We start from the raw sequence: 60,948 nt of genomic DNA on the forward strand, positions 1-60,948 counted from the left end.
TGTTTTTTTTCCCAAGCCTCCTCACTGACTGCCACATTTAATGAAGATGCATGTTGGTACAGTCAGCACCTTAGGTGGTGAGACCATCAGTTGTCTTCTGCAATGAAAGGGCTCTTTTTTCACCCTTTTAGTTAGTGAAGCTTATTGAGAGAGACTGCAAGAGATGAATTATCCCATCTGAAAAGCCTGGGCCTGTTGAATCTCGTAGGGTGGCTAGCTGGGCAGCGCTATTGCAACACGAAGATGACTCAACCACATAGCATCTTTGTTGGCATCCCATTAGCTGCTGCAGAGATGATTATTTCTTTATTGCTAAACAGAGTCTGTCAGTGGCTTGGGGCACTTCTGTGAAAAATGTAACAGAGGCAGAATAATAATTCAAAACATGCCAGACCAGAAAACCATGGCTCATCGTATCAGACTCTTTCTGCCTGAAAATCAACCAGTCCAGATCGTTCAGGATGGGTGAATCAATGGCACAGATGCTTGTGACTTCACTAGAAGTAGTGCATCCTTCCAGGAAAGCAAGATCCCCTCTCATACAAATGGCCTTACGAATACAGAGCAGAAGGTAGCAGAGAAATTATCTGAGCAGAAGCTGCATCAGCAGAACTGACTCAGAAGAGAAATTTGCTTTTCAAAGTTTTCCATGAGGCGTCAGCTGCTCTTGGGTGAAGGGATGCTAGCAGGCAGCATCCCAGTTACTTTCCCACTGTGGGAACCAAACCCTTTTAAAACTGTTTTGACTGTAACCAAGGAATAAGAGAGATGGATGAAGCTAACCGAAAGTGTGACAATCTCCTAGAGGCACACAGATGGTGAGCAGACCCTGGAAACTGATTCACTTTGAGCAATCACTTTCCTGAAGCACATTTTGGATAGTTTTCAGCCTCTCTGAGGACCTGAGGAAACCCGTAATTTCTCCAAGGCAAAAGGAGAGGCAGGAGGGAAGAAGGGAAAAAAGCATGATTTTTCCTTGAAATGCACATTCACACATATTTATTTATTCACCCCTTGACACTGAGAGAAGCTCATCTCTCAGAGAACGATCACCCGTGGCTCAGCCCAGATGGAGGTGGGATACAAATTTCATTGCCAGTGCTAACCATGAAAAGATTTTCCCATTTTACCAGAAACCACAGTCTTCCATAGTTCCCAGACTGCTCAAGTGATGTATAGCTTGGTAATTGTCCTGAAAGATAAGGGGAAGCCTCCTCTGCGGTTGCATTTGATATTAGCCTGATGTATGGGATTGCTCAGTGCTGGCTCGGTGGAGGGTGTCTAGAGACAGTGTGGAGTATGTCTCTCTGCCTTCTTCTCGCTAGGGAAACTCTGCTGGTGGCAAGCAGGATCCTGAGGGTTGCAAATTGCTTTCCCACATCTAACATCCCTTTCATAGCAGCCTTAGTAATTTTTTGGCATGAGGAGGAGGAGAGTTAAAGGGTTGTTTATAGCTGCTCTGAGCCTTCTTTGCAGTGCTGCCTCCTCTGCGGCCCCCCTGCACCAGGAACAGAAGGGTAAGAGTGAAATGGGACATGGCAGGGAGCATCTTGCAAGTGGAAGAGGGAGAAAAGCTTCTGGAGAGCGAAACCTTCAGCCATGGCAAGTAGCAGAAGCCTGTATTCTTGGGTCAGTGCAAGCAACACTGGAGAAACCCTTAATCGATTTTCCAGTAGAAACACTGGTAGTGGCAATTCCTGCTAACCAGATAGAGCCTGCAATCCCTAATTTTCTACTTTCCAGAGAGAAGTGAGGAGGATCTCATTAAGATTTTGGGATTGTCCAAGCAATCAGGATGAGCAGCCGCTAGATGGCATGTCCATCCTTGTCCAGACTCGGTATCCTATAGCCATGAAAGTTCAGAGTGTCCCCGCTCATCCCACACCGGCACAGCAAAAGGATGAAATGTTATCTCAGCATCTGCACTAAGAAAATGCTGGCACACTTTGCAGCTATTTTGCACTGGGGATCTGCAATCTGATGAACATTCCTCTGTGATTTTGAAAGGATTTAAAAATAAGCTGTGCACAGATTTTGCAAACTTGCTCTCACTGGTTTCAGTGGAGATGTACTGGGACTGCAAAGAGCATTTATGTGCAAAACAGCTCGTAAAAGAAAATACACAGTGCTTTGTTCTCCCACAGGAGGGCTAGTGAATTATTTGGGTAGAACCCACATGAAGTAAGAAGTTATTGGTAGATACTATTTTCCAGATCCTCAGCTGCTGTTATGTGGTATACTTCCCTCATTTATACTAGCTGAGAGTCTAGTCTCTAGGTCTCCAGATCAGAATTAAGCAGGACACCAAGAGGTCTTTGGAGAAAGGAAGTTTTATTTGAGGAGACTGTCAACCACTCTAGATTTGGATCACTTTCTCTCAGAGACTTAATCTCAGAGGAACTGGCAAAACAGAAAAAGCAGGAGTGAATCAAGCACATTAAGGCATTTATGCTGTCAGTCACAGTATTTTCCACGTGTAGCAGCAAATTTCGAAGTCTTCCAAAGCAGAGAGTTCCAGTGTAGCATTTGTCATTGAAAAACTGGCTTGTACTACACAGAAATCTACAAGAAAACCAAGCTCATGGATTTCCCTATCAAACCAGTCTTATGTACCATAAAGAATTTGGGTTCTGGTGCAAAAAGACTAAAATAACCCCCTGACCCACTGCCAATTTTTCCACTACAACATAAATGATTAGAAGTATTGTACAGGGTTTTTTTAAATTCTCCCTTGTTTTCTTAATTTGTGCATACGGGTAAAGGCAAAGACTGTGCTTTTATTTGATGTTATTTTGAAATTAACCCTTTATGTCTCACTTGCATGCCTATAAACTTCTCTAGTACTTCTTAGAGGGTACCAGCCCTAGCTCTCTGTAACATGAATTAGATCAAGTTGGACAACAAATATGTTACTTTCATGAAACAAAACAGCAACTAAAAATAGATATTTGAATTTCCTAAACACGTTTAAAGCTGACAGGGAGCATACAGCAAAACTATACAGCTGGGAGGGGAGGGAAAGGGAGTCTCACATTTTGTGAGTTCTCTATGTTGCTAACCTCTATGGAGTCACGATGCTCTGCCGAAATTTTGGGGTACTTCTATGATGCAAATAACAAATAATCCTCCCCAGGAGAGCGCTGCTGGAGATCCAGCCCCGGATTTGAGGCTAAAGAGAGACACCAAGTGGAAGAAAGGCACATGACCAATTGCGGACCTCAAGGATTTGACTCCTACACGGGGTTCACTGCAGCTTTATGTGCATAAACAAGTGATGCAGAGGCGCGTTTAGGCACCTCACTGCCCATGTGGGCATTGGAATATGCACCTGAGTGCGAAAGAGCAGGGAGGCAAAGGTGAAAAGAGACTTCTTTCAACGTAGGATTTAAAATTGGCTCTGCATAGCAAGGAGTTGCTTGTATGCCTTCATAAATGAAGTTGAAGGGTGTTAAGTCTCTAACACTTTTGTGGACCTGAGCTCACACAAGAAGTACTAGTGTCATAGAATTGTTTGTTCCACTTGCCTTGCTCCTGCAGGTAAATCATGTCAGTGTTGCATGCATTTCCCTGAGAAAATATCCAGCCTGGCAGTGCCAGTGCCTGAGTGCTTTCATTTACTTTGGCAGACCTTGAAAAGGGTTCTCCTTCCTTGGACTTTCTGGAGTGTCTATGCTGACTGGACTGAAGTGGATGACTGCTAATCAGTGTCTGGGGCTAAGGGGTATGGAATGAACACTGCTTAAGCAACAGCATCTGTCATGACATACTCATTCCTCTCAATCCAAGGTAACAGTTAAAATAACTGTCAAGAAAGAGATGAGTGTTTAAACACATTTATTCAGCCTTGTGTCACAGACAGAGGTGGTCCAGGTCAACATGAGTGCCAGGAGTGAATCACACATAAGATTTGCCCAGATGTGCCTGTGTTTCTCTGGTGCCAATTTTGTTCTTCCTTTCTGAAAAAGGGCAGATCCATGCAACTTTACATTCAAGTTATGATCCTAGGAGGAAAGTAGTCTCAGTATCAGCACTCCGGCTCCTTCTTCCTACTACGCAGAAAAATGCATATAGTCATCCTGGCAGCCTACCCTCAGAAACACTGTTTTGGAAAAATACTTTGCAAAATAGCTAAAAACTTGTAGGAGAAATCTCATGGTGCTTTGGCATTTCACAACCTTCCAGTACAAAGCTAGACAAAACCCAGAATATCACTTCATTTTTTAACTACTAGGTCAAAACAAGGTTTTAAGTGGAACCTGTTGTGCTCCCACAGGCTGCCTTTAGAAACAAGATGCTACTTTGCTCCTGAAGGAACAGTGGAAATGCTTGGTGCCCTCTGAAGAGGAGGTTGTGATTCAATGTAAGGTCTCTCCTGCAAAAGGCACAAACCAGACACCTTGTATCTCCAAGGAGAGAAAGCACACGGGAAGAAGGAGAATGTCCCTGTGTAAGAGGAAGAAGAAAGATTTTGGTATCTAGTGTGGAAGCCTCAGGAGTAAGGTCAAGTTCTTCAGGTGTCCATCCGTATCTACATGTTTAAATGAACTGAGCCTGAATGCCACCTCTTTGGAATTAGTTTCTGGTTGCCAAAAATGACTGCAAAAGGCACAAAGAGGATTGTAAAATTGTATTAAGTTCTAGCTCTATCAAGTTCCACAAAGTCACACTATGAATGTTGTTAGCCCAGGTATGCCCAGCTACTGAACAGCACTCGGCAGCACAAGCAAGAGCTCCTTGGTGACTGGGATGCTGGTTTTAAACTTCTCTGGCATTTTCTGTCTTATCTGCCTCAAATGAGCAAGACTATGGCAATGGTCATGGTCTCTTCTCAACCCAGAGATATCTGTGACCTTCTCACACTCTGTGGAAGACCTTCTGAGATTTTTTTTTTTTTTTCCTATGAGGATTTTTAAAAAAGGATAAATTCTGGAAAGCACAGGATGGTAAATCTGAGTTGTTCCAGCAAATTTCCCATCCCAAAAGTCAAACAGATGTCCAGCTCATGGGGGCACATGTTCCCACACTTGCTAATGCCCAATGGATCACAAACTCTTGAAGTTCAGAAGTTCCAAAGTCAGTACCTAGAAAGACACATCCTTGTGTGCTTCATTTTCCCGTGCCCACCGAGGGAAGAGAAATATCTTCTTGCGAAATACCGACTTTGGGAGTGCAGTCACCTCTGTAATACTCAGCTGTGAGGGACCCCTACCAGGGTCCAAAATAACCAAGCTACAGAGGAATCTGCTTCCCAGTTGCGTGGTGGCTCTGGCAAAGCAGTTTCTCTTTCTCTTGTCCAAGTCGAACTTCGCCTGGAAAATTCCAATTGCCTGCAGTTCTCATTTCAACCAAGGGAGGGCAACTCGTCATCAGCAAAATTAATTCAGTTTACTAAAGCTGACGTTCACCTCGAAATCATAAAGCTCAGAATTAGTAAAAATAATTAATTTTTTAAAAGTCTACTTTTAAAACATACCTTTTGATAAACATATTTTTTCCCTAAAGTTAAATTAGTCTCCCATTGCCCCATAATCCCCAGCAACCACTGCACTTTCATTGATGTTCACTCTAACCATTATTCTTTGTATATGATTAAGCTGCTAGGAAATCACAGCTTTTGGCAAATAGAAGAGAATTCCACTTACAGTGCCATGCAAGCACTTCTGTCAAATTAGACTTGACAAATTCTGTAATTTTAAATTGTGCTTTGCATCCCATCTATTTTATACTGTGTTACTAAACAGACACTAACTGTGAACTCTAAGTTGCTTTATCATATTTTTGTTTTTATTTTTTAACTTGGAATTTAAACATAAAAAATACAGCAATTCTTTGCTCTATTTTTGAAGTCTTTCCTCTGTCTCAAAGCAATCATGAAAGAACATTCTTCTCAAACTTAGGCAGTTTGTATTGATAGTTACAGCATTCATCACCATGCCACCTGAGCCTTTAAATGTTTTGGCCCTGTCAGCACAGAGATCTTAGAGTCACAGCAACATATGGCCAGTTCAAAGATATTTCAAGGGAAAGAAAAATGCAAACTTTATGAATCCACACGTGTCATCCTCCTTCTCTGTCCTCCCTAATGCCAAGGACTTATTTCCTGCTTATGATATATGTAACACTGGATGGCAACCTGTGCCAGCTGAACCTCAGACCCCTTTTTCTCAGAGATCCTCTGAGATTAAAGTCTCTCCCACTCTGCAGCTTGCTGTAGAACTACCTTGAGACTTTCCATCTCTGCTCTACAGGGAGATGTGAAGAGCTGCCTGTAGATAAAATGGTGGGAACTTGCTTGCTTGCATCCCACTGTTCCAGAATTGCTCCTACCTAGCCCAGCACGGTTTTACCAACAGAGAATAAGGGGCTGCAGCTCCCTCCATCGTTAGCAGCCATCCACAATTAGTGGACAGCTGTGCGGTAGCTGTGTTTTTCGTTGCAATGCAGTGGGGCTCTGGGGACTGTGCAGCTTCTTGCAGCCCAGAGCACGGCTGCAAACAGCCATGAAGATGCAGCACAGCCAGCTCTGTGCAGCGCATTAGTATTCCCCGTGCCTGAAGGAGACAGACTTTGTGTACAAATGAATCAGGACCTGTATGAGGCTGCATCCCAGGGACTTGGATCCCTGTGCAGACTTCCCCTATTTATCCACAGGATAGGCCATGACTTGATTGGGTAAAGCAATTAATTATTTCTGAAAAGAAAGTATCATTTTGACAGGGAATGGTTGTTGTGTTTGAAATGAAGATGGCCTAAGGAAAACCAGATTGTTTGGCTGAATGACCTGTTGGCTGGTCTCTGGCTGCCTTTGAAATGGTATTTGGTCTTTGGCCTTACATGCCACATAATGGTGGGTTTCTCCAGCCTGTGTGTTTTCTTACAAGCACTTTTTTTCTTACAATCACTAGCTGAGAATCCAGCCTACTGTGTTTGTTGAACAAGATGCTGTTTATACTTGGGCTTTTAGTTTACCATCTGTGCACAGCTCAGCTGCAACATCTCTGCAGATCTGTTTATCCTCTGTTGCCAAGTCCCTGTTGTAAGCTCTCAGAAGGACATGATTTACTTCAGACTTTCTAATAAAATTCAGGCTCTTTGCAAGCTTGCTTTCAAAACCTATTCCCTGTTCTCAGCAAATGCAGTGGTATAGACTTAATGCTTTTCTACATACTCACTGATTCACATCAAAGAGGCACTGAAGCATAACCAGTTATACATGCAACCACTGGTGCGCATACACCTCCATGCTGCCCTTGCTAACACGTATGCCATTCTCGAAGCCAATGACACAAATTCAGTCAGGCACTGGAGCTCCTGGCACATACACAACCCATTTTTGGTGCACCTTGAAATCACTTTTTTTTAAACCCATTTTCTTTAAGAAACAGCCTTTGCACTAATTCTCAGGGGAATATTTTCAGCCCAGGCTTCCTTCCTCAAAGGAGGACACTTTTGGTAAGAATCAGAGACAAGCTACATGCTCAGTGCTTGGATTCTCTGTCAGTGCACAGGTGAGGTAGACTGAATATAAGAACAGGCAGACACTATTTCACCTGTCCCACAGAGCCTTTTGTCTTTATAGGTAAGTATTTTGGCTTAGAGAGTATGGACATAAGCCTGACCAGATGTTTAAATTAAAGACAAAGCCTGTTACAAAGCCTATTTGACATTCTCTTTGAGAATAGGAGTGTTTTTATGAAGGCTAATTCTGCTTGAAAAGAGATAATGGAGTGCTGCCATAGCACACATAGTGCCCAAGACTGGTTGCAAATATATTTTCAGACACTTGTCCAAATGATTCTGATGCAAAATTTGTCCTCATCTTAGACACTGATGTTTCAGCTCTTTTGGTAAGAGTGAGGAGCCTGAGCAAAGTTAGACTTATTAGACAGTTTGTAGGCCATGGATAGCCTGGTATTGCTGTGGACAGTTGCAGAAAGAGGTGACAAGACCACACCTTTAAAAGCCCCTGTGCAGGGTGAGTCATCTCACTTCCACCTTATCAACCCCGTTCTGCTTCTGCACCTTCATTTCGACCCCCTCTCCCTGGCTGAGGCTGCATGCCAACCGCAGCTGGTGAGCCTGCAGTTACCTGCATCGTCTCGGAGGAGGGCACACAGACCGGGCTGCTCCCTGAAATGTCTGTGGCAATCAGCGAGTGGCACCTGCTCTCCAAGTGCAGTCACCTCCCGTGGCCCCTCCTGGCTCACGCTATCCAAGGCACATGAAGGAGGATGTGATCTGTGTTTGCCCATTGCACGACCACATGCTTATCCTGCTAACAATGTAAGATGTCTGCAGGATAATATACAGGCTAGTGGGAAGGCTGCTGTGCACCGCTGCTGCAAAAATGCAGAAGGACATGTTTAATCCTGATACCAGAGGAAGAGAATGAGAGCTGCATGGAAAGGTTTGAACTGGATGGGGCACTAACTGCAAGAATTGAAGCCAAGTGCATGCAACAAATAAAGCACAGCACAGAAAAGGAGCTTTAAAAATCTTTTCTTCAAAGCCTGGCAGCATGGTGAGGAATCACCTTGCAGGCACAGGAAAGATGATTGAGAGGCATCTTGGATATCAGAGGATAAACTAAGGTGGCCATGGTACACCTGTCTCAGTACAAAGGCCAAGATGTTTTTTTCTGTCTCCAGGAATGACGACAGGGGCCTTGAGCTTCATGAGTTTGCAGTTCCTCGTCCTGCCAGGACAGTGGAAACCACGAAAATGAGGAATGCTGCTCCTCGGAAGGGTGAGGGACCTCCTGGCCTTCCCTTGTTTTCAAGGCTTGCCTGATTTGGTTTTGGTATCTTTGAAATAAGTATCTAAAGAAGTTCACAGTTTTGTTACTATTGGATTGCCTTATCTCAATTATTTTTACTTCTGTTCTGCCAGAAGAGAAAAAGCAGGATCCTATTGGGCTAGTTATGCCACATGTCAAGAACAAAGTGCTGTGAGCTTGCTGGCTGCTGCGCAAAACGGATATGCTACACAGAACGGGGAAGCCCAGGGAAACAATGCAATGACACTGGTCAGCAAACAGTAGCCACATGACGCTAGCACCTCACCATCGTCACATTGCTGTAATCACTGAGCTTAGCGGGATTTGGACAGGGAACAATGCAGCAGCCGTGCTGATGTTTACGGGGTTCACTAGGGCAGCAAAATTGCCCACTGGAAATATGTCTGAGTGGGTCACCAGGCTTGCTTTCACTTGGCAGAGAGCCACAGTGTGCATCTCCCAGGAGAAGGCAAGCTGTGAGTGGCCTTAAATATTAAGGTGCGTACATACCTATTGATAAGCCGCAAAGGGACAGCCTTAGGTGAGGTGGGTGACACATGAAATACACGGCAAACGACCCCAGAGCAGTGCCTGGGCTACCTGTGTGAGTGGAGCAAGATTAACTGACCACAGCTGGAGTGGTGGCTGCCAAGGGCTAACACGGGAGCGGGGCCGACAGGAGCTCAGGAGCGACAAACGCGGTACGTGGTTTGAGGAGTGAGTATCAACGGGATGCAGCGGCCGAGCGATAGGCCGGCCGCAAAGCGGGGCAGCAGCCACTGAGCGGTACGGTGTGGAGCCCGGGGGAAGCACACGGAGGATGCAGGCAGCCCCGGGCCCCGCACGGCCGCCAGTAGAGGCGCCGCCGCTCCGCAGCCTCCCCGCGGGGGCCGGGCCGGGCCGGGCCGGGCTGGGGATGGCAGTCCGCCCTGGGGGCGGCTCAGCGCAGCCGCCGGCTCCGCCCCGCCGGGCCAGGGGCAGAGCCAGGGCCACATCGGCGCAGGAGGGAGCGGAGCGCACCGCCGAGCTGTGCCGGACAGGTAGGCGCGCTGCGACCGCCCGCTCTGTGCGGCGGGAGGAGAGGGTGAGGGTCGAGACTCCCAGTGCCAGGCCTGGCGGCCACGCTCCCCTCGGCCTGGGGGTCTCAGCTTGGCGGAGCCGAAGGCCCGTCCCGCGGGGATCTTAGCGGCGGGGACTTCCCGGGGGCTTTCCGCGGGGCGGTGGCGGCCGGGACCGCCTCCCCCGGGCCCGGCGGGGAGCGAGTCCCCGGCTCGGTTAGCGCCCTTAGCGCAGCCCCTTTCGGGGGCAGCCGCGGGCGGCCGGGCAGCCAGCCAGCTCTCCTGCGCACCGGGGGTCCTGCGCCTCCCCCCGGGCCGCGGTTAGTGCGGGCGCCGTGGGGAGCCCTTCGGCGGGAGAGTCCCCTTGCTCACAGGTCACCCGCGGGCTCTGTGTGTGCCCGTCCGTGCTTCGAGTGGTGGCAGAATTTTGATTTTCTTTGAGTAGCTGGTGCACGGCCTAAGAAAAAAAATCATCATCATCAGGTGCAGTGGACCTGATGTCACGCAGGAATAAGCCCTACAGGCCCGGTGTATTGCTGTAGAGCGATTTCGGCAGGCTGAATGTGCCTCAGCTGCGTTTGGGTAAGACTGGGCTATGCTGCTGTCTTCAGCGAGACTGTCTTGACTGATCTCTGAGACGTAGATTAGATGCTCTGTAGCAGTCTTACCCCTGTTACAACTACAGAAATCTGGTCCTGGTGCAGCCTCCTGTTTCCCTTTTTTTCTCCACTCCTTTTTAAGAGAAGAGTTCAGAACAATGCTTGCAGTTCAGCAGCTGAGTACATGTTGGCTGTGAATTGTCCTGCAGCGCAACTGTTAACAAATCTGTTGATACAGGGATAAGAGCTTGTTACAAGCCGAGCATGCCATATCTGCCCTAGAGCACAGAAGCTCTCCTGTGTGTGCTTTAACATAAAATGTAGCACTTGGTACAAAAAAACGGGAAAAAAAAAAAAAAAACCACACAACATCCTGGAATCTAAATGTTGGCTTCAGTAAACTATAAAGCTAGTTCAGGATGAAGTGTTCCTGTGTCTTGGACCAGCTCTAGCATTTCCATCTTGTGCATGAGATGAGAGCTTGAAACTTAACCAGCTGCGTGAGGGAGGGACAGTATCTTACTGCAGTGCTTGCAGAGGTGGTGGCTTGGAGGAAGAGCAGCTTTTGGAGAGGTTGGTTACCTATCCCAGCGCTAGCAAGGCTTCTCCGTGTAGCTTCTGAAAACGCCTGTGTGCTTTTGTGCAAGTGAGTGTATACAGCTGGAGAGTGCAGATTTGCCGATTTGCTGTCAGTGATACTTCCTCTCCACAGAAGACTTTTTTTTTTTTTTAACTTTCTCAGGCACCTTGGGCCTGAGAAAAATTCTCTTCAAAGCTTGAGGCTTGAGCCTGCTGCTGTGAGGCTTACTGGCTGCATGAGAACCATCAAGCAGAAATGTGTGGCTAGGATCCTTTTGGTGTACTACAAGGTCCAAGTGTAGAAACACTGCTCTGAAAATCTAGAGAGAGGTGTCTAGTGAGAGGAGCAGTCTCAGTAGTGTGCTGCTGTGTGCTGATGTCAAGATAAGCATATGACAAGCTGTAAAAATGACAAATTACTCACAACTTTTTAAACACTTCAAGAGCTCTAAGTTGGCAGAAAGTGTTAATGGGGGAGGAGGGCACTGGTGGTGCAGTGACTGACTGGTTCTGCAGTGTCACAGCATGGTCAGTGGCAGTCCTGCCATTGTCCCATGGCAGGACCTGTTTGTGGTTTCTACAGTGGGGTGGTTTTTAACATTCACACTTGTTTCTGGTCCTTTGGCTAGAGGAAGGACTCCCACACCTACAGTTGTGCTTCTTTAAACAACAACAAAAAAAAACCAAAACATGGGCATTTTTCACATGGGCGAAAAGGACCTTTGCCAACTGCTCTGCAAGCCACTGTGTGGATTTGGAGTGACTCAGAGAAGTGAGTAGCCTCTCCTCACTCCTAATGCCCTCTCACTTAACACCTCTTTCATAGAAGGATCTTGCTTCCAAAGTCCCCCCACTCAGTGGAGCCTCTTTGGGCTTGAACTTTGGGCTTGGCCTTCTCTGTCCTTGCCAATGGCTCTGGGGACTGCCAGGATGACATCCTTGTCCCTTTGCTGCAGGGCAGGGGTGTCTGTGTGGTCTTGCAACATTTGCGCAGCTTCTTACTTGTGTGCGAAAGGAACAGAGCAAGACGCAAGTGCAGCACCTGGAGAAAGCTCTCCCTGTGGGCGATATCTGTCCTGCTGCATGGAAGCTCTTCCCTTAAGAGGATTTAGCGGCTTTAGTGATGCGGCTCATCTGGACTCTCTTCATTCCTGTTATTGTCTCTATTTTAGTTCTCAGGGGACAGGCAGGTGTAGTGTGACCTACGACTGTAAGCTGGTGCAGGAGATGCTCTAACAAGACCTTCCCACAGTTCCATGGAAGTTTTCTGCCCCTGCTACCCAGGCCACTCTCCACTTCAAACTCCATTAAGTGTGTGTGTGGGGGGGTGTCTTCTGAAATTTCTGATCTGACTGTAGCTGAGAAAAGGTTTTATCCCTCTCCTCTATCTCTGCCCCTGTGTAACAGCTGTAAGGCAGCAGGAGAACATCTAGGACTGCAGGTGTTCATCCAGTAGACATTTAAATCGGAGGTGTAGGTGGGAATTTTGCAGACCTCCAGGAACCACAGGCCCCGATGTGTTTTCAAACTCAAACCATGGCTGTTCAGTGCCCACTAGCACTGTTACAGTGGGAACGACGCAGCAGAGGCAAAAGGTACTTCTGCAAGGACCTTGGGCACTGACAGCACAGGGTCTGTTACAGGAAAGCCAGGGTGATGCTGGGAGATGGACCATGCCCCGCACTATCCTATGTGGTCATTATTGCTCCACTTACGGTGTGTGTGGTGTGGCAGCCACTTTCTTCCTGCTCTCCTTTTTGTTTCTGCTCATGGGTGAGTGGAAGGTGGCAGCCTGGGTCTGGCAGGGCTCAGGCTGCGGTTCAGTGGCTTGGAAGGCTGGAGGAGGCAGTGATGCTTCCAATAGGCCTGTGCAACAAGGGTTGATTGGAGTCTTGGTTTTTGCACTTCTTCCTCCATTTCCTCTTTGGAAAAACTTCTGTGCATCAAAATGATCTTCTTACTGCTGGGAATTCTGACCCTCACCCTGGAGTGCCTTAACTTCACCTCTCTAAAACAGGAGCACCACATCTGTCTCGCCTTCTTCTCCTTCCCTGCCTTCATTTGCCTCTTAACGTGAATCACGCCGTCCTGGGATCTGAAGCCTTTATGTACAGCAAAGGGTGAGCTGGGCCCAGTAGCCTTGTCGCCCACCCTCCAGTTGTCAGCTTTGTTGGGCTAAGAAATAAACTGTAGTCTTGAGCTGACACTTCTGTTGGAGGAATGTGGGATCACAGCTTTCCATGGGCAAATGATTAATGACACGTGTGCAAAGGGGTGACTGTGTGAGCCACCTTCCCTTTAGGAGCTGCAGTCGTCACCTAACTGTCTCTCTCTGGCTCATCTATATTCTTAAAGAAGGAATGAAATGGAAGAAAGGCTAAAAATTACAGGCTCTCCATTGGCATGGTAAAAGGAATAATACAGGAGGCACAGTCAGTGCCAGCATTTCCTTGACGGTTGTTCAGCTGTGGCAGAGCCTGTTTGCAGAAAGCATTCTCGGCTGCCAGGGCTTGAAAACACCGAAGCAGTTAATAGCTGGCTTGAACCTAGACAGAGTGATAAGTGAAGCACAAGGAACCATGTGTTGGTGATTGTTTAAATCATTGCTTGCCTGTGCTGACAGATGCAGAGCAAGCTAATTTTCTGGAAGAAAAATGAGGCGTTACTGTGGGCAACTCTGTGAAAGGGACTGCCTGGTAGGTGACAGCAGAAAAAGGGAATAAAACATTAGTCTGTTGGGATGGGGATGGGGATTGAAGACTGCCAGCTCAGTACCCAAGTGTGTGTCCCCTCAGATGCAGCAACGCCGAGGAAGCTGGGTGGCTTGAGGCTCATCTGAAGTAAATACAGGGGAGAAAGAGAAGGAGACTAATCCAAAGGTAGGCTTTCTCCTGTGGGAAGAGGCACATGCATGGTCTGTCTGGCTGACTGCTCTAGTTCTTTTATCTCCTTGATGGAGCCTCAGAACTGGGACAACACCGTTTAAAAGCAAGTCAAATCAAAGTGTGGTCCATGTACTTAATTTCTGAAACTTGCTGCTGAGATAAGTGGCCTGTCTGTATTCAAGGAGTTCAGGAGCTGGGAAGGGCCAGCTCTCCTGTGCCACCAGGAGCCTTGCACATGGGCAAAGTACTGATGGCATTTGTTAAGGATACTGCTGGGCTGCTGTTTCGGTTTCTCTGCAGAGCAAACAGGTGCGTCATGAGAGGACTTAACCCTTTACTGCAAAATTGTTTCTGGGCTGTAAGCAGATTGCCAATCTCTTCCAGCATGATAATAATCCTATGGCCATGTGTACTGCAGAAATGCTGACCTGGGGTGAGCTATATACATTAGGATATCCAGCAGCCTGGAGATTTGAAGTTATATAATGGAGAGGTCCCCTTGTAGGCAAAAATAATTCTGCTTCAGTCAGAGGGAGGTTTCTCATACACAAGCTAAGGAAAGGATGAGGCGTCAGAGCTGCAGCCACGCACCCTGAGCCAAGCTGACCTTCCCACAGCTGGAATCAGGGACCACTGCTTCTCCCTTCTGCCGCTGCTCCCCATCCGTTGCCATGGAGACAGTTTGGGAAAGGGGAGGGAGAGGAACTAGCCTACAGGGATTTGCATAGCAGGGCTGAACTTGCTGTAAAGTAGTTCTACCTGTTGGGAATGGAGGAGGCTGTTTCCCAGAGCTGCCCTGGAGAAGGAGATACAGTCACTGGATGTGACTGTCTCCTCCACCAGCACCTTGCTTTGGCTGCTGCCTCTGTGATCCATGAGGTTTACGGGATTGAGCTCCCATGTGGGTGCCCTCAGCTCCTGCCTTTACAGCAGAGGCTTCATGTAGCAAATCATTTGCCTAGTTTTAAAAGCAACCCACTCCAGGACCCTGATTTTGCTTGGGCTGGCATACTGGACTGGCACAGGTTTGAGTGAGTTACCTCTGGGTGTTTTCTGCATGGGGGCTGTGGGATCACAACCTGTGCTGTATTGGTGTGGGGCTTCAGGAATGGCATGCCTAGCAGGTGTGGAAGTGACATCTTGGCACTTGGCTAGGACTGAAAGGGCTGCTGCTGTTGTCCTGTAATGTAAGAATATGCAAATCCTAAATGCCTGGAGCCAGCATGTCTCATGTGATAGATGATTAGCAGTTTGGTTGGGAAGCAGTTGTGAAGTCTAAATTGACTAAAGGAGCTCTACTATTGCACAACATGGCTCAGTGCTGAAGTTAGACCTTTCCAGGGAAGTTTCTGTGCCTTTATGGCATTTCAGTTTCTGAGTGCTTAGTCTTAGAGACAAAAATCTGTGTTGGGAGTGTCTTATTCTCTTCTTACCTGATTTCTTTTTTTTTTTTTTTTTGGTTTCTCTCGGTCTTGCAAATGGATTACTTAATATTACTTGGAATACGTGTGGTCAGAAATTGAAGTGAGCTTCTGTCAGTATTGAGTGTTATTTTTGGAATTCAGTTCCTAGAGCTAACATCCCTGCTTTTGAAAGGCACCATGGAGACTGCTCTGCTCCTTTCCTTTCTGCTTGTAATCAAACAATTTGTAGAGTACTCTTTGCATAAAAGTTTGCTGTTCTGGCTGGTGTGGTGCTAGGGTACCATCTCTAGTACCGCAATTATAATTGTGCATTGGTTGTGGGGCTTGTTTCATGCTGGTGGTGTGCTGCAATTAAAAGGTCCTCTTGCCCACTGTGGAGCCAGTCACGTGTCTGCTGTGTGTGTCAGCGTGGACTGAAGCTGCTGGTGATGAGTCAGTCTTGAGAGGCTTCGTTGGAACTTCCTCAACTTTCCAGTGTGCTTTACTGAGTAAACTCTGTCTCCTGTCCCCTCACGCCCCATCTTCTGTGTCTTGTGATCATGGAGCTGGGCTCACTGTTCATACAGAGGCATGGATCCAGAATACTGTGCTGGACTTGGACTGAGAAGACTGCTGACCTGCAGATTAGCAAGGCTATTCCCCCCTGCTGTTGCCTTGAATTTTGCACTGACCAAAAAGAGATGGGGTCTATCTTGCAGCATCTATGCTGGGTGCTTGAAGAAACTAGGGCTTAAAAGGCAGCAGTTCTAATTTATGCTCATCTCTGAAGCCTCTTCTGGGAAAAAAAAAAAAAAAGCCCAGCCAGACAAAACCCAGCTGCCTGGATGTACTTTCCCAATGGTCTAAGAAGCTGTTGGGCTCTTCTTTGCATTCATGTCCCTTTCTAATGTAGGTTTGCAGAGACACTGCACATAGAATAAGGAGCCCTCTGAGTTGTGCAGTAAATCTACCTATTCCCAAAGGAAGCTTTTTGTAATTAGAGAAGACTTCTCCTCAGCAGCTGCTGTGCAGAACAGTGCTAGACCACAGCTGTGCAGAGAAGCCCTGGTGAGCCATGTGAAACAAGGTGAAGGTGCAGCCTTTCTCTTTCTGCTCCCAGGGGCTCTGCTGCACCTCCCTGGGGACACTGCACCAGAGAGGGCGGAGGCTGAGGTCACAGCAGAGGTCCCTGGAGCCTGGTGGGGAGGGGGAGTGGGGCCCTGTGGGGCAGGTCAGCCTTGCAAGTGGGCCCCAGGCCCTCTGTGGCACTTTCTGTAGGAGGTGGCTGCTCCCCCTACGTGGGCCTCAGCATGGGACCCATCGGATCCTCCAAGGGTCATAACACATAGTCTGGGCACAGCTAAAATGGGGGTGGTTGTGCCTGCTCCTGAGTGGTGGGAGGTGATGGCCATGGCTGTTGTCACCTCTCCTACCTTAAGTGAGGGGCTGTGACAGGTCAGAGTTTCCTCTTGCCCCCACTCCCCAGGGTAGGTGGTGTGATTCGCAGCTTCATGCGACAAAACCGAGGTGACCAAAATGCTGTTGCTGAAACTGCGTGGGAATTTCTTAATGTCAAAAGCAGCAGCCGAGTGGCTGCCACCTCGTCAGAAGAGGCTATTTCAAGGGAGGGCTATTTCAAGGAACAGCAAGCTGCTTTAGTGCCCAAGTCCAAGACCTCAAAGGCTCCTTTGATTTGGTGCTGCCATCCTGCTGATGGCCTCAGAGCCTGGCTGTTTCTGCATTCACTCCCAGTCCATCATGTTGCAGCTTCAGATGCTGTCGTGGCAGTGATTTAGACTTGATCCTGTAGAAAAACAGTAAGTTCCTGCTTTATGTATCTTCAGGCAGATGGGAAACCTCTTTCTAGCTCAGCTGTCAGCGACAAGCAAGACCTACCAGTGTGTATACAAGTAGATGGCCGTGCACCCGGTGCTGTCCCATGGGAACATAAACAGTTTCTCCTTGTTTGCCTGGAAGAGAGGCAGCCTCGCCACGCGGTGTTTGCTGGCAGAGGGAGCAGCCCGTGCACCGGTGTGCGAGCTGAGCCGGGTCAGCGGCCGTGTCACTGCGGGGCTGTCTGGTTACAGCTGTGCCCAGGGTCTCGGTGCAGATTCCCGGGGAGCAGGAGACGGGGCTTTGCTGGGTTTCAGGCTGCTGCACTAGTGAGGCATGGGCATGTGTCCTGGGAGCAGACAGAACCTTGTGTCTCAGCCCTTACCTGCCTAGGTAGCATGCATGAGACTCTAGCTGTAATTTGATGTCACTGGTACATTTGGCTTCATTAAAAATTGTAGAACTAATGTGAAGTAGAAATGGTCTCTGGGGAGTAGGCTGTGGGGGAAAGGAGCACTATGTGGTGGGACAGAGACAAATAAGAAAAAAAAAGTCTGCAGCCCTATTAAAAAGTAATCTTTGCTTCAGTTATGATTTACTAATTAAAGAAGAAACAGCCCTACTTTTTTCTTTCCTCCTTTTTTTTTTTTTTCTTTCCTGTCTGAAACGGAAGCATTTATCTCTGCATTGAGGCTTATCTGATATTTGTACATCAGTTAGTTATCTGGATAGAGTTTCTTTCTTTTTAAAATAAATACCTCTGAACTACGCTTTTTTTCCCCATCTCATTCTTCTAGCATTGCTCCGTCAAATAGTCTCCTGAAATATTTGTGCTCTAAATTTAGAAAAGGAGACCCTTTCAAGAAAGTAGAAAAGGCCACCCAGCCTCCCTTGGTTCGGGTTCAGCTGAACCCATTTTCCAGACCTCTGGACGTAGATTTGCAGACTCCAAGGAGGCCCCTCCTTTTCCCAAAACAGACCCAACTTTTGAAGTCTTGCTGTCTACTTTAACTGCCAGATTCCTGGGAAACTTATCCCATATGTCTGTTCCTCTTGGCTTGAAGCAGCCCTGTCCATAACCTATGCATGTGGTGCTTGGAGGGCTGCATTGATTATTTTCCTTTTTTTGGATGGTGTTTAGTGGAGATGTGATCTTAACTACAGGTGGCAGGTCTATAATTGAGTAATGTTCTCACATTGCTCCAATTAAGTCGCTCCAATTAAGCCTGTTGGGATTGCCTGCCTGGTAATGCAGCAGTCAGCAGGGTAGCAAAACACCTGCGTATACCACAGTCTGTCTCTGCCTCCAGGACCATCTTCATAGGAGAGAGACCTAAAGCTTTTGAGCATCTCTTCCAGCTGGCTAAATGTTTTCTAGAGGCCCCTTTTGTTTCCAGCTTTGTCTACTGAGATTTCTCATTGTGGCATTTAACTTCCTAAAATGCTTAGGCTGGGAATGTAGCGGCTTCACTGTGGATTCTGTAACAGCTTGTGCTGTGTTACTCTTGCTCCTCGCAGTGCTGCCCTTCGCTGCTGTAAGATGCAGCTTTCTCTTCCACTTCCTTCCTCCTACAGGAAGGTCTTGGAGTGAGGAGGCTGCTCTGTGATGGTGGAAGGAAAAAGTGATAGATGATGCTGCCTTACAGCTCGGAGACTGTACGGCAGCCCCTCTTCCAGAGTAAAGCACAAAATTGTGACTGAGCTGCATCCTCAGGGTGGTCAGACCAGTGAGGGGTTTGGCTGTTGTGGCCAGGTGCTGCCACTTACAACTGTGAAACTGTTTGTATTATTCACATTGATATTGGAGGGGGGAAATGTGGTTGCAGGTGGGTATTTTTAAGTAGATGGGAGTGACTCAAAACATTTGTGCTCTAAACTCTTGTACTCTCGGGCATTTTTTTGCTCCTCTGCTCTCTATAAATCATCGTTTTGGAAAGAGTGGCTGCTTGAGACACAGTTCCTTCCTCTAAAGCTTTTTATAGTTCTGGCTTTCTCTTTCCATTCATGCCCACTGATAGTGTCAAGTAGTATCTGTGGCATAAAACTCAGGATGTTGTGAAATGTTTGCCCTCAGGCAGACAGACCTGGCTCTGGTGGGGCTTGAGGTCTCCTGTGACCCTGGGATGGTCTGATGGGAAGTAAAGTAAAGCTTCCTCGAGGGCAGTGGGTGGAGGAGCTGGGTCTGTAACCTTTCGTGGCTGCAGCACTGCTGTTGTGCAAATGGCTCTGTACCATTGAGTCTGGAGATCCCTGGCTTAGCTGTCCCTGTCTACTTGTAGCAGATGGGTTTGAGTTGCTGTCCTTGTTTTCCATGATATGTGTGTCAGGGAGAGGCCATGAGATACTTCGTGTGAGTATCTCACAGGAGTCGTCGTCTTTTGACTCTGGGTATTGGCAGCCATGCAATGGAGTTCCTCTCATTGTAGAGTAGAGGGACTGTGGTTATGGTAGGGCAGACCTTGTTGGAGAGGGATGATTATTGCAGCTGCTGATCTGTGATCTTCTGCTCTAGAATCACATGTAACAGTGCCAACATGCTAGCAGGGGAACAGAAGTGGTTCAGTAGCCACAGGCATACAGACAGCTGGTAAATGGGGAGGATGCTGCAATTAGCAAATGGTGTATTTGGCAAAAACAAGATGCCTGAGATCACAAATAGTGAAGGGATTGTTTCTGAGCAGGCCAAAAGATGCATCCCTTTGTCAGCTGAGGCACTCTCCTGTGCCAGTAGGACTTGTGTGACTTTCCTGTCATGCTTGGTCTGCAGCAGTCTTCCAGCTCTCCTCAATTTGTGGGGCTGAGGGTTAAAACGTCTTTGCTTCTTGAGATCAGTGCCTTGCTGTCAGCGACAGATCTGATACAAAGCATGTGGTATGATTAAAGTAGACTAGTAGCCTGTCTCCTTTGTTCAAGAAAGCTGACTTAATTCTAAGGCTTCAGAACCTTTCAGAATAACAAGCCAGAGATCTTTGTTTGCGTTGTGGTACGTTGTTTGTTGTTGTTCTTTTCTGCCACTTAAGATCATGTGGATGGACCCCCAGGGAAGAGGTCTTGGGGAGAATCCTGGTGCCAGAAGACACTTCCATTCTCCAGTGGGCTGGTCCCCCAGCAGTGTAGGACTTCAGTGCTCTGGTGAGCACTCAGCTAGCTTGGCAGGGTGACCGGGCTCCTCCAGAGTCTTAGCTTGAGAAGCAGGAGGGAGTGCTTGTCCTCCTACACTCCTCTGAGTAGGCAATCTCTAGTGCTTGGCTTCCAGCAACGTCTGGCTTCAGCTATGGAGAGAACTACCAGAGAGCCTGGTATTGCTGGGAATGGTGCTGGATAAGCCTAGTTGGGCACAGCTTCCCTCCCATGCTGTGTGTCAGTGCCTGGACTCTGCTCAGCCCTGTCCGCCAAGGCTCAACAGTTGGAGGGGAGGTGGAGGGAAAGGGTGTTTGTTTAATTGCTGTTCAGGTTGCTAAGCTGGGGAAAACTTCCCGCCCTTGAAGTAAAACTACTCCCTTTGCACCTTTACTACATCCTTGTTAATTCCTGGAAAGAATCAAAAAGAATAGGAAACCTCATTTCCCAGTTCAGGAGGATGTTGTAACTTCTCAGAAACATGTTTGGCATGGGTGTGCTGAATCTAAACACCCACTAGTTATCTGCCCCAGCATCTGAGAAAATGGAAGTAGCTGAAAACCAGTTTGTTTTGAAAGGGAACTTTGTAGTAGAAAGTCCTCGACCTTGACCTCTCACATCTTATGGGAGGAGGAGATGGGAAAGATAAAAATCAGTTATACTACCTGGCTTCTGCCTCAATCTGGCAATCTCTGGCGCTCTCTCATAAGATAGGAAAAAAGCTTGCATGGAGGCTTTTTTCCTGCCTTGGCTGTGGTAGCCTTTGGGTGCTTTGGCAGGGAGGGAAGGCTGCTGGGTCTTGGGAAGGTATCTCCAAGCTAAGTGGTGTTGGGAGGGATATTGTGCAACTCCTTGGAGGGAATTTGTTGACCTCCAAGGCATTGCTTGCATGAGAAAGGAAGCTCGGAAGCCCGTCCTGTGCATGTACTTGCACGGGGGATTTCCGGGCTGATGAGTCTGATGGCAACAACGACTGCTTTGCAGCATCCTCTGCCTCCTGCAGAGCTGTGCTGGGGAGAAGCTTACCTGAGCGTGAGCAGAGTGCTGCTCCTCTCTGGCAGCAGTTTGGGGTGCAGGTCCTGCTTGGGGGCTTTGCTCCTCTGTGGGGTGGTGTGGGGCAAGCCAGCGTGGGGATTGCCGTCAATTCACGGGCATCGCTCGCAGGCAGGGAGCTGGGGGAGGCATCGGCCTCAGAGGTTAAGTTTACAGCATAACAGCTCCAAGCACAGGAAACAAAGCTGAGCTGCTGTCAGTTTTGGAGCCATTGAAGAGCCAATGTAGTCAAGTGACAGAGTTGCCCAACCAGTTTTGTGAAAACTATGCATTTTTACTGCACCTTGTGCTGGTTTTAGTCAGCGTGGAGACCTCTTTCTGGACCCTGTGCAGCATGCAGCACAAATAACATTCTAGTATGTAGTAATCGAAAAGAGAAAAAGTCCACGAAACTGTACATTTGGTTTGGGTTTTTTTTCTGTCTGCTATTTCTGGTAAGGTTTTTTTAGGGGGAGAAGAGAACCAAATGACTTCTGGGACAAGTTGTGGGGGTTTTTTTAGTTTTTTTTGTGGGTTTTTTTCAATTTTTTTGGCAGACTTGTATCTCTGGTCTTGCTGCATGGAAAGATTTGCTTAAATTGGAGAAATACTGTCCTGCAAATACTGTCATGCCATACAAGCATGAGTGTATAGACTGAAAATAGCAAAGAATTTCTCAATTTGCCAGTTGTAGGGACTGAAGACCTACTTAAATGTTGGCTCCCGAACTGAAGTGTGAAGTCCAGATGTTTTTAAAATCTGATTGCACCCCTTACAAATACAGAGAGATGTGATAGCAGGTACTTTTAGAACGTGCGCTGCTCTTTGATACCACACTGAGACCTGGTTTCTTTTTAACAGTGTGATAGTGGTTTATGAATATCTAATCACTTCCCTTCAAGCATCAGAAGTACCTTTCTAAAATACATGTTTCCTTTTTACAAAATGCATGGTATGCGCTCACTGTGGTAAAACATGCTGAAAAACCTCTGCCATCCTAGACAGGCCTACAAGTGCTTCCTAATCTAAGGTCTCACTGGATGACACAGTTGCTCGTCAGATCATTCACACAACAGTATACTAACTACAGAAGTCAAACGGGAAAGCTTAATGTCTTAATGGGTGCACCATGGGTGTGAGCTGATGAATTTCCTCAAAAATCTAGTCTTTCCAGGGGTGTTTCTGCAGTACTGCCAACTGTTCCCTTACTATAGTCTGCCCCTTTACTCTACGGATAGCAAATGTGCAGGGTCTGCATGCACACTTGAGCCTCTGACTTGCAAATGTCTTGCAGATGCTCATGTCAGGGTGTCACTGTACATGTCTGTACTTCTACAGTGGTGAGATCAACATTTGTTGACAATTAAGTATTGTGCTGCTGTTTGCAAGCTGATGTAGCCGTGCTACAATCTCTGTGCTTAGCCCTCGAGCCATCTCCTCAAGCTTGAACACGGTTGCTGCTTCTTATCATAAGCAACTGTCTCTAGATGGAATAAGAGACAATCTGTTCCACATACCTTCTTTACTTCCTTTCTGTTTCCAAAGTTTGTATTATGCAGAAATGCAGTTTTCTACCTTGTCCAGACACTGTCCTTCAGAAGGAAACTCTATGAATCAGCGACACACATAAAAAATAATCCCTGCATCCACGAGTGTGGCCTGTTTGAGGGGGCAACCCTAATTAGCAGACCCAATTTTTAGGATCCAGCCTCTCCCTCAGATCTCTCCATTGTAACTTTAGAAGAGATGCTGTTTGGAAAATGTCCACAACAAACATGAACTTGTTTACATTTTCAAGGTCATTAGACAGGTGGTATTATCTCAGTGGAGCTTCAAGTTAAGTTCAGTGAATTCAGACTGGGTCTTTCATTTGCTCTGCAGTTATTTGCTTACCAGAGACAGGATGTACTTCCCAGGTGTACTAAAAGTCCAAGGCCTTTGAATATTAACAAGACGAATGGCTTTGGCTATTCTTTTTGTCTTAAGGTGGCTGTAATTTGAGTCTCTGCCTTGAGGGCAGTGCTGTACCTGGTTAACAGGAGACTTAGTAACTGTCATTGTTCATTAACTGGTATTGTTGTGTGAACCTGTCCTGTCTCATCTCTGATGATCAGGGGGCCTTTTTATTGCCAAGTGCTTGTTCTTCATGTGCATGGATAGAGAAGGATGCCTGGCAGCTGGATTTTGTGATGCAGGGACTCAAAATCCTGCAAAAGATGGGCTGTTTGCTCCTCTGTCATTAAAGATTGTGATTTTCTGGGTTGCCTCTTACCAAGCTTCTCCTGTGTGTGGGTGTCTGGCCTGGAGCTGGAAGGTGAAGTGACCATATAGTGAACCCCAGCTGGTGGCTGTGAGTCTCTAGCATGGTATATGGCTGATTATGTTCTGGTTTCTGGATGGGAATGATATTGCAAAAAGTAACCGTCATAGCCTTTGAAATGGCCTTAACCTCATGCAAATGAGTGTGCTGATAAACATCTTTATGGAACCAGTGGCTTGCTGATCCCCTGCTAAGGACAAGGTGCTAGCTGCTTTTGTCAGAGGGAGACAGTTCTGTGATCTGAATACATCAGTAGAAGCTACTACTTCTCCAGGGCTTCTTGGTCAATCTGTCTGCAAATGAGCCCAGCTAACCTTGGTCACTGTTGTGATGTGAAAAGAAAGCAGGGAGAGCTTCAGAGATTTTTTTCAAAGTCCAGCCTGCTAATGGTATGTTGAGGGAAACAACCCGTTTGCAATGTATAAGGCTTGTGTAAGCATGGGGAAGGTGGTGCTTGCTTGCTGTGGTAGGAAGCACTTGCAGTGCTTGTGATCAGCTGAGGCTGCTTTGGAGGTTGTTTCAGTGGACTAGCTGAACTTCCATTCAGAGATCCCACCTGCCGCATCACATGCAAGATGTGAAGGATCAGGAGCCTCAGGGTATGCTGTAGGTCCTTAGTGCATAGCACTGGCTGGTGTATCTCTGCATCTGTTAAGCTGGAAGCTTCTCCTTCAAAAGGCAGGAGGGATAGCAGAAATAAGCCAGCATGACAGTCATACAGGGCATTCAAGGTGTTTGTGGGGGGCAAGGGGAACAGCAAGTGGAAACCCAATTCTGCTGCTGGTATGACCCCATCCTAACCTGGTAAAAGCTAGTAGGAGCATATCCTATAGGGTCTGCCTTTGTTTTCTGCTCTCTGGGGTTAGGGTGGTAGTGGGGATCAACTGGCCAAAGTACATAGAAACATTCTGTAGTTTCTTTGTAACTCATCATTTCCTTTTCTTAAGGAAGAGAGTCTGGAGAGGGAACATTATCTTCTAGGTTATGTAGATGCATTCAAATATAAATCCTCTTCTATTTGGAGTATAGGGGCTGACCTTCAGACCTTGTTGCTCTTGGGATCACATGTACTCTGCTGGAGGGTTTGCCGGGACTTTGCACTTGCCCGTAAATGTACAGAGAAGGTGATTTCCACAACTGATCATCTACTCTGGTTTGTGTTGAGGCTGTTCCTGCTTGTCCCCTCCTCTTTCACCATGCTCGTAAATGAGCCCCTTTTCTGTGCTGTACAGTAACTTGGCAGCTGAGGTGCTTCAGCTGCCAAAGCTCATCAGGAAGAAACCTGTGCGGCAAGAGTGAGGGCTGAGCTCTTACTGGCAGAGCTGCATGGCACAGGCACGTACAGCGCCAGCCTGAGCCAAACGTCATAAACTTCACTGAGCACAAAACATGCAGTGCTTGCTAGGTGGAGGCAGTGCAGGATCTAATTAGAGAGAACAGAATTGCAATTAAAAATTAACTTAGCCTCTCTGCCCCTTGAGTGATGTGGTTATAACATCCATGTGTGAGCGTTCCGCCTCCTGCCTCGTCAGTTGGTGGCCAGGCCAGGATGCAGAGGTGTTTGGGTCTCCCCGTATCTCCTGTTCTTTGCCATGGTCACCTTTTGCAGGAGGGGACTGGGAATGTTGCAAACACCTGTGACAAAAATAAGCTAATCTCCAAGCTGTGATGGGATTCCTCTGCTGTTGTTAACAAAGCAGGCCTCTGTCTGACTTTCCTCAGGCACGTATCCTGGATTTTGTGCTCCATGTACCTGTCTTGCTGTCATTACTGGGGGAATGACAGGGCTGAGGGTTGGAGCTGATGGAAGGGGTGGGAAGCCATGCTGTGATGCCACTTTAGCCTGTGTGGACTCATCCTGTTCTCCCACATGAGGAACCCCAGCATCCAACTGATGCCTTCTTGGAGTTAGTTCTCCCTTCGGGTCCTGGGGCTGATGCTGAGAAAGACCCAGGATCAATTGCTGACCAGGGCAAGTTTTTGTGGCATTAGTGCCTCAAAGCAGCGAACTGTGCATAAGTAATAATAAGTGATAAGTATGTGCATAAGTAATCCTGCATATCTTTACAGGATGGGAAATGAGAGGCTGGGAGAAATGCCACTCTGAGTTGATAGCATGGTCTCTTACAAACTCTTTTGTACAGCTGGCATCAATCTGGAGAATGGCAGGGAAAATTTGGAGACAAATGGGCAGGATTGTTAAAAAGACTGGGTGTGCCTGCTTAGAGAGGAAAATTCAAATGGTCAAAGCAGTTAGGGTGGAGAGGAAAAGGAGGAAATAAACAATTGTGGATGATCACTGGAATTTAAAACTTCGTGTATTAAACCTTTGCACATGCTGCTGCAGAATGTTAAGGCTTAAAATTTGACCATCTTCAAAAGGCGAGTGGTCAGCTCTGGTTGCTGTGGTCCACAGGCAGCACTCCCTGACAAGACTTGGTAAGTTAGCCAGCCCTTTACCACCAAGTGGCCTGTGGATATGCCCAGTTGTGATAAGTCCAAGCACATTTGCTTCCAGATCTGATCCATCTCAAATTTTGTTGAGCTACTGCTTCTGCTGTACGTCAGTGTTGCTAGTTTTGTGACTGTGCAATTTCAGAAGGTAGGATTTTGAGGAGTTTCATTCATGTAGTGAAAAAAAGTAGGCTTAATTCCTTAATGATTGCAGAGAATTGAAAAAAACTATAATGTTTCAGAATGTGGAACTTTAAACTATCTTAAAAGCTCAAAGCAAAACCCTGAAACCCTGGTTCTCTTTTGGCTTGAAGGATGTACATTATATTACTTTATGACTAGGAGCTACACAAGAGGTGTATCTCCCCACGGCAAGAGAACAGTGCATAATGCTGTAATACACAATTGGGTTTGGTGTTTGTTTGGTGTGTTGTGTTGTTTGTTTGTTTGTTTTTTAAATAAGCATTGAAGTTGGTATGCCTTTAGGAAATAGCCAGGGGTAGAAGAACCCTGAAAGCAATCTTTTACTCTTGTCACCTCAGGCATGTCTTCTTCCACCCCAGCTCTTCTCAACTTGTTTGACTACTTAATTATCTTACATAACTATTGTAAAGATCCGAACAGCTCTGCAAATCTCTCTGCTCCTGACTAACTAAAGTGGTGTGGACCGAGTTGGAAATAGGCAGCACACAGCTCTTAGTGCTAAGAAACAAATCAGCAAGTACTGGGAGTTGTCCCTCCAGCTGGAAAATAAGGAGGATTGTACCTGGGACCAGACCTCTCAAGGTAAGAAATCCAATGCCTGTGCAGGAGGCTATTATCTAGCTTAGTTCTTGGCTAGGTTGAAAAGTAGAAAAACACTTGCATCGCCCACAACAGACATTCATCATTGCCTAGGGACCTGGCTGCCTCAGTGCTCTGGTTAGACTGCCAGGCTCCAGTTTGTGATGCTATTAAGAGGAGATGTGTTCATGGTGAAGCCAGTAAGCAAGCCAGCTGGATGGGAAAACTTATGTCTTAGTTATCCTTTCCAAGTACAGTCTTAAGTGTTGGAGCCTGCCAGGATTGGCAGCCCAAGAGAATGTGTCTCCAGCAGAGGAAAAGAGGGGAGCACGCAGTTTGAGGGAAGCAACATTTGTGCTCTCCCTGCTCAGATGCTCACCCCTTTTGTGAGATACCATTGAAGGGCACGGTAGTCTTTGGGTTACAGCTGTTTTGTGACAGCAGGCTAACATATGACTTGTAGTAGGAGAGCTGCTCTAACATGAGCTTGTTGAATAAACTTGCTGGCATTAACCAACTGTAAAAATCTGCTAGCAAAGAGCCTTTACTCACTTTTTGTAGGTTGGTAGTGATACAGCTGTTGTATAGAGTATCTGTGCTGGAGCAGAACCAGCTCCTGGCCGATGGCTGCACCTGGAGGAACCGGAAATCAGAATGCTATATGTTTGCTATTTAGTGTAAGTATGGACCAGAAACAAGAGCTTTCCCTGGCTATTTTGAAGGACCTGCCCTTGGGTGGTGCTGGCTTTATGGACTCTGACCTGAGGAGTTAACTGAATAAAAAGTGACTGAGATGATGCTAACCTGGCTGTGCAGTAAGAGCTCCTTATGTGCAATCACTGCTACATAGGTGGGATTTTTAAGATCAACCTGTAGCACAGCTGGTTGAACTGTATTTCTGTTCTGCTCTCTCATCTCAATAGCATCTTGCTATGTGCTGTGCAGCAATGGGCTTAGCACAGCCTCTGGCTTTGGCATCCCTTGACGTGAGAGCAGTAGTGTTGTCTTCAACCACAGAATTCAGACTCATACTCTCTCCTGATAGTTGGAGAGTGACCGTTGCTTGGTGGGAAGACTAGCCAGTTATAACAAGGTCCACATACCAGTTTAGCTCCAGAGTTAACCTAAATATTTAATAGGATTAAGCAAAAGTCTTTGATTGAAACAGGAGAGCACACTGGGCTCCAGTGACCCTTATTACACCCATGCTGGCAGCAGGGAGCCCTGTTGACCGTGCTCTCTGTTGAGGCTGGCTCTTCCCAGAGCAGTCTGGTGACCCCAGCCTAGTATTGCTCTTCCTCTGGCTGTTGCTTCTTAAAGCAGCATGGTCTGTTTTGAGCAAGGAGCTTGTGAGAGTGAATTTTAAGGAACTTAAAAGTCCTCTCATGCCTATGCAGGAAACATAACTGAGAATGGGGGAGGAAGGAGAAGCAGGAAAGCTGACCTAATATGTTCTTCCACCAGTCCTCATGTGTTACTCAGCTGTGTTGCTTCCCCAGGAGGCGGCTTACTCCAGTAGCATGGATGGTTTGTGGAACTTTTTTTCTGACTTTTGGGCTCTCTGCTGTCAGACAAGTGAGAGTTGGAGCAGCTTGCAGTAATACAGATCTATTTACTCCCCAGGTTCTATAGCACAAAGACCTGATGAGGATCCACTCTTGATGAGCTGCCTATTATACAGTTAAGAGCAACCTTGTTATCTCATGTGGGTTTACATGGGCTTTGGCCATGTTAATTAGCAGGGTTAACTTCATATACAGTAAAGTACCTTCTCTGTGGTAAAAGCCTGCACTGAAGTTTCTCTTGCTCTCTCTGTATTGCTTGCTAGTCACCCCATGGATGCATGTAGCTTCTGTAGCTGGTACCAACGAACTAAAACCAGCATCTTGTCCTATCAGTGCTCTCACACTGCTGTGGAACCTCTGAGGTTGGCTTTGGAAACTGGGACTTGTTGAAGTTTTGCCTGTCTTGATCTTGCAGCAGAACTGGTAGTGTGTAACCGTGGAGCAGACTTGCTGGTCCTCATGTGTTGTCAAAGCACCTGGTGCTGAGCTGCACACAGGACACTTGATTTTATGCTGCATTTTAAATTGACTCCTTGGCCTTGCTCTTCAGTGTTCCATCAGCTGCTTAGGGGTCAAGAGGAGATGAGATTTTTCTGGGGGAGGGAGCTGACCTTGTGAGCTCTTTCTTTGGATATATGCATCCCTTTTTTCTGCTGGGAGCGGTAACTAGAGTTGATGTTTTGGCTGATGCTATTAATGCAAAGTGTGTATAAACAATGATGGAATTACAAGTGTATTTGTGATAGAAATCCTTTCTGTAACTGCTGATAGCCCTCTGTCACTCTCCGTGAGATCTTGCAGCAGTGGCTGTTTGTATTTGTAGTGACAGTGGTGTCCTGTTTTGCTACCCTGGAAAGGCAACTTGAGTAGTGTATGGAGCACGTGCTTTCTGTGCATCTGCTTTGAGACCCAGCAGGTGATCCAGAGCTCTGCACGGAGTAAGAGTGTCACTCTGAAAAGCTGTCTGAAGGACCTGTTGCTAACATAACTGGTTATCTGTCTGCTTTCCCCTTAGGTCCTGTAAGTGAAACAAGATGGGGTCTGGCTGCCTAAAAGTCACCAAGTACTTCCTCTTCCTCTTCAATCTGCTGTTTCTTGTAAGTATTGGGGGCATCTGCAGAGTAGAAGGGAAGGCCTGGACTAAAAATAGCTGGAAAGGTGTTTTTTCTGAATGTTGGCCCAGTGCGTTCATTACAATGGCCAGAGTTTTGGAAGAAAGCAGAGAGTTCCTGAAGCTGAGGGGCATCAAGCTTCTGCGCAGCTCCCAGGTATGTCAAGCTGCTCCACTCCCAGTACCCACCTGCTGTCCCCAATGCACATAGCTCCCTTCCTGCAGTAGGAATGGAAAACAGGAGTTAAGGGTTCTTTCTGGAAGGAGAGTGAGTAGTTGTAGCTACTTGGTCTGCCACATGTGAAGCAGCAGCTGAGCTACCCTTGACTATCAAAGCTACAAAACCTGCCAAGTAATGGCAGTGCCCTCCTAAATAAGCCAGACAAGCTTCAAAGAACAACTCTAATTTTCTTTGAGTCCCAATGTCTGGTTTTGATTTTTAACCAGATTAATTAGTCCAAGTCCCCTATTTGAAATGGAGTTGGGAGGTAAGGGATGCTGAGGCAGGCTCACATGGGGAAATGAGGCAGCCCACTGGATGCTGTCATTTTCAAGCGTGAGGCTCGGCAAAAGATGAGCTCCTTTTGGATCAGAGTGGGTCTGAGAGGGCCATACACATTCTCACATGCATCCTTTCATGAAGCTTAGATATCTTGTGACATGTAGATGGTGACAGTGCTGTTGGTACTGCCCTCCTGCTGTGGGATGGTGTAGTGGGGAAGCATTAAGTTTTCAGCTTTCTACATATCAACAAGAAAATAGCCTGATATTGTTACCATTTGTGCAGCATATAAGGGGAAGGAAGGGCCAGGCTGGGAAAGCAGGGAGGGAAATGGAACACGATAAGGTGAGCACTGCTTTCTGGTCTGTTCCTGCACACAGATTCACTCTTGCTTCCTGCAGGGGTGTGCTGTGCTGCTGGCACATGGGCTTGACCTTGAGACACATCTGGATCTGCTTTCCCTTGGCTTATTCTGCTGGCTCTTTCCTCTCTGTGCTTTGTTTCCATCTGAAAAGTATTTAGCTCTGGTCTAAGGGCTGAAAGTCAGGGGTGCTCAAAGCATCCATGGGGTAGACTACTGGGGGGAAGGGGAGAGGAGAGGTTTTTCAAGTGCTGCTATATCTTTCAGAGTATGATCTGGTTTACTTTAAGAATAGGAAAGAAAACCAACTGAGTGCAAGCCTGTCCTCTCACTAGTGCAGGACTCCTGAAGACGTATTAGCATTCGGGCTATCTCTTGATGAGATGGCGCTCTTTAAGCAGTGTGTAACTTAGCCAGTCTACCCTGGGAAGCAGAGCTGCATTTGTTAAGGTAGTGCTTTAGCCTTGCTGAAGCCCAGTACCTGGGCACCGTCTAGTCTTCGTTTATCCCTGGTCCAGGTTCTTTAGCTAACCTCTGTATAGAGACAGTTCTCTTCAAGAAATCCAGCCTAGCATGGAGAAGAAGGGGGAAGATAACAGCCTGAAATATTATGATGCGTTACAACACTGTTGCTGTTTTTGCTGGATGCTATCAATGATCATTGTGGTATCCCTTTCCCAAGTTACCCTTCTCTCCCCTCTCTGCTGAGCCAGGCATGGTTGTGGGCAGCCTGCGGGGAGAACTATGCTGTCAGGAGGAAGAGTTGAGCTGCTCTGTCAGGCTGACCCGTGTCTGCTCTGAAAAGCATTTTCCTATATTCTGAAGACTAGGATGACAAGCACTGAATCTCTCTGTGGCTCTTGGGTAGCCTTGAACACTTCTGTCTGGGTTGCAAGTGATTGGAAGCAGCTGCTCTTTGTCCTGTGCACACCCTGCTCCAAACTATCTCCTCTGGTGTAGCAGGCAGCCTCCTTCGCTCTTGGGGAAGGCTGATCAGATACATTGAGCTGGGCCTGGAGAGTAAGAGTTTTAAGGTGGGATGTGAGGAGGTCTGTGCTGATTGAGGGGAGAAGCCACTTTAATGACCTCTTCGCAAAGCTGAACATGGGCACTGTCTTCCCCTCAAGCTGCTCTGTGGAAGTGAGGTCTCTGAAGCTGCTGTGTTCTGCTGGGGAGCTTGATGCTTCTCTAGAGTGAGGATATTGAGTGTGCTTCTGTCTTGATAGGTGTCAGTCATTTTGCACATGCCAGATGTTGAGGAAAGTGGTATCCATTACTCTCGCTGTCACAGGAAGTGATTGACATGAGGAGCTTTTTCAATTACAGGTGTTCAGAGATTGAATGGGGGAGATTCTTGAGCCTATACAAAGTGGTAGATCAATAATAATCTGGCCGAGAAACTGCTTCTGAGTTGCTGTGAGCCTCCAGCACAGAGAGGTTTTTCATGGCTCATACTTGGTTTCCTGGAGCTGCTGAGTTCTGTTGAGGGGAGTGCTTGCAGGAATGTGAACAGTAATGCTGGCGATGGAGCTCAGTGTCTGCTCCGTACCTTGAGCCAAGCCTCTGCTTGCACCCTGTGTAGGGCAGCCCACACTGTCTGAAGTGTGTTCTCCAGCCTTGCTCAGAGCTGATGAATTAAGCCTTTAGAGACATGCTAGTGACTCTTTTAGAAGTCAGTCATTGAAATAACACTCCTCTACAGCTCGAGGTCTGTGAGAAGGTCCCTTGCTGTAGCTGAAGTAGTTCAGGGACTTGGTGGTATTTTGCAGTCTTGCAGCATTACGTTCAGGGAAGGGTTTGACCTGCTTTGATTAAAGGGAAGAAAGTTATGTGCACTGCTTGCCTACTTGCCACAAAAGATACCAAAAACATAAGCTTGGAGTATAAGCTTATTTTCTCTAATCAAAACTTAACACATCTCTACCTTCTTGGGTAGCAGACGCAGGCCACAGCAGATGCTTCTCCTTAAAGGGAAAACAGTTCTGTGAGACACATTCAACAGTCTCTGGAAACAATTTGTTTAGAATATAGGACTGTCTGTCCTTTATCTAACCCTTCTGTAAAAGGAGCAAAAGGCTACAACCTAAAATCCTGGAGTTTAAGAGCTGTTCTGTTGGCCCGTGTGTCAGGCTCAATGTTACCTCGCACAGTCTGAGTGTGATGGAAAGCAGTGCTGGGGGAGGGCAGCTGAGGGCCCCAGCTGCTCCTTCCAGAAAGGTGAGTCAGCTCCATCACAGCTTAGTTCTTCCATGCCCTTCTTCACTGGGCTCTGCTGTGGGAAGCTGCTGGCCCTGCCTTAGGCAGCTGCATCCTTCTGGCTTGGCTGTGGAAGGGGCTCTTGCTGAAGTCAGGGGTGAAATCTGTACCACCGAGGTGGAGGGGAGACATCTGTCCCCCACTTCAGGAGTTTAAAGCAGTGGAACAGAGGAATTAAACTCAATGGAAGGCAGATGTGATTTCTTCTATAGAGGGTCTGAAGCCAAGCTAGTGGCAGAAGCAGCTTTGCTATGTTATGCAAACTCCTGAAGATGCTGAGCAGAGATACTATACTGCTAGGAGGTAAATATGCTGTTGTTAATAGGACAGTGTTTTGTCCCCATGGTTTATTTTCTCCCTGCCTTCCCCTTTCAGTGTTTTCCACAGCAGCTCCTGGCAAACGCACGAGTTGTGGACTAGAGCAAAGATCAGAGTGAAAACAGGCCTTGGATAGTCTGAACACCTCATAACAAATAACTTCACAGGAACTCAGCTCAGCAGCCCTTCTGTGTTCTGTCAGCAACAGCAAAACTTAGGTGACATTTCAGGGTCAGTGAGCCAAGAGAGATGTCACATACAGGCCAGTTTACCTCTTCGTTAAGACAGATATTTTATTAAGACTATAGTTTAAATGTGGCACTCCCTCAGACTGTAAATTCAGCAGTTCTTGGCAATACAAAGTTTGAGAGGCATTCTTTAGGCGCCACAGCTGTTGCATGTCAAAAGGCATTTCTAGTTTGATCAGCAGATTGAGCACTGTAGTGCAGCATGTTGGAACATAAGACAAGGGGGAATTCTTGTTACTGCTATCTTGTCTTTTGTTTTGGTGTTTTCTTTTTTGTTGTTGTTGGGTTTTTTTGTGTGTGTGTTTTTGTTTGTTTTTTTCTGGGATAAAACAGCTACATGCTTTCAGCAGCTGAATCAGTCTTCTTCATCCATCTTCATAATGGGAACTTGCTTGGTGACTTTCTAATGCTGTCCCCAGAACCAACTACATCTTGTGCCCTCTGCCAAGCCAGGAAAACTTGCAGGCAGCTTATTTCAGACCATTGCTTTATCTTTGCTTGGAAAACCTTATTTGTATAAGTAGCTGAAGCATAGTGTAAACTTTCAAAATGTGGAGCCAATGACTGGCTGTACAACCCTGTCTGCCAACTTCCTTCACCTGGTGGTTTGACGTTTTCCTTTTCTCCCAAACATCAGAGCATTCTGTAATGAAGCACAGAATTGCAATCTTTCTTCAGCCCTGTTGGCTTATTTAGCATTTCACTTCATCCTATCTTGAAATCCTGCTGGTGTAAGAACTACTGCTTGCAGTTCATGTCCTCAGGAAGCATCTCATTTGCACTCCTTGTTCCTTCAAAGTCTGTTTTAGGTCTTTGCACAGCAAGTAGTTTCTAACTTTTGCCAGTTTTGGTTGGCTGAACAGCACAAGTTTCAGCTTCTTATCAAACCTGTAGGCTTACAACCTTCTCAGCATAGTTACTTTAATATGGGTATAATGGTGCTCTCATCCTAATTTTGGAGCCAGGATCATCTAAATGCAAACACCTCACAGTATAATATAAAATGTGGTGATACCTGGAAGGTAAAACAAAACATGCTGTCTTCCCCCCTTCAATATGAAATGGGAAAACGGTGTCTCTTGCCTTCTCAATTCAATGTCTGGATTCAGCTGAGATCTCATGGGGACATATTGCTCTATTAATCCTTGCCCTAGATAAGAAAGTGGTGAGTGAGGCAGAGACTGTGACTGATGTTTCATAATTCTTGACTCAGTGGTAAGATGTGTTGGCTTGACGAGCTGGGGTGTTCTGGCATAAAGTAGTAGCCAGGACAAGATGCCTAAGCTTGGCTTTGGAAGGCGCAAAGCACTTCACTCAAGGGAACCTGCATGCAAAGCGAATGCTGCTGTTTTCTTGCATTTGTGAGTTGAAGCCATAGCATTATAACAGAGCCTGACAAGCTGAAGATTTCCTTCCTGGGAAGGTTCCAGCTGCCAGATATCTAATCCTTTGGTAGCTGGCTCCCAGCCTGGTCCCATAGGGTCAGGGACTTCTCTATTCAAAAAAATCTTTAAAATCATATGCTAGATGTGTTTGTCCTTCCTCAGTTCTTCACAGAAGCAGTGCACTTACCCTTTGCTTCTGCCAACAAGATTGTAGCAGCAGGGCGTCTCTTCCTCAGACTGTTTTGAACAGTCCTCCCATACAACATCACGTACTACTAAAATACCCTGTGAAGGACTGCCAAGCAGAACCTGGGGCTCCTGTGCAGTTGGCCAAGGCACTCTTCCTGGAGGCATGCTAATCCTGTTTACTTTGGGAGCCATACCATGGGGAAGATGGGTGGGAACAGCAAAAGAATGGTTGCTTTTCCTCTGGAAGTATGGAGAATGGTGACTGCATCTTTTTTGTCTAAACTAACAAGCCATTTGTATATGTGGTGTTCTTATTCTTTCAGATCCTGGGTGCTGTGATCCTTGGCTTTGGAATATGGATTCTGGCTGACAAAACTAGTTTCATCGCAGTTCTGCGTAAGACTGTGTTACTTCATCTTCTTTCTCCTTCTGAATTGACTCTAGTCCAGGGCTGTGCTTGACTATGGTGTAGTCTAGGGATGGTGATGCTTTTATGTGTGGCCTGTGACTTGAGCAGTAACCTATAGCAAGATGGGACTTTATCAGGGACAGGGTGAAAGGGAGCAGCCCTGCAGACACAGCATTTCTCCTGGTCTTGTGGATTGCAACACCAGAGTCAGACTGAGTGAGGCCATTGCTCCTTCACCCAGCAATCCAAATACTTAAACATAGGTACTAGTATTTCATGCTATTTTCACTGTGTACTCTGGTGTTTCCACAACAGCTTCATTATTACCGTCACGTCTGAAGTCCCCCAGTTCCTTAATGTAGTTTTGCTATACAAGTTCCTTATGTGCCCACTGCTTTCTGTAATGATCTGTTTCAATTTGACTGTTTTAAATGCCAAAGAAAGTATCTGGTTTTATTGAAGCTTCAGGTATGTTGGAAGTAGCCAATATATTTGTTCCTAAGCAGTAGAGGATGTACATCTGAGGGAGGACAGAAGGTGTGGGTCTGAAGTGTTTAGTGCTCTGACTACTGAAACATATGCAGTTATACACATCTCATGAGACTTAGCCTGGCCATCAGAGGAATTTCGTGTCACTGCATGTGCGAGGGGCGAGCTTCCTTCCCCTCTAAGTCAGTCAAGAGCATCGACTCAAGTCTTTAACAGAGGGTCTGCTTTCTGCAACAACCAAAAAACTGAGCTGACTTAGCAGAGCTTGAGCTTTGCAGGGCAGTAAGTGGACTCTCACCAAATGGGTAGCTCAGCCCCATCTTTCACAAGCTTTGCTTCCTTTGTGCTTTTTCCTAGAGAGGGTTTCAAACAACTTTTCTGCTTGGTGGGTCTGGTTACCCACTGCCAATATCTCCAATATTGCTGGCTCCAGCAGTAGTGTCAGATGCTGCAGGAGGGCTGCCTGCACACTACTGGCAGGTCCAAGAAGTGAAAAGTAATGGCATTCATAGCACTGTTCCCAACTACACTGATCCTGCAAAGCACTTGATACCCGAAGCCCTGCTGAACAAGCTGGCCTGGCTTCAGAAGGCACTGGGAGACAACACCCCCGCTAATGCCACGCACACAGATACTGCTGCTTGCTCTGTTTGTTGTGCTGTGGCATCTGGCTTGCTACTGCAGTACTAGAAGGGCAAGAAGCACAAGGGATGTTGGTTAATAAAGTGGGAACATGAGCAGAAATGCACTTTCAATACAGGCAGCCAAAAGGAGCTTATTGGGGCCTGGCTATTTGCAGCACCCCTTCACAGTCAGTGTTAGGCACCAGTGGGCCAGCAGATGTTCCCCCGGGCTGATGGGCTTTACTGAAGATGTACTTGCAGATGTATAAAGTCCCTGAGCTTGGCTTTGCTTCTTCCCATTTTACCCACAATCTCTGCTAACAGAGCATTTAAGGATTTAGCTTCCTTCCTGGAGATTTCCAGCATCAGTTCCTTCTCCCTGCCCCCTCATTTCCTTTCCCATGCCTTGCCCCTCTTTCCCTCTGCTTTAGTAACCTGGACGTCAGGGAGGGAACCCAGCACAGCACAGCAGGGCACTCCAGACGCTGCCAAGGAGCCTGTTGTATTTGCTTGGCCTCCTGCCCAGCACAGGGGAAAACACGGAGTGACAGCAAACAGAGCAGGAGTCATTTTGCCAGAAGAACCTTCTCTTGCAAGACAAGATGTATTGCAGAAGACAAGATGTATTGTGGATGAGAAGTGCAAGCATGGCTCCTGTCCCTTTGTCACACTTCTCTGAATGGCTTTTGAGTTGGGAATACTTTTTTCTTACTTCTAATGAGAAGTTGACTAAGCAACTGCTTTCTAGCACTGTGGGGATTCTGCAGCTGGGGCACTTGAATGCTCGTGTGATGGCTGAACAGGTTCTGGGGGAGTGAATAGTGTAGTCTTGTGAAGGCCACTCCTGTAAGGCTGCTACTTCAGTAAATGCTTTGCAGTGTCAACACCTAACGTATTTTAGGAGGAGCTCAGAGGAAGCTTGCCTCCTGGGACTTCTGTCCAGGAAACTAAACACTGAGCTCTAGGAACATTATTTTCATTAATCACTGGACATCCAGAATTCCCCTATGCTGTGCAGCATGTAGGTTTAAGAATGTCTCTGAATGATAAATGAGGTTTCTGGTTACTATTTCTAGACAGAGTATCTCATCAACATTAATGCCGTAATGCTTGCTTCCTCCAATCCTGTTCTGCAAGAAATAGTCCTGTCACCAACCCAGATGTAAGAGCTTGTTTCTTCTGTTGCTTGCAGTACTAAATGTTGAGAGGAGAGGACTGACAACACCAGCATGTCTGAAGTAATACTCACTAAATTTGGTTGAAAAAACCGTTGAGTGTTCAAGAGTACAGTCATTCCAGACATGAGAGCAAGAGATAGCTAGAAGGTTACCTAAAAGTAGCTAATTTGGGCATGATATCTGTTTTGATCTTGGAATAGTATCTATATGCAGGAGGTCATACACAGGTGCTGCAACAACCTGCAGTGAGTGCCTGGCCACAAGCCATTCAACACCAACCTGTCCCATCATCTGTGCTCAACACTACCTGTAGCTCTTGCATCATGTTTCACTCCATGGACTTTGTGTGTCCCACTGTTGATTTTAAGTGTAAAAGTGAAAACAGAATGGCTGGAACAAGGAATAGTGCATTAGAGTGAAAAGCCAAACCAAAAAGGGTTTTTAGGACTTGAAAAAAAGCTTCCCTGAAGATAGCAAAGGGAATTGAAGCAAACAGGCAATAGTTCTGGAGTAGAACATACTTATCTTACTCTCACTCAGAGTGCATTCATGAGGGAGTTAAAAATCCAGTAAGCAGCTAACTTTCTCCAAACAAGGTTCATTTGTTTGGAGTGACCTTGAGTCTTCCAGACTCATATAATGGAGACCTGCAGGTTGGCCTTGAAAGTCTTATCAGAAAAAAACTCAGAATCAGCCTTCTGTCCCCATGTTCAGCAAGCCTCTGTGCGGTCCCTTTGTAGAGGACAACGCACTATTATAAGTAGATATGAAGGAAGTTCTCTGAATGGTGATGGCTGATGTAGTTTTTGCCAGTAGCTAACTTTGTTCTTCTCCTGGCCCCTACAGAGCTGTCATCTCCCTCCCTGAAGACTGCTGCGTACATCCTCATTGGTGTTGGGGCTCTGACCATGCTGATGGGGTTCCTGGGCTGTCTTGGAGCCGTCAATGAAATCCGATGTCTCTTGGGTCTGGTGAGAGAATTCATGCTATGTTTTAGATCCACCCTTTAATGTCTCTCCTGCAAAATATCTGTTGGATTGTAGCTGGGGCTCGGTTCTCCTAGTACTTCTGCTAGGTTAACTTAGATCCAGTTTTTAATTTGCACACATTAAATTCTTCAGCATTAAACAGGCTACAGCAGTGCTTCCTCAGGCATTACTGATTATGAGCTAATAACTCTGTGAAATTAAAGAGAACACCACTGCCACTTCCTACAAACAGTGGGTTGAGGACTGCCAACTAAGGTGAGATGTCCCAGGTGACTCAGTACCTTGTCCTACCACCTCAACTTCCCAGTTGGCCTTGTGCTCTCGGTGCAAGGAACCAGTATCAAAGGCAGTGAGAGAGAAGAGGAATAGTGACAGTGTCCTGCTGTGCTGCAAATTTCAACTTCTGTGGAAAGTGCAAGAGTTGAGAGAGACTTGACTAGGAATGTCCTGTATGTCAGGACCTCTGTTCAAATGGTTCATCTGTAGGAAATTTTGTGGCTGTGATGGATGAGATGGCAACAGCTTGATAAACCTTAGCTGCCACTTGACTCCTGCTTATTCAGAGCACACGTGTATAGGAAACCAAGTATGGCCACACTGTGTGTCCTGGCATTAGGAACATCTAATGTAATGGTAGTAACTGCTTGTAAACTCTCTCCCTCCTGAAGTCTTCCTGTTGATCTGATGGAAGAAGTGCTGAAGTGCACTGGTCTGATATCGGTGCTCATACTTAAGCCTTTTACTGGGGACAGCATTGTTGAGAGCAGAGCGTTTTTGCAGGCAAAGGTGATGGCTCAATGTCGTGACTTCTTCTGAATATGAAATCTTACTAAAACTTCTGCTGTTATGTACAGACCTTTCTACAGGCTGATAGTGACAATCTATTCTCTTTTGTTTCCAGTACTTCACCTGCCTGATGGTAATTCTCATAACTCAGGTTGCTGCTGGACTGGTCATCTACTTCCAGAAGGAAACAGTAAGTGTTTCTTACTTTGCATGTTCTCCTTGGCCTTGGTTTGGAGGAACAGGAGACACCTGACAGTTTGTTCTTCCAAATTGGACTATGCCATTAGCAAGCATAACTGGATTCTTCTTTCCTCTACCCCAGCTCAGCAGCTTTGCTGTACAGTTTGTTTCTTCTGTACCTGCCAGCCTCAGTAGTGCTACTTTCTCAAGTATTATGAATCCGTTTCATAGAATCATAGGGTCTCTTCCAACTGAGATTATTCTATGTAGACTTCATTTTTGGGTAGTGGGAACAGTAAGAAGCAATTCTTGCTAGGCTTTTGAGCACAGTTCCTCCTGATCCTGCTGCAAACTATTATTTGGGCTTGTAGTAGTAGGGGTTACTGCCGTGTTGCCATCACTGGGGGTTTACTAGCCTGAGTGACTGCTGTTGGGACTGGCCTCCCTCCTTGTGTCTTGCTGTTCTGTCCTTTCAGTCCTTCGGCATTTGTATGTAAAACTCTCCTTGGAAGAGCTGTCCTCTTTCCTGAAGAGCAAACCCAAGTACGTCACAGTTCCTGTACTACAGTTTGAGCTTGAAGCCAAGTGGTTCAACATTTTGAAGTGGATCTCTTTGTCAGGAATGCAGTTTCACAGTGTGTGCTTCTAGAGCTCCAATAGTGTAAAGGGAATAACTTTTGAGCTACTTAAGTGCATTGCAACAGCTGATCCTGGCTATAGGTTCCCTGGCCAGGACAGTGCCTGGTCAGGCCTCCAGCTGTTTGACAGCTGAACTGGGAGCCACATTCATGCAGTGGGAACAAGTTGTAACTGTGGGATCCCGGCTGGATTCTGTCCTGGTATGCGTATTTCTGGTGCCTGTTGTGGGTAACCCTGTCACAGAACTGTATATCTGTACTACTGTACAACTGTGCTTGCTTCTCCTGAGCCAACCTTCCTGCTAGGTGATCACAGAAAGCAGGTGATTGAGGAAGTTGTGGATGGGGCCTGGTGGTGAAGTCTGGGGGCAGGGGGAAGGTGCCTGCCCCCAGCATCACTGATATGAGCTTTGTGCAAGTGGCTGTGGTGACCGTGAACAGCTGCTGACTGCATTCCTTGGCAAATCTGGTGTGAGTGCAGCTTGTTTGCCAGGCTGGCTGGAGCTGAAGGAGAAACTGAAATGTTGGCTAGCTGGTGCGTAACATTACAGCTTTAAACAAGCTGCTGATTCTCAACAAAGAGCTCTGACTAATGCAGAGGAGGAGGAGCGGGGTTGGGCATTCCACTGCAATGGGCAAATGTGACTTTTCAAACCATGAAATTCCATACCTCTGTTGGTATTTCTCTTCCAGCTGTCACTCTACTCTAGAAAACTCCAGCTTCCAAGCTGTAGTTCTTAATTTGAACCTCAGTCAGACCAGGGAGAGAATAAAAGTACTGAGGGTTATTCTGGACAGCACTTGGAGGTAATGTGGCTGAGTTCGTCACTGTACAGATCCAGCAGAATGGTAGGGGAAGCTAGGCTTTGAACAAATGCTTCTGTTCCATCCTCAGTGAGCAAGACTTATTGAAAACCTCTTCTAGAGCCCTTCTACTTTAGGGATCATCTGAAGTACCTGCCTAGAGCACTAAGAAAAACTGTTTCAGCAAGGTCTCAGCTGAAACCTCCCACACACTGGTTTGTGGCTGTGCTTCAGTGATGCATGTCGCTCTGCTTCACTTGATGTGCGTCATGCCAGGGCAACTCGGAGCACAGTGAAGCAAACTGAAAACTGCTCAGGATCCAGTCCCTAGATGTCTATTGTGTTCTTTGTGTTTGTTTATTTCTTTCTGACTTCATGAACCTGGTTACATACAAAACAAGGAACAGCAAGACTGGAGGATAAAATTATCTTGGATCCATAATGCAGCAGGGTGATACTCGCTCCTGCGCTTCTTGTAACTGAAGTATTTATTTCTGCACTGCAGGAGAGTAGACAGGATTCTTGTACTCCTCTCCACCTGCCCTTTCTGCCCTTTTTGTGATTAGTAGCTACTGAACAGATTAAATTTATTTTTTTTAATTTTTTTTTTTTTTTGGGGGTGGGGGGGGAGGAATAGCTTTCTTTTACTTGTCGAAATCCTTCCTCACCCCTGACACCTGAAAATATGCTGAAATAGGGTTAGTTTAACTGTAAAAGGCTGTGTGTGTGACAGCAAGGCTGCTGCTTTGCCTCTCCCATGGGTATTGCTAGAGGAATGCCCCTTCAGTACTCCCAGTACTGCTGGGAGGGCATTAAGCAACATCCATTTCCCTACATCTGTTGGTGACTGAAACTATGTGGTGGGGTGGGGTTTTTTAGGGACAAGAAAACAGTAATGTCACGGATGTTGCAAATGGTGTTCTGCTTTGTGAGCTGAATGTTGGTGCTCACCTACATCTAGTGGGTCACGAACATGTGAGAGCCTGAGCAAGGTCTCTCTTGGCCTGCTTCACACAGTTCTCTGCAGTTCTCTGCCTTGAGCCAAGGAGAGCAGTGGTCTTCTGGGAATTGCCCTACTTGCTGGTTATTGTTTGCTGCAAACAGGCCAGAGTGATTGTGTGCAGTGACTTGCCTGGGGCTACGGACTATGCATTAGTTTCAGAATCAGGAGTAACTAGTGGGGTGAAAACCCCCTCCTGTTTTTTTGAACCTTTTTTTGTTTGCAGACTAGCTGCTAATAAAACTCGGCGCTTGTCAGGCCACACCTGGAATACTGTTTTCAGTTTTGGTCTCCACTATACAAAAAAGATGTGGACAGATTGGAGAGGGTCCAGAGAACGGCCACAAAGATGATCAAAGGGCTGGGAAGCTGCTGTATGTGGAAAGGCTGAGAGAACTGGGCTTGTTCAGCCTTGAGAAAAGAAGGCTCAGGGGAGACCTCATCACCATGTTCCAGTATTTAAAGGGCAGCTACACAGAACAGGGAGATTCCCTTTTCAGGAATCACATGGAAAGGAAGAGGGGCAATGAGAACAAATTGTTCCTGGGGAGATTCCGATTGGATGCAAGAGGAGAATTTTTCACTATGAGAACAATCAGTCATTGGAATAATCTCCCTAGGGAAGTGGTGAATTCCCCACCATCAGACACCTTTAAGGTTCAGCTGGACAGGGTTGGACCATCTTGTCTAAACTGTGCTTTTACCAAGAAAGGTTGGACCAGATGATCCTTGTGGTCCATCCCAACCTGGTATTCTATTCTATGAAATGCTGGGGGAATGATCTAGCTTGAGTCTTGGACAGAGGGACAGGAGAAATGACCAGTGGTGTCTGACAGTGGAAGAAGCCTGCATGATTCATTTAGAGACTGGAATGAAAGATGTATGCTGTTGCTTCTGGTGTTCACCTTTCCCCAGCTGACAGGCCTTGAAAGGATGAAGTTGTTGAAAGCCTGCCTAAGTGTTCAATATGCCTTTCTAGCTTGTTGCTCTTTCAGTTTTCCTCTGCCAAGTGCAGAAGGGTGATCAGCTCCATGTGCCTGTGTTTCCCCATTGGGCTGCTCTGCCAGGGAAACCTGTGGACAAGCTGCCTGTGTGTACTCTCCAGAGCTGAACTATTGTTTGTGTAATATGTCCCCTTTCTTCAGTTACTGTCTGAAACACCTAAGAATGCCTGAGTTTTTCTTTAACTGAAATGCCCCACTTTTGGGAACCAGGGCCATTTGTAAGATTTCTTGCCTGTTCTCATGTAAGGGTAGAGGTGGAGCAGAGATGCAGCTTCCCTATGCAGCAGTGACTGGGGACATCTAGTTCAGGCCCTGTCTCTGCTTGTGGTGGGGTCCTGGGATAGAGAACACAGGCACTGCCTGGGATTCTTGCAGAAGTGACCCTAGGCTTCACCGGCCTAATAGCTAAGGGGCCAGATGGGCAGGACAACAAACTAGTTCTCCTTACATGTGGAGCAGCAGTGTGCAGGGGGGCAAGGGTGGGAACACAGAGGTTCAGTAACTGATAAGGCTTATGGCAGCAGCCAAGGCCAATCTCATTAGTGAGAACCAGGTCAGGCTGCCTTGATTTGAAGGGAAGGAAAAGGGGAAGCCAAGTAATTAAAAGGGGAAGATCTACACATCATGAGAAGAAAGATCATGCAGCTCCCATCTGTCTGGGCTGACGTAGCTGATCCCAGTGAGCTGAGCTGCTGTTTTCCCAGGAGGAAGAGTTGCTGATGTAGAGAAGCTTCTCTGTAGCAGTAGGCACTGCTTCCTCTTGCTGGGTGTCCCTGGATTTGCCGTGGTCATTTGCAATGTTTAACAGTAAAAGGAAAGGGAAAACCCATTTCCACTGATCCGAAATATGCTGTAGCACCACAGACAAAAAGGTAGTACGTAGGATGGGAGCATCCCAGTGCTCAGGCTGATCCCATCGCTCAAGCAGTCTAATGACACTTCTCTCCAACGTCTTGTGATCTGGATCTGTCCTTAGCAATTACACCTATTGTCATGTACTAGCTGGCTGAGAAGATGTCACGGTTTAGCCCCAGCCAGCAACTAAGCACCACACAGCAGATTGCTCCCCTCCTCCTGAGTGGGATGGGAGAATGGGAAAAAAAGAAAGTAAAACTCCTAGTTTGAGATAAACACAGTTTAATAGGACAGCAGAGGAAGAGAAAAAATAATAATAATAAAAGAATATACAAAACAAGTGATGCACAATGCAATTGTTCACCACCAAGTAATTGACTGTCCCCAAGCAGCAGTTCCCCTGGCCAGCTTCCCCCAGAATTGTATACTGAGTGTGACATCATATGGTATGGAATATCTCTTTGGCCAGTTTGGGTCAGCTGTCCTGGCTGTGCCCACTCCCAGCTTTTTGTGTACCTGGTATGGTGTGAGAAGCCAAAAAATCCTTTACTACTTAACAACAACTGAAACATCAGTGTATTATCAACATTATTCTTGTTCTCAATCAAAAAAACCCCAGCACTACACCAGCTACTAGGAAGAAAATTAACTCTATCCCAACCAAAACCAGGACAGAAAAGCTTCAGAAGGAGGTGGGAGGAAGGTGAAGGAGTCTGCTGGGTGGTAGCTTGCACCTCTCATCAAACTGAAAGGTGTTGTAAATATCTCTGGATAAAGAATGGGGGTGAAGGGATCATTTTATGCACCTGAGCTTTGTGGTAAGACTGTTAATGAGCAATTTAGATAGTTGTAGTCCACATGTCTTACTGTAGAAGCAGCAGTTGTAGGAGTCTGGGGAGAGGCTGGTCAATGCCTGGTGAAAAAGGACAGTTTCCGCCAGCTGTATGTCAGAAACCCAGCTGCACAGAGGAGCAGAGCGACTCGGGCCTTCCCTGAGTGGTGGAAATGAACTTCAGTGACTGAGACTCTAGACCAGCATCTCTTTTATAGCACAAGGTTAGAAATATGTTACCTGTGAGTGTTTAAGGCAGTGTTGTCCTCGAGCTTGCACTTATTTTTGACCTCTGTCTCATCTGGGGCAGGCAGCAGTCATTCAGGCCTCCGTGTTACCAGGATAACCGTACCCAGCTCTGTTTCCTTATGGCTCATCAGGTTTGCAGCCCTTCTCTGTGCCTGGGCAACGACTTGCTGGGAAGTGCTGGTGCTTTGGCTGTTGCATTGCATAGCAAAGCTGCTGGTTTGCCTTCCCTTCAAGACTGAGGCTGTATATATCACCTCATCTGTACTTGTTACTTTTTGCACTTAGCTTTTTTAAGTGACCAAAGCTGCATCTAACATTTCTGAAGAGATACAGTTTGTGCTTTGAACAACTGTTTTACTACTTTCCTCTGTCTCCTGGAAGGATTTTCCTGGTGCATACTAAGACTCCTTCTGTTCTCACTTGGGGCCACCAGAGCCTATAGGATTTTTTGTTTGTTTTGTGGCCATCAAGTGTTCAAAGTTTTTCTGTGGTACATATCCAGTTGTCCTCCATATATTATAACACCAGGACTCAACAACTTTGGTTTCTTGTCAGTTAACTTTATTTTCCTTTCTGTTCTGATCTTAAAGGGATGCGTGATTGCTCGGTCTGATATCTGAACTTCTCTGTGTATCAAATGTGCTTCCCATCAACACTGTAACAACCACAGTGCTGTACTTAATAAAGAAAGGACTTTATTCCAACTCCTAACTTCTGAGCAACCTGAGTAACAGTCTTCATAAGCTTGAGAAGAAACTGATTGGTGGAGGAAATGGTGACCTAGAATTAACTCATTTTCCTTAGAATAACTTCCCTCTTACACAGCGGCAGGCCATGCAACATTGAAAACTAGGGTGGATTTGTTGGGTTGACTTCTGCCTGGAAAAAGACTTTCTTAGCAACAAATGCCATCTGATCATCATAGTGGGACTTTATCTTGGTACACCAATTCTGTATTTCATCCTTTTGGTTGTATTTATTGCCTTCTCTCAAAAGCATAGACAAGACTGCAGAGTAAGGTATTTACAGGTCAGTCTGGGGGATTTGTAAGTGCCTGGTTGCTTTTTTTTCCTTTAAGCTTTGCTTTGTGTGCCAATTAAATGCTAGTTTTCCAAATATTTTAGTCATGGTTCTAGCTGTCTTTTTGCTGTAACTTAAAAATAGCTGTATTGTGGGAGTGCGAGAAGGTTAGGCAAAAGCTACTGTCCATTCCATTTTGGTTTGCTTTTTTATTGTGTGGTGTTTTTTGGTTGGTTTTTTTTTTTTTTTTCAGGGCTTGTAGCCTCTGTCTGTAGTTTGCCTCTGCTCTAGACCCATTTACTGAAGCTAGAGCAAAGCAAAATGTTTTCACACATCACAATGATGAGCCCCTGTTTTTCTGCACTATGGGGAAGGTTCACCCACAGCAGGAATAACACAGGTGGTAGAGAGGGGTATTATGTACCCTAAGACTCAAAGAAGAGACTACAAGGAATCAACTAATTTAATTCTCCTGCCTCTTTTCCTTGCCAGCTGAAAGATGAGTTGTCACACATAATCGCAACTCTGATTGAAAATTACGACCCTTTGAAAGATGATGAGAGGAATTTACAAGACGCGTGGGACTATGTGCAAACACAGGTGAGTCACAGAGGGCAGCAAGAGGCAGATGTTGCTATTTGTCAGTGCAGTAAATAGCCTTTTAGACTAGGCTGAGGACAGGGAAGCAGGAATTGCAAGGGACAGTGCTGTAGCACATTGTTCTAGCTGATCTACAAAGTTGCCTGTGAGGTTTGGTGCGTGCATACTAGGAAACGGTCTCGCTTGGTATTCCTAGGTAAGACCCTGAACCATTCCTGCACACTGGCTATTAGAACTACCTAGTCTTGGCTCCGTAGCCTAATGTATTTGGCCTATCAAATGGCACCCCAACACTTCTCTTTGTCTGAAGGGCCTTCAGAATATTAGCATGTGTAAAAGCCACAGTTCATGCTATTTTTGTAGCAAGTCAAGTCCCTATTCTTATTGCCACGCAAGTCAGCCGCGCTGCCTGCCTTGCTACTTGGTGCGTGTTGCTTATTGTGATGGCTCTGCTGCAAGTGTCCATGTTCTTGGCAGCCATCCAACCACCCATGGTTTCTGTTTGAACATCAGGGTCAGCGCTTGAGCAACTGGGTCAGTGCTTGAGCAACTAGTTCAGTGTTCAGGCACACTGGAGCTATGATAGCTGTTTACTGCCAAACCACAAGCTTGAGAGCTGACTGGCTGTTGTGGTTAAATATATGCCCAGCATGGGACTGGTGTGTAGTAAGTACAAGTAACAGGATTTTTCTTCTGTCTGTTCTTTGGTCTACAAAACACTGACTTGCCATATTTCTCATCCTTGGAAGGAGAATTATTTAGTTATGTTTTATCACTGTAGTTGCATCTCCTTGCTAGTGGACTCAAGAGAAGGCTGAGTCTACTGTGGAGAGGGGATCCTGCTTGAGCCCTTCTTTTATGTTGAAATAAAAGAAAAAGGCTTTGTAGAGGTGGAGAAGTCCAAGTGTTAGGTGTCTAATTCCTCTCATACACTAGAGTTAGTATTTGAAAGGGGATGGGTGTTCTGTAGACCAGTCTTGGAGTTAAATCCCAAACCTCAGTGAGGTAGTTCCTTCTGGAGGCTGGATCTTCAGAACTTGTTTAGAAATTAAATGCTTGTCCTGATGTGGCTGTTCAGCTGTTTGTAGCTCTGCTCTCATGTCTCTTATGTCAGACTGAAATATTGTTTCCTTTCTGAGCAGAGGGAGATTTTCCCTAAACTTCCACATCAAGTTTGATAGCATTTCTGCTCTGTACCACTATGCAAGTGCTGGGATCCATGCGTAAGATAAAATCTTAGCCTTGTCTGGACTTCCTGATGTGCTTTCCCCTCCAGCAAATGCAGTTTTATCATGTGGCTGTACAGGAATGTAAATGTTTCTTCGAATGGAAAACTTTCCTCATCCCATCTTCCAGCCAGTCACAACTGCAGCCAGGTGGGCACAAACTCATGGTGGCTCACTGGGGCTCAACAGCATGTCAACGCCATCGTGTGGTGGCTGCTGGTGTCCCTTGGGGGCCACAGCTCAGAGCAGTGGTACCTTGCAGTTGGGAACTGGAAAATGAAAAGTTCCTGCTTCGTGCATTCTCAGAAAATGGTGCTACTAAAAAAAAAAAAAAAAAGTTTTAGCTTTTAAACCTATAGAAATGGCATTGCTAGTTGAAGACTAGGTGCTAATCCTTTTGAGATGTCTTTGAATACAGGGGATGTCTTCTCAACACATTAATGTCTTGCCTGCCTTGCTTCTCCCTCACCAAATCAATCTGCTGGCAATGAACTGGAGGGACTGAAAAAAATCTCTAAATGTGTCACACAGGACAGTTGTCCTCCTACAGCTGACCCACCAGCAACATCTGTTTTGTACTTTTATTTCTGTTCAGCATTGTCACCTGGAGATAAGATGAGGTTTGCTAGTATTTAGTTTGCAAAAAACTGATCACAGTTACACTCTGTAGAATTGATGCCAAGCTGCATGGCCCACTGAAATCTGAGTAATCTAGGCCTCACGCGGTAAGACGTGTGAAGGATTCATATTCTAGCATGACTGGTGTGATAGAACTTTGTGGATGACCCATGCACATTATAGTCTACTATGCTCAAAGTCTACTAAAAGTGGCACTTTAACACTTGTCTTGCTAGCAGAGTGATTCTTTAGTAGGAAAATAGTGCCCCCGTCTTCTGGATGGTCCTATGCATAGGTTATCATCTGGTAACCAGGGTGATGTTCTAATATAACTAATTCATGCCAACTATATGGTCTGACTGTTGTTACGTGGAGAGCTCCTGTGTACTGCTACCTCCACTGCCTGTTTGTTTTCACATGCAGTATGTTACTAGTGCAAAGTGTAAGACCATGATGATCTCTCTCTGCTTATTAGATCGCCTGCTGTGGCTGGAGTGGAGCAAAGGACTGGGAAAACAATAAGGTTCTTATCAACCAAAGCATGACTGCCTATCCCTGCTCCTGCTCCAATAGTTCCAAGGACTTTCAGGTAGACAGCGGTTTCTGTAATCTGGATGTCTCTGTCAACGGCACTGCAACATATGCTGATTGGCCTGTTCATGAGCAGGTGAGTGGGTATGTCTGGGCTCTGTGAAGCTTCTACTGAAGTTGCCGTGTCTTCGTTCCTCTGGGAATCATTTCAAGCACTGTTTTCATGTCAGCATTGCTTGAAGTACCTGTGGAAATGGGGAAAGGAGGGACAGGGATCCTGCCGTTTTCTGCTAAAGCTACTGTGAAACTTGGTATAGCATGTAATTGGGATAATCTCTGTATGCACAAGGAAATGTGTTCTGGATTTTCAGTCTTGAGATATTTAGAATTTTCCTTCTTTCCCTTGCAACCTTGTTTCCTCAATAGGGATGCATGGATGGCGTAGAGAAGTGGTTGAAGGACAACCTTGGTGTCATTCTTGGGGTCTGCACCGGTGTTGCTGTTATAGAGGTAAGTCACTCCCTCATGTGAACTGGTACTTTCTTAACATGCAGACTCTTTTAAAGGTAAAACTATTTGTACAAGTAATAGGCACCTGGTTTAATGGCAGTTCAGGTGTAGTTCTCAGTTGTGTCTACCTGGAGCTCTGAACTGCTGCTTTGATTGGTTGGATTCAAAATTGGATGAAGTCCTCTCTACTTGTGTTTCCTGCCACTGTGTCTCACACTTAGCAATTCACTGTGTCTGTAACCACGAAGAATGAGAAAAGCAACATCACACTAGTGAGATGCCTCTTGTGCCTTAAAAAGGGCCATAACATAGATTGCAGATGAAGGCACATCTTTTTGCAGCAAATTTTTTTGTCATCATGATTATTGCATTTTCCTTGCATTGGGGACCACCTCTGCTCACTTGTATGGTGCCATTAAAAGGAGACCACTGTATTATGCTCCCCTGCACCACCCTTTCTTCTCACGTTATTATCTGTCTGGTTGCTGATTTTGTTCCCATTCTTCCTAATTTATTCCAGCTGCTGGGGATGATACTGTCCATTTCACTCTGCAAGAACATACACAGCGAAGACTACACCAAAGTGCCCAAGTCTTGAGTTGACAGACTCCAGAGCTACAGCACCACAGAGAAAGGAGCAAACAGAACATTCCTGCCTCATACCCAGACTATCCAACCATTGACCATTATTCCTGTGACATCTCATTTCTGATACCACTCTGCTAAGAACTGTTAGAGCTGCAATACAGCCTGATCTTCTGGCAATAGGGCCCTTAGGCCTCCTGCATCCTGCCTCTGGATTACTTCTACTTCAAGAAGCTGAACTTAATTGTCTCATATCACATGAGACACCGATTAACCTGAGGGGACAATGCTTTTACTGCCTGCTTCATGTTAAACAATACTATTCATATCTCCATTCTAAAACCCACTGGGCCTAACACACAGTAACTCCTCTCCCCCTCATTATTCTTCCACATATCTTTTCCCCTACCTCCAGGAGTCCTATCTCTTTGTCCCACAAGCCAGGATTGCTGTTCAGATTCCAGTGCTTTAGTAGCTTCACCTACTTCACTGACTTGTGGTGGTAACTAGTCGTGCTTTATAGGCCTTCTTCTCCCTTGCAGTTAACCTGATTCAGCTCCTGCTGTGCATCTTCCAGCCTAGGCTCTTATATGAAGTATTGAGCGCTACTGTCATATTTGCTTCTGCTTCTGGAGTCAGCTATGCCTTGCCTTCAGCAGAGCTCTTCAAGCGTGATGAGAAGCCACCAGGAGGGAGCCAAGCCTTCCTGTTCCAAGTGTGGCCTGACAGATTGTGGTGGTGGTGCTCAGCTGCTTCTGGAATGTGTCCCTTGGGTCCTGGATTTGACACTTACATGTTTCTCCCACTTGCCTCTTTACTTCTTCCTCTCCCTCCCAGCACTGCTTTGCTGGCTCCTGTCAGCTTGGAGGCACTTCAGAAACAGGCTGGCTTTGCTGGTTGTATTTGTGGGTTGCTAACTTTTATAGAGGCTATGATTAACTTGATTCTTCCCCTGCCCCCTTTATGAACATAAAACTTGTTAGCTGTGGTTTTTAACTATGAACATGGAGGGATCTGACTGGATTGCTGATGCTGTGTATTGAAGATATCACTCCTACCAGTGCCCAGTTTAGGTTCTGTAGTTCGGATGCGAGGATAAGTTGCTTTTATTTCAGTTGTCCAATCTTCTGACTCCACTGTGGCTAGGAACCATGGCTGCATCCTGAGCTGTCTTGAGTGTAAGCATTGCAGCAGATAAGTAGCTGGTTCTGCAGTCGTGCAGGTTGGGTGGCTTCTGTATTTAACGGCTGGGCTGTTTGCTCTATTCAGCCAGTGACCAGCAGCAAGGAGTGATGTAGAGCAGAAGTAGGAAATATATATGAAAAACTGCCTCAGCTTCTTAGAAAAGGGAGCTGGGTGCAAATCCTTGGTTTTAGAGGTGGCTTGGGCACAACAGGTTTCCCGCAGTTGCACATGCCTGTAAACACCATGAGAGCAGGAAACTGTATGAGAGAGAAGTGGATGGTCCTTGGCCAAGACCCAATACAAGGTACTTGGTGAGAGAGCCTTTGCCTTACAGCAGTGGTCCCAGGACTGTCTCTTGTTGGGGTGGTCTGGTAGGAATAACCCTAGTAGCAGTTCAAAGGGGTCGCTTTGCTACCTACTCAGTTTTCCTTCTGGGAAGAAAGGCTCGTGCAGGGGATCAGGGCTCCAGCAGTGGGTCCCTGCTCTGTCTTTATCTCTAGACACAGCAGTGATTTGGGAGAGTGGATACAACTGGGCAACTGTGTTTCGTGGAGATCTGACAAGACTTCGCTTTTTTGAGACACTTGCCCCCTCCTGCACAGATCCTTGAAGCTGACCTTTGCTATAGCAGAAGGCACCCTTCTTAGCAGTAAAGCTTGCTAGCTTTTTTAGCACAAAGTCTGTTCTCTGATATGTTCTTATTTGTAAGATTCTTGTTCAGTTACACATGCCAATGCCGAGCAGCAAGTAAAAAGGAACCCATTCTGGGTTTCCTTTTTGTTTTTTGTCTGTTTTTAGCAACATCTTCCTACTGGAAGAAATGCATGTACAGATATAAAAGTCTAGAGGGTGAATATTTCTGTAATAAAGACTTTGCTAAAAAAAATGTCTCTGCCTATGACTTGTGCATTGCAGTGGTTTGCACTTCCTTCCTCTCCACCCCCTTCTGCTTACATGCGAATCACTGACACCTTGTTTGTTCAGGGTAGCAAAGGGCCTGTCAAAAGCTGCTCTGAGGCCTACATGTAAGATCAATGTGGACTGTGAAGATACTGCCCTGTAGAAGGTGACATTTTTCTCAGCCCCTGTCTTGTCGCTGTGAGGAGGAAGAAAGCTGAGGTAGCCTTTTTTGTAGGTTATGCCACCACAAAATGGGGCTTGACTGTTTGAAAAGCTCTTTAGCTACATAGAGCAATGGTATGAATCTTCTTGACTCTCACAGCTAAACAGTTGAGAAGTAGATATGAGCTGGACCCCAAAAGTCCTTCAGGTCCTGCTCCATGTTAGTGCTTCTGACCATTTAGAATGGCTGTCCTTAGGAGTACCTACTTTAGTGTGCTCATGGAGTCTGGAGCTGTTGCTTTAGGAAGTGATAAGCATGACCTAAGTCCTCATACACATTTGAGAAACAGAGTGAAGTTTGTAGAGAAGGAGCTGGAGTACTACCTGCAAACACTGGTGGCAGCTGGTCCGAAATCAAGACTTCAGTTACCCTGACCAGCAAAGTGTGGAGCGAGAGGTGCTTAAGTGCATGCTGGACTCACAGTAGGGTGCGATGATCTGTCCGATCCGTGACTACACCTTGTCCATTTAGGCTGTGCTTGAGGAGGGCTTGGTTCTTTGCCATGTGGGATCTCCCCTCTTTCTGGTTGGCTTCCCAGAGCACCCTGCTTTAATCAGGTGGCAGTGCTTTCACAGGGCCTCACAATTTAGAGGGCTACACTTCATGGCAAAGCTGCCAAACCTGACCAGATGGCTGCTCGGCAGGGAAGGGCACTGCTGGTTCTCTTTCAGCCTGATGTGGAAGTGGAAATAGAAAAGAGGTAAGGTGAGGACTGCTGCTTGTCCCCAGCTTGGGTTCCCATCGCCCAGAGCTCCCCGAGCTCTGTGTAAACCACTTGCCTTTGGCCACTGGAGGGAGGTGTTCCACCAAGAAAACTCAGCCCCGGGTACTACAGGATCAGCAGCCTCGGCTTGTCCCTGGGGGACGAGATGATGACACTGATCGCTTCCTTCTGCTCCTAGTTACCCCTGGCAGCAGGGTAGCTAAAATAACTTGTAATTACAAATGTATGCTCCTCGTAAACGATTTGTGCTGCATGCTTGGCATTTTTAGGGATAATTTTCCCTTGCATTTCTTTGAGCAGCACACAGTTGGATATGTTGTTGCATGTCTTCCACTACTGTATATGGGTTATGCTTGCTTTCCAGCTTTCTGCCCCAAGTAGTTCTGGAAGTTGAAGATAGCACAGGGAGCTTCTCCTCCTGCTTCTTTTGCTGTGCCCAGCTTTTTCCTGTTTCTCTCCATCCTCAGCTCCTTTGTGTGGTCAGTATGGGAGGAATGAGGGGCCATTTGATGCTTATTAAGCTAATCTAAAAAAGGATTCCAGGAAGAAAGTCCTCAGATGTTTCGTGAGCAAGACACCTGCTGCTGCTCTTTGGGCAAGGGTCCCAGCTCATCTCCAGAGGTAAAAGTTTGCTGCTGGAACCAGAAATCAGAACAGCACTTGGACCGCTTGGGAGCTGCAGTGTTTCTTTTCAAAACCCACAGCGCCAGCCCCTGCAGTAGCTCAGCACATGGAAGCATTTTTTACATAACCAATAAGCTGCTATATAGCTGTCCCAGGCCAATAATTAATATTGCGAGAGTATAATTGTGACCCCCCCCTGTAACTTCAAGCAAAGCCCCTAGTAATGAGCTGGTGACATTCCGCATTCTGTGTGGTCATGAGCAACTCAGAAGCTGCTGTAATTCTTCCCATGAGGTGTTTTTTTTTCTCCTGGAAAGGGAAGAGGAATAGACTTAGTTAGAGTGGGTATGGGTAAGCCTATAGGTCACAATATGTCTTGTTTCCTGTGATGGTTTCTGCATGGCACATACTCAAATGTAACATGTGGCAGCTGTTCTTTTCTCTGTAACTCTCCCATATGTGGTGGTGTGGCTGGTCCCTGCAAACTTTGCTCAGGAATTGAAGCTGAATTGGGTAGACTTCAGAAAAGTCTGATTTGTGGCTGCTGAAGGATAGACTGCAAGTGATGGTATCAGACTCTGTGACTTGGTTGAGGAAGGTGAGGAACAGCAGCCACAGGAGCTCACTGCTGAAAAGCCTGAGGACCCTGGGAGTCCCACAAATGTGTATTCACAGCCAGTTGCTGCCACTCAGTGCCATAAATGGAGAACATACCCTCAATTATTCATGGTCTGGCTCTAACCCATTAGCCTCTGAGACACTTGGCTCTAGCCTTGGCCTTTTATTACAAAGAATAAACCTCAGTTAGCAGGCAGGATTTCTGAATGACATCTTAAGCCAGGTTGACACTAAAATTGTGTCAGTGTAAAATCTACTAACATGGAAGTCTTCAAATAATTGCAAGCTGGCAAAAGGTCCCTAACAAAAGCTGTGCCATTAGTGAACCAAAGCTATTAGTAAAATGTTACTAGTAAAGCTATGAAGTGTGCTTTAACCATTATAAACAGTTTCTAGCAAGCATGTGCTGGTACAGTACATGCAATTTCTTGCCTTGTGGCAAGAATCTCTTCTGCCAAACATGAGAAATTTCTAAGTAGATTGTGTAACCCTAGCCATACATTCTTACTTCTCATAGGTATGAATTTTCTGGTTTCTCCCTTCTAAGCTCCTAATAATACAATTGGCTGGGGTGTGTGTGCGCTGTTTGGCTTCTGTGAAGCAGGATTAAGGAAATATTGAAATCTCTGTATCTGGAGAAAAGGTATTCTCAGTTCTCCAGGCAAAATATTATGCCCATTTAAAACAGAGGTTTAAAAGAAGGATAAGGTTCCAAGTAGTATATGGATGCTCTAAGAGGCATGGAGTCTGAGTGGGGAAAATCCTGCTTTAGCCTGCAATGATGGTATTTGCACACACTTGAATTAAATTTCTCTCTGATGTCTTCTTTCCTATACCTCTCTCACTAAGGAGCAGCATCATGAGGTGACATGTCTGTCCACAACAATGCAGAGTTAAGCAGAAAATATAGAAACCTATTTCTGTAACCACAACAGGTCCCATCTCCAGGAAACCAGAGAGCATTTCCCATCTCTCCTATAGGCTCCAGATGTTAGCAACTCCCATTCCTTCACAACATCGCTTTGAGCAATGGCAGCAGCTCAGGGGTTATCTCGATAGTGCTCTTTTTTCTGTGAGTGTTTACCAGGTTAGGAACTATTGGTTTATACCTATGTGAAGCCATCATGCTGCTGCTCCAGACCTGTATTAGAACTAGACCTCCCCCAGGGTCCCAGATCCTCAATACATCAACATAGTGGCAGGCCTTGGCCATCGTGTGACCCTTGCTAGCATTATCTGCTGTTTGGAACCTCGAGCCTTCTCCATGTTGTCTCATCTTGTCCAAGCAATTTCCCTGGAAGTTCTCATTCTACTGTTATTTCTGGATCTGGGTGCCCTGACATCAAGTAATTAACTCCAAAACAGCAGTTGTGACAGTGCTGGAGATCAGAGAAATGTGCGTCAGATTTTTTCTTCTTTTTGCCCTGCTTACAGTTAGGGACTGGACATATGGAAGTTCTTCAGAGACAGCAAGAATCCCAGAGCATGTGATCATCTGAATTGCTTACCCAGCATGCTTCTTGGGTATTTTCTACACAGCACTTCTGGAAACTATTTAGGATTTACTAGGGTGGAAATGTGAGGTCCTGTCAAGACCATGTTATAGTACAGGCATGTGCTTTGGGCGCTGAACTTGCAAAATGATGTCAGAATAGTATAACTCCTGCAGTGATGTCTGCAGACAGCCTGGAACAATAACCCAGCAAAGAGCAGACCTTTGATTTTGGCAGAGGTTGTTTCACAATGCTCTTAAGTATTTGAAAAGAAGTTGTCCTTTTAATGCCATGTTGTAATTAACTCTGGTTAGCACTGGTTGGGAATTCTTTTGGCAAAGCAGTTTTTCCCTAGAGGGCGTAGGTTCCTATAAAACAGAATGTGTTTTGTTTATGGGTTTTTTTTCTTTCTGCTTGAACAGGACTGAAAAGAGTTGGATAGCTTCTGATGGAGGGATTTCTTCTCTCTTCTCCTTTATTAGTGGTTGCCTCATAGTAAACATTGTGTAAAAGACCTGGAATTGGACAAAATAGGATTGTAAAACCATAGTCTAAATGTGACCAAACAACAGGGTGTATTTGTCTTCTGAGGTGGGAGAGAGGGGTACTTTTTTTTTTTTTTCCCCCCTTGTGAATAGTCAAAAGTGTTGGCTGCGTCTGAGAGGAAGAAGTAAATTTTTTGCCTTTAAATCTGCACTTCTGAAGATCTAAGGGTTGAAGAAAAAAGAAGTGGGATGGTGAAGCAAACTAAACCAACCAAAAAGAATAAACTATCCAAGGTACCACTGTTGTCCCTAGGCTGGGTAGAATTAGAGTGGGGTCTGCCTGCTACTTCCCCTTCAAGTAAAGAAGTCTGTAACAAATGTGCAAACCAGGTCTGCTTTTGACTCACTCCTTAGAATCATAGAATCATTAAGGTTGGAAAAGACCTTCAAGATCATCAGGTTCAACCCTAAACCTAACACTGCCAAGTTCCCCACTAAACCGTGTCCCTAAGTGCCACATGTACACAACTTTTAAACACCTCCAGGGGTGGTGGCTCAGCCGCCTCTCCAAGTAGCCTGTTCCAGTGCTTGACAACCCTTTTGGTGAATACTTTTTCCTAATATCCAATCTCAGTCTCTCCTGATGCAACTTGAGGCCATTTCCTCTTGTTCTATTGCTTGTTACTTAGGAAAAGAGGACAGACACCTAAGAACTTTGTATTTTGGAGCAGCTGCTGTAGACCTCTGTGAGCATTCCTTCAGAGCTGCAGAACTCAGCTGGGCTTAAGCAGGGCAGAGCCTCAGAACCCTATGTAGTCACTCAGGAACAAGAATACGGTTTTGCAGGACCTTCAACTTTGGTGCCTGCATGGCAGCAGTGTGTCACCAATTTCATGTTGCTGCCTGGTGGAAAGCTAACATGCCTTCTTGTGTCCTGTGAGGCTGTGGAGAGGTTGGTGGAGACACCATGAAACACTGCTGCCCCTACTAATGTCGTGTATGTTCAAAGAGGAATTAGACAAAATCATGGGAAAAAACATTGAGGGCTATAAAATAAACAGGCAGATGCAACAGCTGGTTGGGGAAGTTATTTTTGAAATGGTGCACTATTTAGCCAGTGCATGGAGTTTGGAAGAAAGCAGTGTTCAAGTTTTAAAGCCATGGAGATAGCTGGGAAATCCCAGCTTGAAGTGAGATCTGAACTGGACATGAAATCCCACCTGAGGTAATGCCAGCTGCCTGTAGCACTGTTTATCTGTGTGCCACACGCTGTTCCCACCACAAGTGTTTAACTGGATGTTTGCTCAGCTGCAGAAGGGAAGAGGAAAGGGAACTCCAGATAAAATCAAACCTAGAATAGGTGATACATCAATATTATGGTGCAAATTTAAATGGAGAAAAATCATGGCATCCTGTTGCTACTGTTGTATTAATATTTATTTATTCATTTATTTATGCCCTTAGAATTAACTTCTTCAAGCAGTGTGTAAAGTCAGTAAAGGGTACAACTGTAATTGTGAGCCAACAGCACAACTGTGCTTTAATGACTTGAGAAGGCAACATCCCAGCAACTTGTATGTCAGACATGCTGACAAAGGTATTTCTAGGGTTTGGGGTTTTTGTGTGTTTTTGTTTGTGGTGGTGTTTGGTTTTTTCTGGTTTTAAGTGGGAATGCACCAGTGGCAGGTCTGTCTGAGCCTGTGGGAGTGAGGTGGTGAGCAAGCTGGGCTGGGGCAGTGTGGAAGTCTCTGGAAGGTGAGGGACAGGGGCTGGGAAGGAGGGGAAGCCCCTGGCACATGGCCTGGAAGCCAGGGCACTGTCGGACCAGGTGGAGGCCACATTGGCTTTGCCCTGACAGGAGGGAGCCGGAGCAGAGGGCAGGCTGGGTGGGAAGGTGGTAGGGATCCATTTCCAGGCATTTAGCTGTAGCCATTTGCCCTAGCAAATCTGAATGACTATTTAGAAAGGGGATTACCTGTAATTCATGTTCTTTCTGGAAACCTAGTTTTTGCCCCAGGGCAGTGTGTAAGGCAATGGCAAGACCCCCATCTCATGGCCTGCTCTCAGCTCAGCAGGAGTTGTCTGGTGGTGAAGCCAGTGTGCCCGGGAGCCTTGGAGGCTGCCAAGCACAAGCATGGCCATGCAAAGGACAAGCATGGCCGTGCCAAGGCCTCACTTCCCTGTTCTGCAAGTTGCCATAGATGTGGAGGGATCAGGGTGCAGGGGCAGGTGCCACTTGTGAGGGAGGTGTAATTGAAGGATCCTGAGGAATGATCCCACGCAGCAGTGCCCACGAGTCACATACTGCCCCAAGAGCCAGCTGGCATGGCCAGGCAGGTTGGTTTGCTGAGGAAATGCCAAGCTGCGGTTTGGCCATGAAGAGCAGTGGGACAAGCTGCAGTCAGCCCCAGCTCTTCTCTGAAGAGCTGCTCTAAGGAATCTGTGCCCAGGCAGGATGGCAGGTGGCTGTGTTTCATCTGTCGAGGTTTGTCATGACAGTTCTCACCAGCAGTGTGAGAGGAGTAGACACAGTAGTGCTTCAGTGCATGGCTGAAAGTAGTCAGCAGCAAATACAGAAACTGTAGCACCTTTATCCTTAAGCGACTCTGCTGCCTTTCCCATTAGTTTCAGGATCAGTTTGAAACCAATTGTTTATAAAACAATCTACTAGGTTGCCAGAATTGCCTTTTGAGTACTTCCAAGTATTGGCAGTCTGTCTGTTGCTTTATACAATCTCACCGCAGATGTTATGAAAACAATCTTCTGCCTCCTGTAACACCCTGGGTTGAATGTTCTTTCTCACGCCTGCTGGCTTTTCCTGAAGTCCCCAGCAACTCCTGCTTTGACTGGTAAAGTACCAAAACTTGACGAAAGTTTGGCTTCAAAATGCTCTGGGTTGCAGGCTCTTGGTTGCAAAGCATCCCCTCACACTGGTGAGCTGTGAGCAAAAGTGGAAAGACATCCTAACAGGGGTCAAGGCTTTAGAGCAGAGGTGTGGCTGGGATTTGGGAACCCTCTCGTTTTCTCTTAAATTTCCCTCAACATCCCAGTGGTCATTAGTGAGGAGCTTGCGCTTTGTCAGAGCAGTGAAGAAGCTGGTTACACCAGCTTTGATGTGATGAGAAGATGCAGAGAGCACATTGCCGATCAGATGGCTATCATAAGTTGGCGATTTCATGTCTGGCTATAGTGGGAGCTAATTAGCTGAAGGCCATCTCATCTGAGCAAGGCAACAGCAGGATTACATTGTCTTCCTATTAGGCAATAGTCTTGCCTGACATAAAATGAGATGTCTGGTGATTCTCATAATTACATACAGCTATTTATTTTTTACCACAGCTGGATTGTCTCACTCTTTAATAGGCAGTAAAATGGTAATGAGATCATCTCTCTCCTCTCAAATTCATCAGAAGCCATGCTGAGGACTCCTGTGCTCCAATAGCAAAGAGAGAAGGGTGAAGCAGAAGTAGAGGAGGAAGCAGCCTCTTGTCTCTACCCTGAAATCAGCTTGGTAGAAAAGGGCAGTCAGCTAGCTCCTGTCTCAATGGTGACATGTATAGCATAACTGCTTCCCACTCAATCCTTTGTGCTCACCAACTAAGAGAACTTTTGTCATGTGCTCCTGTTAGTGCCATCAAGACCTTGTAAGAACTTTGCAGCACTGCCAGCAGTTAAGTGCCATGTAAATGCAGTCCCAACTCTTTCCTTAACGTGACAATCTCTGCCTGCCTGTCCTTCTCTGTGTGTGGTCATGCTAGAATTCAGCATTGAAACTAGCTGTTGTTTGCAGGGAGAGAACTACAGTTGAGGAACATAATTGGTTTATAATATGTAGAGATGTTTCACATAAGGATAAGAGCCCAGGACCAGCCAGTTTGAGAGTATGGCACGTTTCAGGATCCTGGAAGTCTTCTTGTGCTTACGGCTGCTGTTGTCAGATTTCATCAGTAAAGCAAATCTACCTCACTGGAAAGAAAATATTATGGTTAGGATCCATGCAAGGACAAATAAAAGCTTGTTAGAACTGTAAAGCTCACCTGTTTATAATGAACTAACTGGTGACAGAAGCAGAGAATGTCTTGATAATATTGTTAGGCACTGTGCGTGGCGAGTGTATTTGTGTAATTTAGCCTAAGCCTGACCAGATAACACTGTTGCTGTGAGACATGCTGAGGTGCTGAGGAGAGCAGCCTGGCATGCTGTGTCAGGTTTAGGGTTATCCAGAATTTGCGCAGGAAGGTTTTGCAGAGCACAGTGCACAGTGATGAATGAAAAAAGCAAAGTCTAACAGCCAATTAATTTTTTTTTTTTTTTTTTTTTTAATGTGTGTGGTGTGTGGAGTTAGTTACAAGTGCAGTGAGGGTTGGGGCAAGTAACGCTGATGATGGAGTTTGCCCAGTCCTTGGGAATGAATGGAGGTTGGTGTTGATAGAATTCTGTGGCTTCAGTAACTTCTTTTTCATGGGAATGAAATGAATTCAGAATGAAGGATGAGTGGCCATGAGATAAGGCTCTAGTTTAGGAAAAATTCCAGTACTGGAAATTCTTATTAACATGTGGCTAAATTTAGGGTTAGCTTTGGGAATGGGACAGATTGAAGAACATGTTTTACTGCTGAATTCTAAAAAACTGTAACACTGGAAAAAGAAACAATGTTTTAGTTTGGGGTGAAATGGCTTGAGAAGGTCAAGGTACTCTTTGGATCAGGTCCAGGCAGTAAAAATAAAACATTCTGGTGCCAGATATATACAAGGTCCTAAAATAACCCTTGACTGTGATCTCAGCACCCGTGG

General features: G+C 46.1%; 1 protein-coding gene across 2 annotated transcripts; it reads left to right on the top strand.

The window, feature by feature from the left end:
- The first annotated feature begins 9,676 nt into the window (after positions 1 to 9,676).
- Positions 9,677 to 56,541, top strand: CD82 (CD82 molecule). Of its 2 annotated transcripts, XM_065839474.2 has the most exons (10): positions 9,734 to 9,816; positions 13,808 to 13,891; positions 29,423 to 29,504; positions 35,101 to 35,173; positions 38,323 to 38,447; positions 39,367 to 39,441; positions 46,326 to 46,433; positions 48,753 to 48,944; positions 49,235 to 49,318; positions 49,839 to 56,541. In XM_065839474.2, the coding sequence occupies exons 3-10, from the start codon at positions 29,442 to 29,444 to the stop codon at positions 49,914 to 49,916; spliced, it is 798 nt and encodes a 265-aa protein (XP_065695546.1). In that variant the 5' UTR covers positions 9,734 to 9,816; positions 13,808 to 13,891; positions 29,423 to 29,441; the 3' UTR covers positions 49,917 to 56,541. The 2 variants fall into 2 exon arrangements, with proteins under 2 accessions (XP_065695545.1, XP_065695546.1); XM_065839473.2 differs by lacking the exon at positions 13,808 to 13,891 and having other exon boundaries at positions 9,677 to 9,816.
- The last annotated feature ends 4,407 nt before the right edge of the window (positions 56,542 to 60,948 follow it).

This window comes from Patagioenas fasciata, chromosome 5 (assembly GCF_037038585.1).
Source record: "Patagioenas fasciata isolate bPatFas1 chromosome 5, bPatFas1.hap1, whole genome shotgun sequence".
Classification (NCBI taxonomy): Eukaryota; Metazoa; Chordata; class Aves; order Columbiformes; family Columbidae; genus Patagioenas; species Patagioenas fasciata.

Coding starts and splice junctions, on each gene's coding strand:
- CD82 (XM_065839473.2), top strand. CDS start 29,442: ATGGGGTCTGGCTGCCTAAAAGTCACCAAGTACTTCCTCTTCCTCTTC. Junction 39,442..46,325: donor TCTACTTCCAGAAGGAAACA/GTAAGTGTTTCT, acceptor TTTCCTTGCCAG/CTGAAAGATGAGTTGTCACA. Junction 49,319..49,838: donor CCGGTGTTGCTGTTATAGAG/GTAAGTCACTCC, acceptor AATTTATTCCAG/CTGCTGGGGATGATACTGTC.